Source organism: Ahaetulla prasina, chromosome 1, assembly GCF_028640845.1.
Source record: "Ahaetulla prasina isolate Xishuangbanna chromosome 1, ASM2864084v1, whole genome shotgun sequence".
Classification (NCBI taxonomy): domain Eukaryota; kingdom Metazoa; phylum Chordata; class Lepidosauria; order Squamata; family Colubridae; genus Ahaetulla; species Ahaetulla prasina.
This window is the reverse complement of record NC_080539.1, coordinates 131175360-131247448: the sequence shown is the minus strand read 5'-3', so window position 1 is coordinate 131247448 and position 72089 is coordinate 131175360. Positions and strand designations below refer to the sequence as shown.

Genomic DNA, 72089 nt, shown 5'->3' with positions numbered 1-72089 from the left:
CAGTCATCCAGGTCATGGTTGTTCCAAATTGTAGTCTGTAGAATCTCTACAGACGTTTAGCTATACAATTTGGGATGAACATCCTTTGAATGGTGTTTAGGAATGGATTTCCAGAGAAAAAATTGCAGACTACAGGAACCAGGATCAGTACTCAGGTGACCCTGAGGAAACAGATAAATCTCTAAGTGATTCAATGACCCTCTAAAAGGATGGAGATTACCACTATCCTGTCAGAGCTGAAGAAGCTTCTTGGATAGGAAGTGAAACATCTTCAAAGGAAAAAAACCAAAAAAGTCCAGTTTCCTCCTGAAAAAGCACCTGTGGGAGGCCCACTTTTCCAATGTAGCATAAAGCTTTTTTTTTGCGTAGGCACTTTAACACATGAGTAGAATGCAGAAAATGATGTTTTGAAATAATGAAGATGTCATTCAGGTAAACTACTACACATTTGTCTACAGAATATCTCTTTCATGAATCTGGAAAAGACATTTGGAAACTTAACTAGATCAAAAGTCATTACCATTTATTCTAGTAGGCCATAATGAATATCAAAGACTGTTAAGTATTAATGCCTGTCCAAACTGTATGCTCCTCTCAATCCAATTTAATAGAAATGCTTGCCTTCTGAAAGCAAACCCAGAATACGTGGAAATAAGAGCAATGGGCAAATAATTATCAAATTGAGAATTTGATGGTCATGAAGTCGTGTTGAAGAATTTCCTTTCTTTCTTTCTTTTTTTAAAAAACGGCACAGAAGTAAGAGATAAAAAGTAGTGAATACATTCTTTCTTCAGACTGTGACCTGGAAATTCCTTTAAGGCTGTTAATACTTGAATAGCCATGGGCTGTTGTCATTTAACTGGGATTGGGGCTTGATGTAACAAGTTGATAGTACAGTCGCATGCCTGGCTGAGGTAGCTTCCTGTTCTTAAAAACATCAGGAAAATTTGCATGCTTTTCTGGCAAGAAATGAGGTTTGGGCAACAGTTCAAAAGGGAGAGAAAGAAAATAATGTAATGCCTGCAAGTGATGTTGCTATTGATATGATTGAGAAAGAAAATACTGCCTTGCTTCCAGGAAATATCACCATTATGTTACTGAAGCCAGTTTATTGCCAAGACAAAAGGAATGTGCAAGGAAACAAACAAATGCAGTTCCGATAATTGTCTGTAGCAATTTCTCCTCAACCACAGAGGAGACGGACTTCACATCTATGAGGTTTGCCATTGCTTAATTCTGTTTCCCTAGGTTTTTTTAGTGATTGTTTGAGCAACTCAAATGGTCAGTCAGTAGCCTCACTGATACAATTAGCAGTTAACCCAGAGTTCAAGGGGGCTGAGAATTGCATCTCCAAGCCCTGTGACAATGCAAAGACTAAAACACAACTGTATTGTGTAAAATATTAGAGTTCTCTAGTATGAGCCCCCCCGCCCTCCAATCAACTTCTTGAAGTCAAGGCTTTAAAAAGAATTTTCTTTCTTTTTTAAAAAAAAAACATGGCACAGAGGTAAGAGATAAAAAGTGTGAGAGTCAGTTTGGTCTATTGGTTAAGGCACCAGGCTAGAAAGTAGGAGACCGTGAGTTCAAGTCCTGCCCTAACCATGAAAGTCGGCTTGGGTGACTTTGGACTAGTACTCTCTCAGCCAATCCACCTCACCTGGTTATTATTGTGGGGAACATATGTTTGCCATGTTGAGTTATTTATAACAAAATAACAAAAGCAGGATACAAATAAACAAATAAAAAGAAAAAAATGAGGTGACCCAAATTGTTACGCTTGAGATTTTTCATCTAAAGAAGCTTAGTGGGGCAAATCATGTGAAGTGTATTAATAACACAATCCAAAGTTTCATCTTTGTTGTTTCTTTGCTGCAGCAGGCATCACCTCTTAGCCCCTACCTGCATGGGTTCCATGCTGTTGATTTCTGAGGAAGCAGCACAATGTTGAAATAACTTCTTCCATGATCTCTGGTATGTCCTGTTGCACTAATTTCATTGGTTATAAACATTCTCTTATCTTCCGTTTTTCTTGATGTTTGTCATTAAAATTAACTCACTTATGAGAAGTATCATTGTGACAGTGAGTTTCACATCTGTACAGGTTGACCTCGACTTATGACTGCAATAAGGCCTGCCTATTATCATTGCAAGTCTGGTGGCTCAACAGACTAAGTCTGTCTGTTATTAACACAGCGGCTTGCAATTACTGCAAGTTCAAGTTCCACCAGGCCCAAGGTTGACTCAGCCTTCCATCCTTTATAAGGTAGGTAAAATGAGGACCCAGATTGTTGGGGGCAATTAAGTTGACTTTGTATATAATATACAAATGGATGAAGACTATTGCTTAACATAGTGTAAGCCGCCCTGAGTCTTCGGAGAAGGGCGGGATATAAATTCAAATAAATAAATAAATAAAAAGTGGTGATGGCCGTTAAGCAAGATGGCCTTGCTTAATGACCCCCAGCCCCCAGTCTCCCTGATGCGGCCGTTAAATGAATGCATGGGTCATCAAGCAAGCATTGAGGAAGGGGGAAGTGCTGGGAGGTCCTTGCTATGTTTTTAAGAAAGCCCCATAAACTCCACAAACAAATGGAGTCTCCTTAAAATAGGGAGTTTGTGAGAATAGCAGTTGCTTGCAGAATAGGACAAAGTTGTCATGAGGCAGCCTCTATAGGAAAGCTGAGTCTTGCATTGTATCGGTAGGAAGCCTCTGCAAAAATCAGAAAAGTACATTGGGTATTTGTAGGCCTCGGAGCTGGCTGAGAAGCAGGCCAAATCCTGCAAGTTACCTGGATGGCTGGATGGGAAGTAGGCCTCAGCCTACAGGCTGTAATAACCGCCGGAGGTTGGTACTGTAGGAAGCCCTCCCTCCTCAGATTAAAATATTCTTTTAATATTAAAAGTGTCTGACTGCTTCTGAACTTTGTGCTTGAAGTGAAAAAGAATGAAACTGATTTTGGGTTTTACAGATTAAATAGATAACTCTTTATAGAAATGGCTTGTTCATATTATTATGAAAAAATGAAAAGTTGTGATTTGATGTCAATTTTACTGCAAGAGAAACAGTCGGAAGTCAATGCTTGTTTTTCTTTTTTTTTCTTATCCTTCCTCACATCTCTTCCCCCTCTTTCTCTCTGCCGTTTTCCTATTTACTTTTGTATTTCGAATCTTATTTTATCTTATAACCCAATAAAAATGTTAAACACAATATTAAAAGATTCAGGATGGAATATTTCCCCAAAGGAGAAATAGAGAAACATGCTCTTAAAGGCAGAAAGCAGCCTCAATCTTTCTGCTATAGGAAACAGCCTCCAGCAGATGACTGAAGTCTTTAGAGATGGATATTTTGTGCCCATTAAGAAATTTCACCCCTGCCATGGGTGGATCTAATATATTTGGAACACACCCTGAAAATTTGTTGTGAAACAACAAAGGAGGAAATCTGATTCATTTTTATTACTCAATCCCATATATAACAAAGCTATTGTGACAAATTCCCCTTAAACTTTATCATCTGAAAAAATGGCAAAATTATGCAAGGAATGAGATAAGAGATAAGATAAAACACCTGAGGGTAGAACAAGAAGCAATGGGTGGAAACTAATTAAGGAGAGAAGCAACCTAGAACTAAGGAGAAATTTCCTGACAGTTAGAACAATTAATCAGTGGAACAACTTGCCTGCAGATGTTGTAAATGCTCCAACACTGGAAATTTTTAAGAAAATGCTGGATAGCCATTTGTCTGAAATGGTGTAGGGTTTCCTGCCTGGGCAGGGGGTTGGACTAGAAAACTTCCAAGGTCCCTTCCAACTCTGATATTATTATTATTGTTATTATTAATGTGGACAAAAACTACTACAAAGGGCAATTTATTTTGAATACCACACTCAACTATATTCCTCAATGGAACTGCATCTACATGGAGGGAAGTATGCAGTGGGATACCCCAAGGCTCTGTTTCAGGTCTGGTACTCTTCAACATCTTCATAAATGATTTGGATGAGGGGATAGATGGGGAACCAGCTGGCAGGAATAGCCCACACTCTGGAAGATAGGCTTAAGATACAGAAGGATCTTGACAGACTTGAACACTGAGCACTACGGTATATCACAGAAGTGAGTACACCCCCTCACATTTTGTACTCACTTTTATTGCCAGCAGTTTAGACCAGTGGTCACCAACTTGTGGTCCATGGACCACTGGTGGTCCATGAGAAAATTTTGGTGGTCCCCAGAAAATTATTTTTTTATATTGTACTAAATCAGGGGTCCTCAAACTACAATCCCTAGGATGGATACATGCAATGAATGTTTGTGCTGCTGCAGAGAGTCTCCCACTTCAGGATCTTTTTGTGTGGGTCGGAGTGGGGCAGAAATTCCAACTTGGGGTCTACTTCAGCCTCCTGTGGGGCTTTGGGTGAAGGCTGGTGGCGAAGAGCCAGAGTGCCTTGTTCCAGTGGGACTTCATCATGGCCTGGAACTGGCTGAACATCTCAGCCCACTGAACCACCAGGCACTGGTACCTGGCCTTGCACTCCCACAGGTCTTCCCTCTGTTTGGAAAGCCTATGCTCGTAGTCCTCAGTGAAGTGCTTTTGCTGAGCCTCCTTCTCGTTCAATCCAATTTGAACTGAGCCAGCTCTTTCTCGTGGTGGCTGCTTGGCTTCAGCAACTGCTTCCCATTGGCGCCCTAAAGGGCCCGGGTGGGCAGGCGAGGAGTAGCAAGTAGAGGCTGGCATTGAGTTGAGTGACATTTAGTTGGCCATACCCACCCAGTCACATGACCACCTTGCCACACCCACCCAGCCGGTCATTAGGCAGATCATATTAGTGGTCGACGGGATTTAAAATTATAAATTTAGTGGTCCCTGAGATCCAAAAGATTGGTGACCCCTGGTTTAGATATTAATGGCTGTGTGTTGTGTTATTTTGAAGGGACAGCACATTTACACAGTTATACAAGCTGCAAACTCACTACTTTACATTGTAGCCAAGTGTCACTTCCTCAGTGTTGTCACATGAAAAGATATACTTAAAAATTTACAAAATGTGAGGGGGTGTACTCACTTCGGTGATATACTGTATCTAACAAAATAAAATATACAGATAACAGTTGCAGGAATTGGGTGTGTCTAGTTTAATAAAAAGAAGGATTAGGGGTGACATGATAGCAGTGTTTCAATATCTAAAGGGCTGCCATAAGGAAGAGGGGCTCAACCTTTTCTCTTAAGGCAGGAGAAGAAGCAATGAATGGAAAGTAATCAAGGAGAGAATCAACCTAGAACTAAGGAGGAATTTCCTGACAGTTAGAACAATTAATTAGTGGAAGGACTTGCCTCCAGAAGTTGTGAATTCTCCAACACTGGAGATTTTCAAGAAGAGATTAGGCAACCATTTATCTGAATGGAGTAGGGTTAATCCCCAAAGGTCCCTTCCAACTCTGTTATTCTGTTTCTGTTATTTCTTACAGGCAACCTTCAAGCCAACTAGTAACTGGCCGGTTTTTGTAGGACAATCATAGATGAGTCATTCTAATTGGCTAATGCAAGGGTGTGCTGATTTAGTATCTCATTTTAAAAATTGAGGGCACCACACCTGCTCCACATTTCTGAAGAATTTATGCAACTGGACAAACATATAATTTGCCAGTTGATAAGATGATGGCCTCTACAACTCAGATCAGAAATTATATGGGAGTGTTAAAAAAAAATTAAACATTTGAAATTTGCATATATAATCACTGTACCCGATTACATTTTATTAGGTAACTTTTCTGATGTTACCTTTGGATAACACATTCCTGTAATATTTTCCCCAAAGAGTATTTGTTGTTGGGCCAAGATATAGCCTGGGAAAGTGTTAAGAATCTCACATTTCTTCTGCTACTCTTTTTAGAGGTGTCAGCTCATAGATAAGCAAAGCAACACAAGGATTTCACAAGTACAGTTTTGGGGAGACCACAATAAAATTACATTATCTCAGTCACTCCCAATTATCCGATTACAATGATTTCTGACCATCGGTACAATTGTATAGTCAGTGCAATGGCCAGATCCTGTATGAGGATATTAAAAACTGCACAAAAATTTACTTGTGATCGCTGAGATCTTACAGATTTGGGCAATTTGATTTATGTAATTATTGATTTTTTTCAAGATTTATTTTCCTTGACTAGGTGCTAATATCTTTGAAGCTGTTCGGTTGGCAGTCATATGTGCTTCATGTTTAACTGTGCCCTACGGCAAATAATCTTCTTTATGGCTTGAAAATGAGAGTGGTTAACATCTCATTTTAGAAAAAGCTCAAACATAAACTTGCTCCCATTGCATGGAATCATGCAAGTAAAATGCCTCTGATGCTTTACTGGTGCCTTAAGGTGGCTAGAACAGTTTTTCCTTGCTACTTTCCAGAATGATCAGCATAGTGTGCATAAGAGCACCCAGGTGCATACCGTTCCTGTCCTAATGTTCCCTTGATTATATCCAATTTCGTAGTTATTACATACTTATGCTTATATATATGCTTATAAATCGTATAGTTATTTCATGCTTATGCTTATATATACTGTTCTGACAAATAAATAAAATAAAATAAATAGTTGGAATAGGAAATGATTAAGAAAACAGCTTGAAAATATTTTAGCTGCTGTATATCCTGCCCCTGTAAATACAGAATAGAATAGAATAGAATTTTTTATTGGCCAAGTGTGATTGGACACACAGGGAATTTGTCTTGGTGCATATGCTCTCAGTATACATAAAAGAAAAGATACGTTCATCAAGGTACAACATTTACAACACAATTGATGATCAATATATCAATATAAATCATAAGGATTGCCAGCAACAAGTTATAATCATACAGTCATAAGTGGAAAGAGATTGGTGATGGGAACTATGAAACGACTAATAGTAGTGCAGATTCAGTAAATAGTCTGACAGTGTTGAGGGAATTATTTGTTTAGCAGAGTGATGGCCTTCGGGAAAAAACTGTTCTTGTGTCTAGTTGTTCTGGTGTGCAGTGCTCTATAGCGTCGTTTTGAGGGTAGGAGTTGAAACAGTTTATGTCCAGGATGCGAGGGATCTGCAAATATTTTCACGGCCCTCTTCTTGATTCGTGCAGTATACAGGTCCTCAATGGAAGGCAAGTTGGTAGCAATTATTTTTTCTGCAGTTCTAATTATCCTCTGAAGTCTGTGTTTTTCTTGTTGGGTTGCAGAACCGAACCAGACAGTTATAGAGGTGCAAATGACAGACTCAATAATTCCTCTGTAGAATTGGATCAGCAGCTCCTTGGGCAGTTTGAGCTTACTGAGTTGGCGCAGAAAGAACATTCTTTGTTGTCCTTTTTTAATGATGTTTTTGGTGTTAGCTGTCCATTTGAGATCTTGCGATATGATAAAACCCAGAAATTTGAAGGGAGTCTGCCACTTACAACAGTTCATTTAGCAACCTTCCAAACTTACAACATCCCTGAAAAAGGTGACTTATGACCATTTTTCACACTTACAACCAGTGGTGGGATTCAAATAATTTAACAACCGGTTCTGTGCCTTAATGATTTCTTCCAACAACCAGTTCACCAAACTGCTCAAAAAGTTAACAACCGGTTCTCCCGAAGTGGTGCGAACCGGCTGAATCCCACCACTGCTTACAACTGTTGCAGCATCCCTATGATCATGTGATTAAAATTTGGCAACTGGTTCATATTTATGTCAGTTGCAATGTCCTGGGATGATGTGGTCACCTTTTGCGACCATCTGACAAACACAGTCAGTGGGGAAGCCAGATTTACTTAACAATTGTGTGACTAACTTAACATCTGTAGTGATTCACTTAACAATTGTGGCAAGGAAGGTCATAAAATAAGGCAAAACTCACTTAACAACCATCTCACTTAGCAATATAAATTTTGGGCTCAGTTGTGGTTGTAAGTCGCCAACTACCTGTAACATGATGCTGTTTCAAGTCTTTTCCACCATTACAGCCCAAACTTTTTCTGTTCTTGCATTCAGATTGAAGTTAGGAGGTTTGTGTGAATCACTCAGGATTTTAGGATTAGGAATATATTGAAGGACTGAGTGATGAAACATTAATCAAATCAAAAAGTGATTACTGAACCTCAGCAATAAAGACTAGCGATTGATCTTTATTGCATTATTATAATGATTATTTGCTGCATTTCAGAATAACACTTTTAACAGGACCTTAATAGTATTATCAATGTATAATATGATTTCTAGTGCATAAAGGTATGTAATGGTGGTATTATCACACCTCATTCGGGTTGCAGGAAATATCATTGTATTTCCTGCAATCTTGGATGAGGTTTTTCCCTATAATGATATTTCCTGCATCCTGGATGTGGTTTGATAATACAACCATTTAATTAACTTTAGGTGCTTATCTTAATAAAATTGATAATTCATCTAAGAACTTTCAAGGTCCATGGTGAGTATTATTATGGACTTTGAAAATTCTTAGCTGAATTATCAATTTTCTTATTTACTCTAGCAAAAAATAGAATCAATTATTGCAACATTTGGAAACACATGCTACAATTTCAAAACAATGTGGTGTTGTAACGTACATTGAATTACTTACTTATGGCTGTCCATTATCTTGGGTACTTAGTACCTCTTAAAAATTTCAGCAATGACAGACATCATGTAATAAGGTTATGAAGCTTTCTATTAGGAATGTACTGTATCATGAATAGAAATTATAGCTTTATACACATATTTATTTAGATGGCTGCTTTAGATTTAGATAAGAGATGAGTTCCTATCATTTGTCTCTGGGTGTAATATTTTATTGGGGACAATACCAAGAACAAATAAGATTTTTTCCCCATTGTAGCAGGTTCGTAGACAGGAAATAATTGAAGGATAAGCTGTCTGACAAGTACTCCAAGACATGTTAAAGATGATGTATACTTTTCTTCCTTGTTGATCTCATACAGGTAGTCCTTGACTTACAACAGTTCATTTAGTGACCGTTCAAAATTACAATGGCACTAAAAAAAGTGACTTGTGACAATTTTTCACACTTGCTACCATCGCATGGTCATGTGATCCAAATTCAGATGCTTGGCAATTGACCCATATTTATGATGCTTGCATTATCCTGGGGTGACACCATTACCTTTTGTGACCTCTGACAAGCAAAATCCATGGGGAAGCCAGATTCAATTAACAATCACATTACTTAACAACTGCAGTGTACAACTGCACTCCTACGCAAAGTGGTCTGGTTCCCCACAGAATAAATACGTTGGTGCAACTTTTCTCAGCCAGAGAGCAAAGCTGTGCTAACTCCCATATGGGGTGCCACCAGAGCTGTGTTGTATTAAACATTTATTTCCACAGAAAGTTAAAAAATAACCTTGTTTTTAGCTTCTGGAAAGATCCACAAAATTGTTAGCCCTCAGAAAGTATTCAAATTGAGCTAAGTAAGAGTCCCAAGTTTCAGTAGCCTGATTAAAAGCCCCAAAATGAGTTAGGGCTGCCATTCCATCAGATTGCGATGTGGAGATGTGTCTGAGGAAAAAAAATTCTGTTTACCGGGCACGATCTCTTGTCATCTGTTCAGCTCTAATGACTCGTACTGTGAAATCTAATGATTCATACTGTGGATGGAAGAATAGATGTTTTGAATTTAGAAGGACATGACATGAGATATGGTTGGCCTTGGATGTTTGTGGTACAATAAAGTCAAGATTAATGTGGATTTTAAAAATCATTATATTAGACCTACAATACTGAGAATATGGAATAGATACAGATCCCAAATGTGCCCGAAAACACCTTTGTGGCTCTCAGTATGAGAAGCATTTTATATCTTAGCACCTCTTGTCCTTTTGTAAAAATAGCTTCTTCTGCGGAAAGATTACACTACAACCAGAGCATACAAAACATTTGCTAGACCAGTTCTCGATTACAGCTCACCTGTCTGGAACCCGCACTTCATTTCAGACATTAATACAACTGACCGTGTCCAGACATACATGTTGAAATATTTTACAAGAAGAGTTCTCCACTCCTCTGTTCACAACAAAATACCTTATGCCACCAGACTTGAAATCCTGGGTTTAGAAAATTTAGAACTCCGCCGCCTTTGGCATGATCTGAGTATAACTCATAAAATCATCTGCTACAATGTCCTTCCTGTCGAACACTACTTCAGCTTCAATCGCAACAATACACGAGCACACAATAGATTTAAACTTAATGTGAACCACTCCAATCTTGATTGTAGAAAATATGACTTCAGTAACAGAGTTGTTAATGCCTGGAATGCACTACCTGACTCTGTGGTCTCTTCCCAAAATCCCTAAAGCTTTAACCAAAGACTATCTACTATTGACCTCACTCCATTCCTAAGAGGTCTGTAAGTGGTGTGCATAAGAGCACCAGCGTGCCTACCATTCCTGTCCTAATGTTCTCTTTGGTTGTATTCAATTTGTGTGGTTATTTCATGCTTATACTTATATATATTGTTGTGTTTGACAAAATAAAAAAATAAAATAAATAAAAAATAAAATAAAATAGATGAGAAATAATAGACAAATACAATGGCTAATTTATGGTGAGAAGGTAGAATTTTATCAAGGGAATGTAAAATAAAATCAAAAGAGGAACTGGTATCAGAATTACAATATATAGCTGCCAATGTTGCCTTATTTGTGGTTATTAGAAAGTTTTAAAGCAGACAAAAATATATTATTTTGAACATTTTAAGACTGAATTTAAAATATAATACACATTTGTACATATAATGCATGTACAAGTGATAAACATAGAATTGCCAAAATGTGTAATTTGAAATTTGAAGCAGAAGAACAAATGAAAGTGGGCTAAATTTTTTGGTTATAACATAGAGATGGAACAATGGAAAAATATGTGCCATTTGTATATATCAACAGAGAAATTGTTTAAAATGTATAAAGGCACTTCAAATTTCTGTTAGAAATGTGAACAAGAAGGGATATTTTATCATGTTTAGTGGATGAGTAAAAAAGCTAGAAATGCTGGATTCAAATATACTCATTCAGAAGATTTTAAAAATTAATAAAGGTAATCCTTGATTTACAACCACAATTGAGCCCAACATTTTTGTTGCTAAGTGACAATTCACATTTGTTAAGTGAATTTTGTCCATTTTACAACCTTTCTTGCCATAGTTGTTAAGTGAATCACTGCAGTTGTTAAATTAGTATCCCAATTATTATGTGAACCCAGCATTCCCATTGATTTTGCTTGTCAGAAAGTTGCAAAAGGTGATCACACGATCCCAGGGCACTGCAAGGGTCATAAATATGAATCAGTTGCCAAGTGTCTGAAATTAGATCATGTAACAATGGGGATGCTGAAACAGTTGCCAGTGTGAAAAATGGTCAAACGGTCATAGGTCACTTTTTTCAATGCTGTTGTAACTTCAAACTGTCACTAAATGAATTGTTGTAAGTCCAGGACTACCTGCATATGATTGAAAGCAGAGATTTTCTTTTGGGATTGATGGACAAACAGTTGGGAAAAAGTCATGGAATCTTATTTTTTTACATGATAAAATGAGAGACATGCTGTGACATTACAGTACTGTATGCACAAAGATGGAAAGATTCAGTACTACCACAATGGAGGAATGGTTGTTGAAGATGATGGAACCTGTTGAGTTGGTGAATTTTTTTTTTTGATCAGAGAAAAGACAATATCTATGCTTATTGCTGAATGGAAACACTTTATAAACTTCTTTTGCATAAAACAGAACAAAAATGAACATATGATTAATAGTTTTGATGATTAGAAAGGATAGATTACAGAAAGAAGAGCATTATGATGTAACCACAGAGTAAAAGGTAAATTTATAATTATGAATAAAGCAGATCAAAAGCTTATATCTTTTTTCTTTCTTTTCTTTTTTCTTCCTTTGTTTGCACTTTTAGCTTTCTCTAAGATTTCTCCTTTTCTTTTTCTTACTTTATATTAGATTTTATCAGTTTCTTCTTTTTTTAAAAAAATAATAAAATTATTCTCATGCAAAAAACAAAACAATTTGTAACTTTTTAATTGGCTGTGAAGGCAGAAAACTTGGTCAATTAGTGTAAATGTGTACAAATAGATTTGTTGAGCGTGAATTTCTTAACTCATATTTTATAAAGGCTACTATAGTCCTTACATGTAACAACCATTGCATACAGTATTTGTGTTGCTTTCTTACATGGTGGCTGTTAGCAAGTATGTGGGAAAAAACAAATTGTTTTTTTCCCTATCTGCCATAAGGCCTGCATGAAAAATGCTTGAGAGTTTAAACTAACAAAGAAAACAAATCTCACCTCAAACCTTTGCCTCCAATTTTTCCAGGAGCTATGTACTAAGGGGAAAAAAATCATTCTAGCAATTTAACAATATATACCATGTTTCCCCGGAAATAAGGCCCTGTCTTATATTTTTTTGAACCCTGAAATAAAGTTTAAAGTTTATTGTCATTGTACTATATGCACAGTATACCCATACAACGAAATTCACATAACACCCAGAGACCAAGCCCAACAATTTACGGGATTTACGGGACCGCCTGCTGCTACCGAATACCTCTCACCGACCCGTGCGCTCTCACAGAGAGGGGCTCCTCAGGGTGCCGTCGGCGCGACAGTGTCGTCTGGCGACGCCCAGGGGAAGGGCCTTCTCTGTGGGGGCTCCCGCCCTCTGGAACGAACTCCCCCCTGGACTTCGTCAACTTCCGGACCTCCGAACCTTTCATGAGCTTAAAACTTACTTATTCATCTGCGCTGGACTGGGTTAGTGTTTTAATGGGTTTTAATGGGTTTTAGCTCAAATTTTAATCCTGGCCAATTTAATAAGTTTTTAATTGTATTTTAATTTGTATTTATTGTATTGTATTTTACCTGGCTGTGAACCCTGAGTCCTTAAATAAATAAATAAATAAATAAATAAATAAATAAATAAAACACACGACAATCCCCTTGGCCTTATTGCATTGCACTCAGAAGCCTGATTGGGCTTATTATCAGGGGATGTCTTATTTTGGGGGAAACAAGGTAGTTACTGAACTGTAATTAGTTTACCTTTTAATAAAAAAAATAAAGAAGAAATAGTACTTGAAAACCAAATGACCATAAATATACTTATTTTAGCTGGTGACATTACAGATATAATACATGCAGATTCACCAAGGTTAAGCATAGCATTCTCAACTCCATTAATCTGAAATCAGGTTTTGTTGTTTGTAAACATGATGTATTTTGGTGTATGATTTCTGTCGTTATATTGTGTTACAGTAAAGCTTTAACCTGCTCCCCACAACACCATCAATATAGTCCCTTGTCCCTTGCATATATTGTCACTTGCAATATAGTGACTTGTCCCACATAAATAATGAATTATCACTCCCAACCAAATTGCAATGTATCAAAACTGATTCGGGCAATCCTGTGCATGCCCAACACATATCACCTAACTATTGAGATGGGAAAGTTGTTGATCTGTCAAAAGTGAAAGATTAAAAGATCTTCAGGACACAACTTGTGCATGTCTTGTGCTGCATTTTTCTTCCCAGCTATTGGCAAAGAGAATGTCAAAAGTGGTCACAGGTTGAGAATTAATAATAATAAAAAAGCTCCAGAAAAAGGAGCAAGTAGACAGGATATTATAGGTATTTTAGGAGATTAGTTGACTATGTTCCCTGAAATCTGTTCTCAAAAGTTGTGGAGAAATGATGGGAGCCTAGAAATACAGATGCTCCAATACTGAACAATCACAACGTAGGGGTAGGTCATGTGGTATCTGTGGATATCTCTCTAAGTATCCATTTAGCTTAATTTTTCATTAAAAAGTGCTTATCAATATAAACAAGTTATACAATGGGAATCTGGCATATTTTAAATCAAATGTATAAAGTAGGTAGCTAGGAAACTACCATCTGTGGCATTGTTTTTATTTCCAATGAAACCGTGAGCCTCACATCCTTCTCATATTGTTAAATAACACCACAAATAGGAGAGTGTAGTCCAGAGCTTGTTTTTAGAAAGTATCTACCAACCCAGAAAAGACACCATGGGAAACTGCATTGAAAGGGAATAACCTGATAGGGTAGAGCTCAGAGGTGGGTTTCATTAGGTTTTGACCAGTTCTGGAGAACCAATAGCAGAAATGTTGAGTAGTTCGGAGAACTGGTAATAAAAATTCTGACTGGCCCTTCCCCCATCTATTCTCTGCCTCCCAAGTCCCAGCTGATTGAGAGGAAATGGGGATTTTGCAGTAACCTTCCCCTGGATTGGGGAGGGAATGGAGATTTTAGAGTATCCTTCCCATGCCCACCAAGCCATGCCACAGCCACCAAGCCACATCCACAGAACCAGTAGTAAAAAAATTTGAAACCCACCACTGGTAGAGCTGGTGCCAGGGTCACGGTTTGCCACCAAGCTGTTTTGTTCAACAGGCAAACCTTTCCATGAGATGCATTTATGGAGAGTTATCTATAAGATGTCCTTTGAAGGTCTCTATTGGCCCCAAGCGGTCATTTGCTCCTCATTTATTGATATTTAATAGAACTGAATTTCCATGAGAAAGAAAGTAATAAGATCAAATCAACAAATGCAAATGTTGTCCTTTTAGGCAAATTCAAGGATTCATTCACAAGTAAATGGTCAATGGATGGCTTTCTAGCTGTTGTACATCAATACTGGTGTACAACTGGTATATCTTCGATTTATAGTAGAACCTATCCACCACTACAGTGGTAGCTTGTGGTCATAAAGCAGGGGTAAAACTCAAGGCCTGTGGGCCACATCCGGCCCATGGGGCCAGTCTGGAATTAGCAAAGAACTGGCTCATGGTGCCTCTGCTAGCAAAAATAGGGCACTGGGGACCAGACATGCCCACGTGCCATGTTTTGGCCAGCAGGGTGCTTCAAGAGGCAGCCCAGGCTGAAAGGCGCGGGGGGCTGTGTGCAGTCACCTCACGGCCTATTTTGGCTGGCAGGGTGCTGCAGGAGGTGGCCGTCCCATCTTCATTGCCCCCGGCTGGCCCGCAGAGGACAACTACAGTGCTGATCTGGCCCTTGAAGAAATCCAATTTGACACTCCTGTCGTAAAGCAAACAACACAGTTGTAAAGCAAACCTATTGTTCACTATGGGTTGGCTTTGCCAAAAAACAGAAGTTAATGCTGTAAATGAAGGCTAGTTGTGGAGTGGCCAATATGCAGTCATGTGATCATGGGTATGTGTATGGCTGTCAAAACTTCAGAACTGAATCATAAGTATCTTTTGGGAAGGGATCTATTATAACTTTGAATGGTTGCTAAGCAATCTGTTATAAGCTGAGGACTACCTTCATGGGCAATATATAAATTGTGTACACATGTACAAAAATGCAAAAAACTAAATAAATGAAAATGGAATAATCCTAAATCTTAGCCACTGCAGAATAGTGTTTCACAAACTCTAGTATGGCAAGAAAGAACTTACTGCAGGTGTCATTCATCAACATGGGCCTTATGTACAAGAACTAAATGATCAAGAATTTCAGTAGCAAAATTCAGTTAGAATTACAGTTAAGAGTTGTACTCATGCATATGAATCTAGAATACATATAATAAATGGAGTTTTAGATATGTAACAAATTATGTCAGATGAAATCTGGATGAAAATATGTAGCAAGATTTACTATAATCATCCTTAACTATACTTTCGAATACTCTATCATTGGATAAAAATAATTATTCAGTCTGAATTATGACAGAACACTCCACCACAATACACCATAATGAAATTATAAAATACTAAAAGGACAGAATACATCTAAACAAATTTTATTTTATTTCCTGACACCTAAGTCTCTCTAACTAAAATTATGCATACTGATTTCAGTGGAAGAACTAAGGAACATTAGTGAAAGAACTAAAGAACCAAGAAAAAACTTTAATGCACTGAAATCAACAAAAATTCAAGTTATTAATATGTGGTCCCATATCAATTTAGATCATAGAAGTAAAATTGAATTTATACAGACTTATTGCAGAGTATGTATGAGAGAACTGAAGCTCATCAGTATTTTATTGCTAAATTGGGTTACTATGGATACAACCAGTGGTGGGATTCAAATAATTTAACAACCGGTTCTCTGCCCTAATAATTTCTTCCAACAACCAGTTCACCAAACTGCTCAGAAAGTTAACAACCGGTTCTCCCGAAGTGGTGCGAACTGGCTGAATCCCACCACTGGATACAACTCTAAAGGTTAATCTGTTACTACCTTCAAAGCCAAGCTATTTACCTAAACATTTAAATTATTTTTAAATTTGAAAAATTTCAAGTCAGAGACATTATGAATATCAAGAAATGTGATTTTGTTTTCCTGTTGTTTATTGTAGACAATACAAGACAGGTAAAATAAAACAATATTCTGTGAGCTTCTATCTCAACTAAATAACTTTATTTCCATGATATAAAATATGCTGCTTGAAAGAACTGTTTCTGAAAAATACATGAGGATTGGCTCTTGTATTTAGAACGGAGAAATCTAAAGACCTTCTGGGTGATGCAGCTCTCCCTCAAAGTCACTCCAAGCTGGAGCAAATCATGATTTCTCTCCAAATTGCCCTGGCTGTGCAAATGAAGAGTCATTGTTGTACTTTCTTCATTGTAGTGCAATATAATGTATGCAGTTCATAGTAGAGAAGAGCTTGAGGTACTCTCTCAAACTTTAGAGAGAAGCCACAATGGTGCAGCAGAAGGAATGGGAAGAGCTTCCATGGAAATAAGACTTAGAGAAGCTGATATGAAAAGAATAGAATCTTACCAAACTGTTATTGCTCTTGCAGGGATGCAATTGCAAGAACCATCATTACATGCACAGAGCCTGTTTTAAACACATGAGTCTGGAGGTTTTACAGTACTAAAGAGCAAAATTATTGTGTGAATAAACAGTTCAGAACAATATAGGTACAGTGCATCTGGTCATGGCATTGAAGTACTTGCTGCCACAATTAAATTCCAGTAAACTGTGGCTTTCAAGCCTTCAAATGCAAAATTCTTTATAATTATGAATCTCTCTCCTCTTTATATTGAATTTGTCCCATGCTTAATAAGTAGGCCATTAGCACAGTAAAAATTGAGTTCTATCCTTGATCCACCCACTATGTACATCTGACCATTGAAAAAGCATCAACCCCATGCATTTCTTGCAATTGGATAATCATTAATCATTAAAGATGTTCAAATGTGGTTTTATGCTTGTTAATAAGAAAACACATTTTGTTAACGGGAGACAAATGTTTTTTTCTAAATAATATATTATGGGCTTCTTATTTCAGAAATGAATATTTAATAGTACTTGTTATTTTTTACCAAATAAAGAGGTAGGTGTATTTTCACACAATGAACAACAATGTAACAGACATAAGGGGAAAATTAGAACAACCTAATACAGCAATACTGTATAATTTAGATGAAGAAACTACAAATTATTAAAAAAGAGAGCAAACTTCCCTCTCCATATTTTCATTGAGGGCTTTTTTCCCTTTAAACAAAAACTTTGATTAGAAATGGTAGAATTTGTAAGCTCTCTTTTTCGAAAAGATGTCTGTTTCAATAAATCAATTGTATCCATGGTTAATTGCAATTTTAACCACTGGATTGACAGTAAAGAATATTTCAGCAATTCTTTCTTACATTACCAACACCTGCAGTCTAAAAGTTTACATAAAGTTAACGAATCTCAATAATTACATAATTACAATAGGATTTTTGTTGTTAAAACAATCTTCATAAATAATGTTTTCTATCTCTTCAACAACCTAAAGGTCAATTGGTAAAGACAGGACAGTATTTCCTTTTCTTTTATTATCAGATTGAAGAATCCTCACTGCTCGCAATGTTTAAGGCTTGAATCAAGTTACTCTCCTTTGGCTTTCTTCTGCACTTTTCCATTTTCCATAATTGCACCGTTTTCTGGTTTGCTTGTACCATTTGCTATTACGCCGTTGGTGAGCTTGCCATTCTTTTCTTTTTGCTTGAGCTCCTTGGGCTGCTTGGGCATCTTGTATGTCCGATAGTAGAAGTTACCAAACAGAATAATAAAAGTGCTGGCATAGAAAATGACACCCCAGTGCATCCATTTAGGAAAGGGGCAATCAATATAAATAGACATGGCGGTGTGGCCAAGAGTCACGTGGAACTGAAGCTGAAAGATAGAATAACAAAAGGTCCATTAACCCTGATAATTAAATTTCTGTTAGAGTTTATGTGAGTTTACCATTCATACATTTCTTTATTTACTTAAAACCAAGATGGGCTCTCTAATTATTTGTGAACTAAAGGAAGGAGGATCATTTTACATTATGTTGCTGAGAATGCAATGAAGATGCTGTTGAAACAGGGGAATGATTGCCACCATTGCTTCAAAGGGGATGAGCATGTGATTCCTGCAGTGGTGGGTTTCAAATTTTTTGACTACTGGTTCTGTGGGTGTGGCTTGGTGGGCGTGGCATGGCATGGCTTGGTGGGCGTGGCAGGGGAAAGATACTGTAAAATCCCCATTTCCTCCCGATCAGCTGGAACTTGGGAGGCAGAGAATAGATGGGGGTGGGTCCAGTCAGAATTTTTACTACCGGTTCTCCGAACTACTCAAAATTTCCACTACCAGTTCTCCAGAACTGGTCAGAACCTGCTGAAACCCACCTCTGGATTCCTACCTTCCTCTTGAAGTTCCCCATGAGAAGGAAGCATCTGTAAGGTCTCCTCTATCTACAGAGGCTCTCCATCAGAGTAACTCTGAAAAATCAGACTCACCACTCTAGACAGAGCAGGGCTTCATTGCAAACATGAATCCCCTGAATATGAATTAGAAATGAGAGGAGGAAGAGGCTAGCAAGCTGACTGAATATGACTTGGAACCCTAAGCTTGTTTTTGTATTGTTGCCAGGGGTGTGGAGTGGGGCTATTGTTTTTTTTTAATTGTTGTTTTTGTATTGGACTTTTATCCTTGTAAGCTGCCCAGAGTCACTGACAGCAAGCTGGGTGGTCGTATAAATTTTCTTAAGTAAATAAATAAATAATTTATTTTCAAGGTCTTGCCTGCTTTTAGGGTGCTGTCCGGGGCCAATATGTATATAGATACACAGATTTGCACATGCATTCATGTTTATTGGAGAAAAAAGTCACTAGGGTTATTTTTTTACTGAGAATTGAGAGCATACCAGAGTTGTGTGTCTTATACAAACTGTTTAGCAGATTTAAATAAGTATTATGTATAAGCTTTCTCCTATTATTCTTAAGAAATACACTCTGCATACGGCCACTTCTTTTTTAGTGACTATCTTGGTTAGCAATCATTCACAAATACAATGGTAAAAAAATGATTTTCTAATCAATGTGCACATTTATAACAACAAAAGCCTTTGGTGTGAAACGGATTAAGATCTGATCAGTTTCAGGCAGTAGCACAGTTGACTGGAGGACCCAATTTAAAAAAAGAACTGATAGATTTTAAAAAAAACCAAATATTACTTACTAATTGAAGTCACAAACCTGAGCTTATTAACATGTGATTAGCATTTTTTAGGGAGGTTCTGCTGTGTGAAGAAAAGCAGCTCAGGAAGAGATAGCTTGTTTAAGCAATATCACCACCCTGAAAGGTGACGGGGGGCGGGGGAGGAGGAAACAATGGGTCTGTCACAAGACTTGTAGGGCAGAATTTTATTTGAATGAAACAGCATGATCTTCGCAGCATCTTTTTTTATCAATACATGCTCACTTAGTGACCATTTTGATTAATGACATGATTATTGGAATGGAGGGCAGGCACTAAATGAGGAGTGACTGTATGGGAAAAGGGAGAACAGCTATAAGAGCTCTAGGTGAGTATCTTGTTGCCATTCTTGTGGTTCTCTATGTGCTGATGGCAATAGCGTGTAGTAGGGGGTTTCTTCCTTTATCTATGTGAGTTTCCTTATGTTGGAAAAGACACTCTCTAAAGGTAGTGTCTATGTGCTTATTACTTTCAAAGTTCTCACACTGAAAAGACCCAATTTAAAAAAAGAACTGATAGATTTTTTTAAAAAAACAAATATTACTTACTAATTGCATTATGGTCAAGTATCGTTTCCACCAAAGGTACTTGTGGAACTTCGGGCCACAAGCAGCTAGTCCATAGTACATGTACATGACAACATGAATGAAAGCATTTATATGAGCTCCAAAAAATGCTGTTGGGTAGAAGAAATAAAAGAAGCACATTACGGAAATCATTAAGGTTTTCAATATTCAGTGATATTTACATTTTTCTCACCAAGGAGAAGAAAGCACAATGCCTCAATATCAGTTTCCCTCATCATTTCTTCTTATAGTTTTAAAAAGTTATAATTTCTCAGGAGTAGATCTGAGTAGTAAAGTAAAATAGTAAAGTAAGAGACTCCTCTGTTACTCATGTAAAAGCCCATTTAAGGGACTCTATAGGTAGGGACTCTATAGCTTTATTTATTTATTTATTTTTATTTTGTCACAACAATATATGTAGGTATCATACAAAAGATTATATAGTATATAAATACATATATGAGTAAATAAGGAGGTATATGCATATATATAGGAAGAAGAAAAGAAAAAAAAACAATAGGACAGAAACGGTAGGCACGTTTGTGCGCTTATGCACGCCCCTTAAGGTCCTCTTAGGAATGGGGTGAGGTCAATAGTAGAAATGTATGTATTGTATGCAAATGTATGTATTGTATGTAAATGTATGCATTGGTACAATTTCATTGCAACCATAAACTGCTACAAATATCGGAGAATAGAATCATATTCCCACATCACTTGTTCTATCTGATATGTGTGCCTGAAAAACTAATTTTGTAATTTTACTACACACGGCACAACTAAGAATAGAAATGTTTGGTGATTACATGTCCATTTTCAGTCCAATAGAGGATAAGCAATGAATAACTCTTCCATACTCCTAGTTGTACAAGTAGTCCTTGATGTATGACCATAATTGAGCCCAAAATGTATATTGCTAAGCAAAACATTTGTTAAGTGAGTTTTGCCACGAGTGAATCACTGCAATTGTTAAATTAGTAACACAGTTGTTAAGTGAATCTGGATTCCCCATTGACTTTGCCTGTTAGACAGTTGCAAAAGATGATCACATGATCCTGGGACACTGCAACCATCATAACGATGAACCACTTGCCAAGCATCCAAATTTGGATCATGTGATCGTGGGATTGTTGCAACAGTCCTAAATTGTGAAAAATAGCCCTAAGTCGTTTTTTTTCAGTGCTGTTGTAACTTTGAATGGTCACTAAATGAATGGTTGTAAGTCGAGAACTAGCTGTACTTAGCAAAGAGATAGTCTCCACAGTTTTCTTGTGTTGGACTAACACGCAAATGTAAAACTTGATCATATCAGAAAACTGATATTTGTGATGGGTCATTTTTCTAGACTTGTACTGGAGGGATTGTTGATTTTGGGTAAATGTGCATCCATTCAAATTGTTACAGTTTACAACGATAAAGTATATAGGGACTGCAGAATCATATGAACCGTTATACTATAGAAATTATAAATTTATTATTTAATAAGAGCATAAAATATTTAATTTATAGGGCAATCTATGGAAATGCATACACAGGGAAACATGCAAAATTAAAGACAGAAAATGCAAGCTAAGGCCAAGATTCTAATTTAAAGAAAGAGAATTGTATGACTTAAGGAACCATAAAGAACCATAAAGAAAAGTACCGGGTTACTTACGGGACCGCCTACTGCCACCGTTTACCTCCCACCGACCCGTGCGCTCTCACAGGGAGGGACTCCTCAGGGTGCCGTCAGCCAAACAACGTCGGCTGGCGGCCCCCAGGGGAAGGGCCTTCTCTGTGCGGGCTCCTACCCTATGGAACGAGCTTCCCCCAGGACTTTGACAACTTCCTGACCTTCGGACCTTCCGCCGTGAGCTGAAGACGTATCTATTCTTCCGTGCAGGACTGGCATAGAATTTTTAGAATTTTTATTATTGGGTTTTAAATTTTAATGGGTTTTATGGTTTTAATGTATTTTAAATCAGGACCAAATTGAATAAGTTTTTTAATTATTGATTTTATTTGTATTGTATTTACTTACTGTTGTTTTTACTTGGCTGTGAACCGCCCTGAGTCCTTCGGGAGAAGGGCGGTATAAAAATTAAATAATAATAATAATAATAATAATAATAATAATAAAAATTATTATTATTATTATTATTATTATTATTATTATTATTATTATTATTATTATTATTATTATTATTATTATTATTATTAAAAAATGAAAGTGTGATAAGTATTACAGCCTGATATAATCTTTATTTACAATTTTTATTCACAGGGTAAAACGAAGGAGTTAAAACTAGTGCACAAAAATAAAATAAATACAGGTGTTCTAAACATAAAATGGAAATCTTATTGAATTTATTCTGACTTGGTTGACTAGATTCTTTCATCACCATGCTAAATTAAGCAAGGCACAATCAAAAAATTTATCTGTCTGTAGTTGCAGAATTTTAGTTAGGCAAGTTAGATCTATCTGTTGCTTCATGCAGTTCATAGACTTAAACACAAGGGGAAGAATATGGATTTAAAATCTGAATCATGCACTTCTGCCAGTGTGAAAAGCGTTTCACAAGACTATAGTAATATATTTTTCCTCCCCCTCATTTCCCAGACAAGAAAGAATATACCTTTAAACTATTAGCACCACAGAATTAAGACATACACATTTTTATAACTATAGTAGAGAAAATATTTACATGCTAATACTCTATATGAATATTCATTTTCCTTTCAATATTCACTTCCCACTTAGTAGACAAGTTTACTCACCTTGTCCACCTGCAACCCATTTGATGCCAATCCACCATAAAGTAAACATAGTGAAATGGTGATAGACATGAAGAAAACTGATTTGATTAAATTTCTTTCTTAGGATGAAGAATATTGTGTCCAGATATTCAATCCCTTTTGATATGTAGTACCACCATAAAGCTCCTGCTATCTGTGAAATGAAAGAAGAATATAAAGACAAGATCAGACCAATGCACCACGTAGCATAGGATGTGGATCACTGCAGAAGCTTTAATTACTCAATCTTCTGGGTTAAGAAGATCTTGCACAATTTACACAGTATTTATCTCTTCTCTTTGACTGTTTGTCTCAGTTAGTAGGTATTTAAATGAAGAGTTAAACATTATTTTGTCATGTTAAGACAAGAGACGTGAAACCATTTTGCACTTTATTCTCCTAAAAAAGTCTTTTTAAAAAATCTCCCACATTCTCCTGATTTTAGCCATTTGAAGTCTTACGGAACAAGCAGCTTTTGTGACTTGGAAATTAAGATAAAATCAGATATGCACATGACTTCATCAGGCCTAGCCATCTTATACTACGAGTGCAGAAATATGATTAATATTCTTATTTTCATTTACACATTGACAAATATTCTCTCACTGTCTCAAAAGATAATCCTCTGTGTGTGTGAGAGAGAGAGAGATAAAGGGGGGGAGGAAGGAGAGAGAGGGAGGGAGGGATAATGTGTGTATATAATTTTTTTTATATTGCTATTTTTATTATTTCTAAGTCACCTGGCATCACTCTGGATAACAAGATAGGCAGCATATAAATTACATAGTAAATAAAAATAAATAAATAAATAAAGTTATTGAAAGTTTCAAAAACAAGAGAAAAATACACAAAAAAAAGAGTAAAAATGGAAAAAGAAGACATAAAAGAGCTGAAGTTCAAAAAAATCAAAGAAAAAAGGTAGAAGAAAAATAGAAAGGAAAAAAGATATAAAGAAGTGGTTTTTGATCTTCTTTACAGCAGTTATAAGTATAATTGTAGATTTATCTCTTTCTGTAAAGTTACACTATGAATCTATTCTTTCTATAGTCTGTCCTATTTAAACATTAAAATGATACATTTTTACATACATACATACATAAGGTTACAGGCGGCAGAAAACAGATACTCTCTTTTCTCTAATGAAATTAATGATACTTCTGTGTTCTAATCATTGTGGTTATAACTTCTTAACTGTTATGACCCAAAATTAACCACTTAAACATTTATTGCTTTTCAGTTTCTGCTCAGAGTATAAGAAGTCAGTGCTCTCAATTTATAAATAAAGTGAGTAGGAGTGATGTTTATATGTAACACGGTATCACTATGTGAAACAATATATTAAAAAAAAAGAATTCTAACACACTATGCACTTTAAAACTTTCAGGATCTATAAATATTTCTGGAAAATATGGAATAAGAGTGGAGAATATAAAATGTTATTTAAACAGTATCACTAAACTGTGAGTCTTTCCACAGGAAACAACTGCTGGCTCTTTTTTTCTTAAAAACATAAAAGTTACAGTTCACATCGTCCCTATGGAACAACACTTTAACTGGTCTAGAGCAGGGGTCTCCAACCTTGGTGACTTTAAGCCTGGAGGACCTCAACTCCCAGAATTCCCCAGCCAGCAGAGTTGAAGTCCTCCAGGCTTAAAGTCGCCAAGGTTGGAGACCCTGCTCTGGAGCACTTGATGGTGCCCTTTCAACTCGAGTCATTTGTAACACATGACTAGAAGAAACAACCAGGCTTGGGAACCTGCAGGGGACACAAGAAGGGACAAAATGGCAAAATGTGTGCAACTATTTACTAAATCTGCACTACTATTAATCTTCTCATCGTTCCCATCACCAATCTCTTTCCACTTATGACTGTATGACTGTAACTTTGTTGCTGGCAATCCTTATGATTTATATTGATATATTGACCATCATTTGTGTTGTAAATGTTGTACCTTGATGAAGGTATCTTTTCTTTTATGTACACTGAGAGCATATGCACCAAGACAAATTCCTTGTGTTCCAATCACACTTGGCCAATAAAAAATACTATTCTATTCTATTCTATTCCAACAGCATCATTCAAAGTCAGAACTTGTACACTTGCATCAGATGTTGGCATGCAAGTAAGTAATGGCAAAAATGGTTTTGCACCCATGTTGTCATTTTGCTATCATCAAGATTTACTATCGACACTGTTGCAATTACTCTCCCACCTCAGGTTGTGTTTGTAATACTATTCAAATATCATTTAATAGCACAATGAAGACACAGTTAATCCTAATCATGGGATTATGAAAAAGAATACTGATACATAGATGAGTCTTTCCTAAATATTCCATGTCTCAGAAGACAATTCTATTTAATTCTGATTATTTTATTTCAGGAAAACATTATCAACAATTGGTTCCTGATGCTCCCCACTCCTCAGAAGCACATTGCATGATTTTGCCTTCAGTCAGTCATGCATTAATACCTTGCCTAGTCATAAATACTCTATAAAGGTTGAGCTGCTTTGAAAGGTAATTCATGACTTTACACAAATGGCTTCTTGGGGACTTGTCAGGACTATAGGCTTATGGCCATAATTAGGACTGAAACTGCCATTGTTCAGGGAGATGTTCATTAAGGGTCCTTGAGTGGCTCAGACTGCTAAGACAGTCTGTTATTAACAGCAGCTGCTTGCAATTACTGAGGGTTCAAGTCCCACCAGGCCCAAGGTTGACTCAGCCTTCCATCCTTTATAAGGTAGGTAAAATGAGGACCCAGATTGTTGGGGGCAATAAGATATACAAATGGATGAAGACTATTGCTTGACATAGTGTAAGCCGCCCTGAGTCTTCGGAGAAGGGCGGGATATAAATGCAAATAATAAAAAAAAGTCAATAATGATGATTTGATCACATGACCGTAGAGGTGCTGATGGTCATAAGCACAAAGACTGGTTGCAAGTCCACCTTTTTCAGCACCACTATATCTTTGAACAGCCAGTAAACAAATGGTCATAAGTCAAGGACCACCTACATGCATTTAGAACAGGTTGTGTTGTACTAGTATAATATTCAGAATAACATATTCTTTTATTTTGAATTAATTGCAGTAGGATTAATGCATTTCTGGCATAATCTAAAGCAGATCTGGGCCCCTGGGACATACATACAGTATCTGCCCTTCAACTATCCCCTTCTGACTCACATGGCGTCAATTGGAAATCAGAAATCAAGTGTAAATAAGTGTACTGCAGGGGGGCAGGAAAAGCATCCGAGTCAGGCCATATTCTGCACAATCATTGTGCACCCCTTCAATCGGCTGGTGGCCACGGGAAGGGGAGGAGAGAGAGTGCACTTTTCTGTCCTTACACAGGGTTCACCCCTCACCTAAAGCAGCCTGAACAGTTGAGGTGACAGAGTTTGAGGACATCAAATTAGTGTGTACATTGGTTTGGCCCTCCACAACACTTCCAGTTCCTCATGTGGCCCCTTGGGAAAATAAATTGCTCAGCCCTGATCTAAAGCAGGAGTCTCCAACCTTGGCAACTTTAAAACTTGTGGACTTCAATTCCCAGAGTTTAAAATTAAGATTGGTATCAGAGACCCTGTTTGTTGCTTTGCATTCATTCACATGTCTTATAATTCCTTTAAAGGCTTTAACATTTTTCAGTTTTAAGTACTGTAGTTTTTAATTGAGATGATGCTGTTCAACATACTTCAGAGCTTAAAACTAATCATCTACATTATAATTTTACCATTCTCAACTTTTGAATGAATGCTTCTATAATAATGAGCACTGGTTTCAAGTTGATTTTTTTTTAAATACTAAATTTGTTTTATTGTTGTACTATTTAAATGTTCATATATCCTTGTTCTAGGTCGGTTTTATTCTTGAACTGAAATAATATTTTTATATGTCTGTAAACTGGCTTGAACTAGGTAGCCTGGAAAGACAGCACGAAAAACATGTGATTAAACAAATAACATTTTCCAGTTATTACACAGCAATCTAGAAAGTTGATGTTCTGCTGCTATTTGAAAAAGCAAAAGTAATCTCTCCCTGCTTTCTAGAACAATATTAATACACGAATGAAGGCAAATTTATGTGTCCCCGGATAATGTTTCAGGATCCAATCTGGGAGGGTCACTGGGCCAGTCTTCCAAGATTTCAGACTGATGCTGGAGCCCACCTTCAGGGAACTTCTTTCTAACAGAGTGTATGCTTTGAGCTGTTTTGTGTGTGGTATTTATATGGCGCCTCTTGTTATATAGCTTTTTAGATGTTGATTGGGGTGTTGATGGCTGGCTATGATTGACCACCAGCTAAGGAGGGCTTGGCAGCACAAGCAAACAATAGCCAATGGCTTAATAGCCAGCCATCAACACCGCAATAAACATCTAAAAAGCCACATACAACAGACAAAACTTCTGGTGCATGGAGATTGGATCCTGCAATATTAATACATCCCATTTTTTTCAAATGCAAAGAGTCATCACTAAATGTTACTGTAAAGCATGCTTATTGATTTAGATCAGAATCTTCCAGTTCAGCACTCTGTTCCCACAATTGCCAATTCAATGCCTAAGGAAAACAGCCAAGCACAATAGCAGACTCTTCCCATTTGTATTTTTTCATCAACTGGTATTAAAGGGCAGAGTGCATCTGAGACTGGAGGCAAGATACAGCCCACACAAAAAATAGGTATTTTAGGTGCATTTGCTCACTTCAATGAATTATGTGGTTGACTGGCTTCTTGTTTTTTTGTTAGAAGGGCATGATTTCCATCATTGCTTTTTCATTAAGAATACATCAGCAAACCACGGAACAGTATTTTTGAAACTGTATATTAGCTCACTGCAAATCCCTTGGAGTTTTATACTGAGAACTTGTTTGTTGGGATCAGGGAGAGAAGGCTGGCTTAGAGTCCCATCCCCAAAGGAGTTCCGTCTGCAGACATCTGCAATTACCCACACACACTATGCAACAGCCCCTGATGAATTTTTAGCAGGGTAGTTTGATGGAATGTTTGGGGGACATTAACTTTAGGCCTATTAAAACAATCACAAAATACAAGATGACAATAGTGGTACTCTCAGATGAGGAGTATCACTATATTCCCATTTAAAATTCCTGTTTCTGTTTGTATGCTATGCAGAATTGGTAGGCATGGTACAGCATGGAGGAAGGAAGGAAGGAAGGAAGGAAGGAAGGAAGGAAGGAAGGAAGGAAGGAAGGAAGGAAGGAAGGAAGGAAGGAAACTGCCATTTACCTTCCCCAGATGAATACATGAGGGAAATTTCTCTTTCTCTTCCTCTATCTCTGTAGATTGTAGTTTGATTAGCCTCTCTTTCAAACATGACTATTAGTTTGCTAACTTTTTTCCCCATATCAAATTGGGCCCTGTATTTTCAAAGTTAATATTTATACTTTGGATAGTTCCTGATATCGCTGTCAGGAATGCAACTATGCAATAATTGCATGAAAAACAGTTTTTGATTTTGGTTAAATTATTCTTTCCAACCCAAAAAAATGTTGGAAATAAATTATATAAGGAAGTTCAGGACTTTATCTGTACATCTGTTCATCAGCAAGGTAACTCTCCAAGAAACACAACGACCTATGGTTTGGAGAGAGAAGTACGATAAACACTGAGTTAAACAAAAACAAACCCAAGAAATTCATTGTGAAGAAAACCACAATTGCTACCTTCTAAGCCCCTCCCTCTTGGACATGTGACCCAAAGCAAAGCATGCACAGTCTATTTATGCTGTCTAAGGCACATATATCCACAAAACACAAAGATACAACATGAAGGAAAAGCAGAAACACACGGGTTACGTCATTATAGAGTAGAAAAGCCAAGTACTTCCTATGACCTCAGCTGTGCTGCACGCTTTCCCTAATTTATTTTAAATCATGAATTGGTTGCCACTTTTCTTAAATGTCTGTGATACTGATTTACAAAACTATTGTTAATGCTATCTTTGTTCACATTACTCACTATGAGAGAATTCTCCGTATAAGGAGAATTGCTCCCTTCTATATAGGAAGTTTTACTAGGGCCAGGGGAACCAAAGTTTAGATCCCACTTAATTATACTGGTCACTCATTATCTTTGGTTTAGCCACCTCTTCCTTCAGTTTCACTTCTTCATACATTACTATGAAGGTAAAAGGATTGTGAGAAACCTTATGTGAATATTCAGGAATAATGTAATATTGGATTATTTGAAAAATGTTTCTCAACCTCAGTAATTTTAAGATGTGTTTCCCATGCTGGCCAGGAAATTCTGGAAGTTGAAGTCCATATACCTTAAAGTTGCTCAGACTAAAAAACACTGACACAGAGGCTGTCAAATGCCTTCAGACGCATCTGAAACTTACCTGACTTAATTTAAAAAATATTTGAGTTCTCATATATACAAGAAATATTATATGTTAAATAATTATACTACACATGATTTTTTTAAAAAAAACTGATAATAAAAAGGCAAAATAAAAATATGACACAATAAATCTAAAACTGAATAAAGACAACAAACTAAAACACCAACAAATTTAGAAAACAATGCCTCTTCTGATCATAAAGAGAGACCCAATTTAATCTTTATGGAGGAGGGAACTTGGAAACCCTCAACGGAGAAATATACTTTATGTGCATCAACTAACCACATCGCTAAAAGGAACAGAATACAGAGCATGAATTTATATTCAATTCAACTGTTGCATAATCTCCACTATCAGTATGGAATATATTTTTAATTTTCAATCTGGAATATATTCAGTATTCATATATTCAATGAGAGCTGTGGTGGCGCAGTGGTTAGAATGCAGTACTGCAGGCTAACTCTGCCACTGCCAGGAGTTCAATCCTGACTGGCTCAAAGTTCACTTAGCCTTCCATCAAACTGAAGGATCCACATTGTTGGGGACAATATGCTGACTCTGTAAACTGTTTAGAGAATGCTGTAAAGCACTACGAAGCGGTATATAAATCTAAGTGCTACTGCTATTCAATATGGAATATATTTTTAGATTGGTGCCTTCATTTTGAAGCTATGAAAAGTATGCTGTTGAAAATAAATCCGCCACCCCGCAAATGTAAAAATAAAATTTACATTATTATCAACCAGTTTATTGTGGAAAGTACTAGCATCTTCTCAAGAACATAATCTGTGTGAAGAATGATTAAGACAGGACTACCAAGTTTGGTCTGCAAATGTCTGGATAATGATTAGGTGGCAGCAAACAGGAGCAAATAATTTTAGTTTTTTGCTGCCATCTAGTAATGGTACAGATGCAACCCAGATCAGACTTCCTTAATAAAGTGAGCTTTAGGACATAGAAATTAAAAAAAAATCTGAGTTATCACTACTATTTATATAAAGAAATTGTCTTATAATGTATATAATGGTGTATATTGCTCTTTTCTTCAGAGTAAACCTGTCTAAACAAATTCTAACAGAAGAGTAAGACATACAAATAGCCAGATAAATCTTTGACATAAAGAATTGGCAGAGGTGATAAAAAAAACCTCATCGGATGGGTTAATATCAAACAACATTGCATACAACTGTTCCCTGCATCTCCCTATATCTCTGTCCATATACAGGTTAAAAGCTGCAGCAATGTGAGATTTTGCAAAGGCACAAAGTTCAAAGTATCATCGCACATTATTTACATCGCTTCTCTAAGATGGTAATTGATACGAAATGCTTTGAAAAATCTCTATAAATCAAAGTTCCAAAGCAAATATGGCGATCTGAAGACAGTTCTGTGAAAGCACAGTGGTAAAGACCAAAAAACTACTAGTGAGTAGAAAAAAAATCTTGAAAGTTTTCCAGATAAAGAGAGGACAGGAGATCATCCACATGTATTCTGGTTGGCTGCTCCACATGAGACTGTAGGAGAGCAGTTTTCTGTGAGTTTGAGTGCGGGAAGATGAAGGAACTAGCCATCTTGTTGCAACCGTGGTAGAGACTTTTAATGGAACTTAAGCTCTTTGTAATCACTTTCAGAAATTGTTCACTAACTATTGCTGAGCTGTTTTAAAGCCCTTCAGAAAGACAAATTTGAAAACACTGGGTGAGATTGCCTTTAATCCTGAACAAAATAAAAATTCAATCATAGGCATTGGAATTTAAAGAATTTGAAATAAACAGCAAAAAGATTTTGATCCTAGAAAGTTATAAATGGCCTAAAGGTTCAGATAAAATTGACATGTGAAAAGTTTTACAATAAATTTTGGAATTAATGATCAAATAAAAGCAGCATGGCTTTTTTGGGCAGCTGCAGCACACTGTGGGCTCCTACTTAAGTGGTGGTACACTAGAAATCCTAAATCCCTTCACAGGTACTGCAGTTGAGCCAGATAGGCTGAGCCCATTCTACACCTGTGCATTTGTTTTTTCCTGAATAAGTGTAAAATCTTGCTTTTCTCACCACTGAATTGCATTTTGTTAGATAGAGTCCAGTCTGTCAAGATCTTCCTGGATCTTGAGTTTGTCTTCTAAAGTGTTGGCTATTTCAGCTTGGTATCATCTCCAAATCTGATGAGTTCCCCTTCTATCTCCTCGTCTAAATTGCTTATGAAGATGTTGAAGCGTACAGGGCCTAAGACAGAACCTTTGGGTACCCCACTCCATGCTTCCCTCCATGTTGATGTAGTTCCATTGAGACATCAACTAGAGTTGAATACAGTTGGTCATCCAGTTACAAATCCTTCTGGTGGTGATGCTGTCTATCTCACAGTATCTTACTAAGGAGTAGGCTGTAGTCTACTTTGTCAAATGCCTTGCCAAAGTCCAAATATACTAGTATACTCTGTCCACAGCATCTTGCTCATCAGGTGTGGCTCAGGCTGTAAGAAGCCTGTTATTAAAACACAGCTGCCTGCAATTACTGCAGGTTCTAGTCCCACCAGGTCCAAGGTTGACTCAGCCTTCCATCCTTTATAAGGTAGGTAAAATGAGGACCCAGATTGTTGGGGGGGCAATAAGTTGACTTTGTAAATATACAAATAGAATGAGACTATTGCCTTACACACTGTAAGTCGCCCTGAGTCTTCGGATATAAATGTAAATAAAAAAACAACAACAATTTAGGTATTTTGTCAAAGAATGCAATAAGGTTTGTCTAAGCATGATTTGTTTTTGACAAACTGGTGTTGGCTTCTACTATGGTAATAGCTTAGTTTGAGTCATTCATTCATTCATTCATTCCATTCTGAGCCTTAGCTTTCCTGACTTCATCTTTGGGCTATATGCTGATTTAGTTGTGTGTCCTTATACTGTTCTTTTTGTTTTTCAGTTTATCAGAGAGTTCCTTATGCAAACATGTTGGTTTTGTCTGGGTTCTCTTATTTTTTCTTTTGGTTTTTATAATCTCACATTTCCCAAGCTTCTTGAATTGTTTTCTCCTTTAAGATTTCCATCCAGGTATCCTTTCCAAGCTCTCTCTAAGCTTGTGGAAATCAGCTGTCTTAAAGTATAAGACATTAGTTTGACTTTATTTTAGTATGTATGCCTGCATTATGTTGAATTCCAATACCATATCATCACAGTCCCCCAAAGTCCCACAACTTCAACCCCTCTATCATTTTATTTCTGTTAGTAATGAAGTTCTAGTTCCCTCCTCCATCTTTTGGGTGACAAAGTTGTCTGCTGGATTTGCCAGAAACTTGTTTGATCTCCCATTTAGTACAGACAGTTGATGTCAGGGTAATGAAAGTACCCTTTTATTATTGTAGTGTATTTCCTGCACACCCTAGCAAAAAGTTCATCTATTTCATTTGGTTGGTTGGTTGGTCTGTAGTATATATATAATGCTTATGCTTATATATACTGTTGTGACCAAACAAACAAACAAACAAACAAACAAACAAACCACCTTTGGCAATATCATTTCCTTTTTCTTTTTTTTATAAAAAACCTTTTTCTTTTATATTAACTCAAATGAGTCCAAGAAAGTTTTTATTCTGTTTTGCATTTCTATAGAGATGTAGTTATTTCTTATCTCTAAGGCAACTTCACATCCTCTTTATAGATGTTTTGTTTTTTTACAAGACATAAGACAGATTAAAAAAATCGTGATTTCAAAAAGTGGACACTAGAGGGGACTAAAGATTTTAGCATACAGGAATCCTATAAAGGTCTGCAAGATTTGTTTATAGATAAGACATAGCATAGGTTATGAAGAAAGAAATTTTTGTAACCTCAGAGAGTGAAGAATTACTACATTTGTTTATTCTTATTGTGATGAAAATTGAAGTCATTACTTTATATATTTACCACCTTTAAAGCGCTCCATGGCTTAGAACCGGGTTACTTACGGGACCGCCTTAGACCGCGTTAGACTCCCACCGACCCATGCGCTCTCACAGAGAGGGACTCCTTAGGGTGCCGTCAGCCAAGCAGTGTCGGTTGGCGGCCCCCAGGGGAAGGGCCTTCTCTGTGGGGGCTCCTACCCTATGGAACGAACTTCCCCCTGGACTCCGACAACTCCTTGACCTTCGGACCTTCCGCCGCGAGCTGAAGACGTACCTATTTTTCCGCGCAGGACTGCCATAGAATTTTTAGACGTTATTATTGGATTTTTAATTTTTAATTGGGTTTTATGGTTTTTAAATGTATTTTAAATTGGGGCCAAATTTGAATAAGTTTTTTAGTTATTGTTTTATCTGTATTGTGTTATTGATTGTTGTTTTTATTTGGCTGTAAACCGCCCTGAGTCCTTCGGGAGAAGGGCAGTATACAAATTAAATAATAATAATAATAATAATAATAATAATAATAATAATAATAATAATAATAATAATAATAAAATTTTCTATTACATTATTTTGTAACTTTTCATTCTCTTCTCTTTTTTCCTTGCACTTTTTACCCTTTTCTATTTTATTTTCTTTCTTTTAGTTTGTATTAGATTTACACATACACACGTGTCAAATAAATTATTCAGCTAGGAAATGAGTAAATATCGAAGGATATTGAGTTATTACAAATATATTAAAAGAAATAAAGCTGTGACTCATACAAACAACGATTACATATAAAAAACTGAAACATGTAAAACATTTTGTTTTCTTCACATGTGAACAGGAAGACCCTGGGTAGTCAGAAAGAACGAAAGTAATGTCTTACATGTTAATTAAGAACAAATTCTGAAAAGTCTTTTTAGAAATCATAAAAATGACTGCATTGACTTTGATGTTACCTGGACTGCTAACATATTATTAGATGTAAAATGACATTATCTGCCTAAGAACCTTAAAAATATGCAAAGCCTTTAGTGCTCAATCACATATATTTTGCTGCTTAGCTGCTTAGAAAATGTCAGTTTTAAAGAGAAATGCAGACAATTCAATTAGCAATATTATAGGTAGAAGCTATAAACAACTGTTTATTATCCTACTTTTCATCTGAGAAGAAAATAAATAAAACAATAAATCTCAAAGCACTTCTTAAGCAGTTGCTCAAAGTTAGAAAAATAATAGGTGTCACCAATGAGAACAAAGCAATTTACATTTGCCAGGTGAGAATAGACAGTTTGCAATTGCCAGTGGACTCCCTGGGGAAAGTTCACTAAACTGAATACAAGTGGCATGTGGGGAGCATAGCAGCCAAATGACTCAAAGAGTGTAAAGAGATTGGTTAAAGAGGTGGCAGGGAGGAAACCACCATTCCTGGCAGCCAATTAACCCCTATATGGGCAAGGCTACGGGTGAGCAGATGGAGATTCTATCTACTATGGTGTGCTCCTAGTTCTTTTATCTGGAGTCTCCAAGCATATTGATTGTTAGTTGGTTGATTGTTGGTTATTTATTGCTAAAGCCTATGTGCATAGGCTTTAGCAATAAATCAGTTTAATTGAACATTCACATGTGGATCTAGTCTTTCATGCCTGACATTACAGTAAGTATACTCTGGAATACATAATTTCTGACCAGGATAAATCCATGATTGGGGAACGAGACATTATACAACCAGTAACACAGGATATCAATTTTCTCATAATGGACCCAAGAGATACAACCTCAGGTTTCCCCCCTAATATAGGCCTACTAATTGCCTTATCTTGCACCAATTCATTGTATCTCTAATGAGTAAATTTGTGACCCCCTCAGACTATTGAATAATAGCCCCAGATTATTGAATAAACATCCAGACTAGAAAAAAACCTGAAAGTGCTTATTATTATATTCTGTTGTTGTGTTCAATTACATATTGTATAAACTACTCACAAAGACTGTAAGCATGTCAACATTCTATATACATAAAACATTCTAAATAACCTAACCAAATAAGAGCAGAAATGTGAGACTATTGTCAACAAGTACATATGTACAGTTTGCTAAGACCCCCAAATGACATAAAAATATTTTGTTTACTATGATTAAGAGGCCCATAACCTCTATACTATGTCTGCTAAGGATTTTTTTTTTTTACATTTAAACTTATTTTAACTAATTAGCTCTTTTTGTCTTTTGGTTCTCTTATTTTATTTTCTTTATGCTAAAACTAAAAAGTTTATTTTGTTTCTGTGTTCATTACTTCTACAGCGGAATTAGTTGTTTGGTGGCTCATGCTCAGAAGTGTGTATACGTGTGTGTATAAAATGCATATGCATATGTATATATATATAGGTGTGATGCATCAAACTTGTGTTTCTCTCTTCTCTCTCTCCCCCTCTCTCCACATATAGATATATGCATATGTATACATGTTTTTGTATGTACAACACAGAGAGAGAGAGAGAGAGAGAGACAGACAGACAGACAGACAGACAGACAGATTGCATTGATTATTAGTGTGAGGTTTTTTTAACTGAAATATTTTTAAAGGCTTCTTTGAAAGCCTACCTTGTTTGCACCAGCAATTTTTAATGTTGTCAACCTACCGCAGAAGTGATACAATGTCACAATGGTGGTTGGTTGATGTTATACATCCCTAATGTGTCTGCTATTACCGCTATTACTGTAGCTGATTTAACTAAAGGCTAGAATGATGCTGGGATTTGCAGGGGTTTTTTTTTAAAGACTATTTTTTGTAGAATTTTGCTTCACAGATCCCTTTATCTAGTTTCTGAAAAGACAGATGGCTATAAAAACACAACATTTATAAATAACACTGAGGAGAGAGAATTATTGATCACGGAATATTTCTTACCATCAAGCTTTAGTATTATCTGCCTCAAAAATATTTAAGAAATCGAATAAAAGCAAATGCCACCAAATGAATAGTCTCAGATTTATATGTTCTCTCGTGAAGGCCTCTGTAACCGATAACAAAGCTCTGTTATTGGCTATAGAGACCTTCAGGAAAGCCTTGCTGGCTGCAGAAGAAATGGGCTGAGTTGTGCGAGGCCTGGCTGCAACTATCAGAAGCCGAAGAAGTCCCTGAAGGCCTCTGACAACAAAAAGGAGGAGGGTGGGGACGTGCGCAAGTGAGGTGAGTCAGTGGACAACATCCTCCCCCCCCCCCAAAAAGACCTGGTACCTTTTTTGGTGGCAAAGAAATATAAGACTGGGTCTTATTTTTGGGGAAACACAGTATTATATTATCAATTGATAAAGAAGTGATAATAGTTGTGATTGTCATTAATTTCTAGAAGGAAATAAATTATTAAAATAAAAATAGGCAATATTGAAATATTTTAGCCAAATAAACTTTTAGGATTCTTACAACTTCGTTGCTCACATAATAAGCTGGAAGCAGTCATTTTTCATGCATCCAGTAAAAGTGCCTTCTCTTCCTTTGAAAATATAAGGTTGCCTGCTGTTGATATATCCATTGCTCTGAATACTTTGTAAAAGTCAGTGCTTAGAAGGCCTGATTCACACTGGCAGCCTGTAGTTTAGCATGTTAACTAAACTTGGTTCCTGCATGGTTCAGCACATTTTCATCATAAGCCTAAAGAAAAATTGCAACCATATCATGAAAACTGGCTGAAGCTATCAGTATCTTACTGCAAGATGTGAAGCATGATTAGCATTTAAATCTGCATCTGCATCTTTGAGATAGCTCTCTGAGTTGTCTCTTATTGCTCTCAGAATAATCTCAGATGTCTTCAGGTCAGAGACAGTCCATGAAATCCTAAGCAAGGCAGCCATTAAGTGAGTCGGGGTTCAATAAAGTCCTCGACTTACAACAATTCATTCAATGACTGTTTAAAGTTACAACAGCACTGAAAAAAGTGACTTATGACCGTTTTTTACACTTACGGCTGTTGCAGCATCCACACGGTCACGTGATCAAAATGCAGATACTCGGCAACTGGTTGACATTTAGGACGGTTGTTTTGTCCCAGGGTCATGTGATCATCTTTTACAAACTTCTGACAAGCAAAGTCAATGGGGAAGCCAGGTTCACTTAACCACTGGGTTACTAACTTATCAACCACAGTGATTCACTTAACAACGGTGACAAGAAAGTCGTAAAATGGGGCAAAACTCACTTAACAAGTATCTGACTTAGCAACATAAATTTTGGGCTCTGGACTACCTGTATTGTGACCTTTTTTTTTTTTTTTTGGCCATAGGTGTTAAGCCAATCCCTGCAGTTGTTAAGCAAATAACAAGATGGTTAAGCAAATCCGCTTCCCCACATTGACTTCGCTTGCTGAAAACCAGCTGGCAAAAATGGTGATTACATCACTCTGGAACACTGCAACTATTGTAAATACATGCTGGTTGTCAAGCAACCAAATTTTGGTCATGTGACCACGGGGATGCTGCAACAGTCGTAAATGTGAGAACTAGTTGTAAATCATTTTTTTAGTGCCATTGTAATTTTGAATGGTTGCTAAATTAATAACTTAATTAATAACTTAAATCAATGCAAGTTAAAGACAACCTGAATTGGCTAAGGCAAATTGCCTTCAATAATAAGAAAATGTGACTTAGTTGCAAAATAAATTATATTAGAGACATTTCCCATTTTCCCAGTTGATGATTTTAGATGATGTGCCTTTTAAACTGCACACATTAACTTGCAGTTCTTAAGTCTAGGGGATATTATTTGTTCCCAAGCAATAAAAACACATTCTTCCAGAAGCAGGACATTTTACCTGTTTCATGGTATTTCTCATATAGTACTTAAACCAATCTGAAGTATATAGAAAAAGTTAAGGAGTATAATTTTAAATTTAAAATTGAGGGGGAGGGGAGAGATGGGAGGAGATATGGCTGGAAACAAGGGAAGAATCCCAATTCTTATAAGGTCCTGCATGTTTCTTTAAAATAAAGTGATCAGTTAAAACACACTTCTAAAAACTTCTTGAAAGTAACATGTAGTGTGGTTCTTACAAGAACTATTACATTATCTGTGTGCTGAAATAGTTTTTCACTAGAGGACAGGAAGAGACATAGTAATATTAACCTATAAAAATAATTTAAGTGATATAGGAAGAATTGTTATTGCTACTCACCCTAACTTCATATTCATTATCTGAGTAATCCACACTCTGGCAGATATAACTGTATCCTCGAGCTCTTGATGACAAAAACAGCTGAAAGAAGGAATCCAACAAATTAACATTGCAAAAATTTGTCACTTAAAAACAACCTTTCTAAACTAACTGGCATCTTTTAATAAAGCTTCGGTTTCAATTTTTGCTCTCCTTTTCCTCTCAAAGGGGCATTTAAACTCAATGTGCCCTGTAAGTCCTAGGCTACCTTCTTCGATATGGGGTACTCAATCCCTATGGAGTACCATCACCAAAGCTTATGGTGTGAGAGAACATGAAATTTATGTTATTTATTCATTTAACTTAGTTCTTGTTTTTTTTTCTATTCCACTGAAGACTTAAGGCATCTCACAACTATTACCATAAAAGAAAGCAAGAACACCTTGAATAAAAGCCTACAAATACCATAAGTGGAAGCATCCAAAGGATTGGGAAGAGAGTTCTCGGTGCTCTCTGAGCTTAGTTGTTTTCTTGCAGATGTTTCATTACCCAAACTAGGTAACTAGGTAGCATTGACAGCACTGACGATGTTATCTAGTTTGGGTAATGAAATGTCTGCAAGACACCAGAAGCCTCTGGTGGCTCAACGGACAAAGTCTGTCTGTTATTAACACAGCTGCTTGCAATTACTGCAGGTTCTAGTCCCACCAGGCCCAAGATCGACTCAGCCTTCCATCCTTTATAAGGTAGGTAAAATGAGGACCCAGATTGTTGGGGGCAATAAGTTGACTTTGTATATAAATATACAAATAGGATGAAGACTATTGCTAACATAGTGTAAGCCGCCCTGAGTCTTCGGAGAAGGGCGGGATATAAATGCAAATTAAAAAAAAAAAAGTCGACTCAGCCTTCCATCCTTTATAAGGTAGGTAAAATGAGGACCCAGATTGTTGGGGGCAATAAGTTGACTTTGTAATATACAAAAGGATGAAGACTATTGCTTAACACAGTGTAAGCCGCCCTGAGTCTTCGGAGAAGGGCGGGATATAAATTCGAATAAAACAAAAACAAAAAAACAAAAAAACAAGCAAGCTCAGAGAGCATCAAGGGCCCCTTATTTCAACCCTGAGCTACAAATATTCTCTTTTATTGGATTGGAAAAAGACAGCTATCAGAGGCAAAAGAGACTACTGGCCAAATGTAATACTTATTCTGTTGCAGTTTCTAAGCTATTTAAGACTTTCAACACTAACACTTTAACACTAACACTTGTTATTATGCCTTAGCCCAACAATCATATTATTTGAATATAAATATATGAAATTAGATCGGTCTGTCTATCTATATTCAAACCAAATCAAACTTAAGTTTTTGTCCTAAGCATATTCCTTCTCTTGGTTCTTCACAAAGTGGCTTCAGCATAGCATTAAAAAACCCAAGCATGTCCTTTAGCCTGAAAGATACTGCTAATCCCTGTCATAATTTCTAGGAAGTTCCTGAATGCTGCTAGGAGCTAAATGCTCCTAGAAGGCACCAGGTTGGGAAAGAGTGCTTCAAGCAACTTGTTCCTTTGGCAAAGCCCTTCCCCTTATGTCCAGATTACTCAGCAGAAAGAGGATTACTGCTGTAACAGGATCTGAGCAAAGGCAAGCTTCTTAATACTCTGTGATGAAGTGCAGCCTTGCCTTCACATCAATAATTTAGAAGGAGTGTAGTAATTACTGCAATAAATTACTGGACATTGAATGTATTAGTGAGGCATCATACCTGTCTCATTGTACAGGCACAATACCCGACTGTTGCCTTTATGTATGGGTGGGTTCATGATAAATTTGGTATAAACCAGGGGTCTCCAACCTTGGTCCCTTTAAGTCTTGTGGACTTCAACTCCCAGAGTCCCTCAGCCAGCAAAGCTGGCTGAGGAACTCTGGGAGTTGAAGTCCACAAGTCTTAAAGGGACCAAGGTTGGAGACCCCTGGTATAAACCATCAGTGATACAGGTGCCTGGATATCTTACTAAATGACATTATAAACCATGAACAGCTACACTTTGATAGCGGTTACACCTCGTATTGGTATTCCAGCCGTCTTCGTGATAGCTACTTAGTGCACTATGTTTGTTTGTTTTTGTTGTTTTGGGATTAAACAACATGATATGATAATGACACCATAACTAGGATATGAGACATTGTGCCCTATGTTACAGAATTCTGAGGCTCTTCCTATTGCCTACACAGTAATTGGCTCTATACATTGTTGTGGCTGAAACCTCTGACCTTAAAGCAACCAAATTACTTGGAACTGATTAAGCAGGGATCAGTACAATGTACACCCAGCTCCCAGCAAAGCAGAACCACAGTTTATATACCTCTGGCCTACTACATTTCAAAAGCAAGACAAAGACAAACACAGTGTAAATAACAACATGGCAATGGAATGTTTTTGATAAAACCATCTCAGTGACCTTCTCAATATTTACCCCTTCCTACTAGGTTAGTGTGTTATAATATCTCTGAAATATGGTCAGAGAATAGAAATGATTTAGTTTATTGAGCTACAGGTTTGTGACTGATTCTTCTCCCTGCTGCTATTTAGGGTCAATTCAGCATGATATAAATGTTGTCATTAAGGGATCTTTAAGCAATTCACATGTCTGGGGGCGGTGGTGGGGGCATCTCATGGGTCTGGTCCTAAATGCAATTCATACGGTCCCTTTTATCACCACAAAATGTTAGAAAAAATAAAAACATATCAGGAATCTTTGTGGGGAAAAAAGAGAAGAAGAAAGACAAAAAAACTTCACCAAAAATTGATGTTAACATTCTAAAATGATCGTTTATCACTTCATTTTTAAAAAAAACAAACAAAGATAAACATCTAATTATCTAAACATTTAATTATCTAATGTTTCTTTCAAGAGTCAGGCAAGATTTTTTTAATGGTGGAGACTAAGAGCAGCCCTAGATGTGCCTGCTCAGCTGGTAGAAGATGGAGTACTGAGACAGCCATAGCCACTTGCTCTTCTGATAAATGGCTTAGGATGTCTGGTTCCTCGTGAAGGCAAATTTGTTATGCTTTTGCATACTCTGCAAGATGCAATTGCAAGCACTGTCTGCTTATGCTGTGCTTTGTTATAAGAATGTACCAAATAAAAATACTGCTCGAATATTATTGCAGACCTGATACTACCCTCTATATTTGTGTTACCTTCAACAAGGGTTTGTTGAAATTAACCTTAGGAAATGAATTCTCACATAATTCTAAACCATAAACCATAGTTTAAATAGATTTCATGTAACTATGCTAAGCGAAAACTAAACAAATCATACCACAGACTGTACAGTGATTGAGACTAAATTGATTTTGAACTTAATAACAGCAGCAAGACTGTTGATTGGACAATATTGGAAGAAAAAAGAATTACCCACAATAGAAGAATGGATATTGAAAGTTTCCAATTTGGCTGAGATGGCTAAAATCTCAGCCTTCTTGAAAGACAGTACTCAAGAAAAATATCTAAACGAATGGAAGAATTGGATTGATTATATTCAAAATAGATATCAGATTAAGAAATTTCAGATTGCCTTTGAATGAAGGATGTTGTTTTTGATTTTAAAGGAAGAAGTCAAGTTATGTGAAAGGAAGGATTATAATTGTATTAGGTTTTAAAAATTTAATGTATGACTGTTTGTTCATTGAACTATACCTTGTTTGGTCCGGGAAGTCGGGTGGGGGGAGGGGGGTTTGGAGGGAGGGGGGAAGGAGGGGGAAGAAATTTAATTGTTGTTGTAAAACTTTTTCAATTAAAAAAAAACAACTAAACAAATTATGTCAGGACTTAATATAATTGGTGGTGCTAAATAATTCATGCATGTTCCTGAGTTTCGAATGGGCGTTATTGAACTGATTTTATATTGTTTCTTGTCCTGTGTAGCAAGAAGCCAGTTCACAAACTTCGACTCTGCACACTCCTGCATTTCACTCAATTTCAATGAAATCGATAACTGCATGCAGAAACATCCACCTTTTAAATGCAAATCAGACTGGCCAAATATTTGTATTTTCACCTGAAATAAGGAGTAATAAGAACAGGTTGTCCTCCAGTTATGACTGCCCATCACAACCATAATTCATGACAGGTTGTAAAGTGGGTGAGTCATGTGACTGATGTGATTTTATTATCTTTTTTGCAGCAATCATTTAAGTGAGAATCAAAGGTTTGCTATGGCCATGGTTTTGCCAAAAATGGAAGAAAAGGCTGGTTTTCAGCAAAACCATTGTAATATGCAGTCATGTGACTGAGGGATGCTGTAAGTGACTGTAAAGCGGCTTAGTAGCCATTTGTCTGAAGTGCGGTAACATGATTGTGTGGGGTGGGGATCCCCTAGGTACGTCCATTGAAAGTTCGAATGGTGACTAAGCAAAAAGTCGTAAGCCGAGGACTACCTATAGCAAATCTGGCTGCAGTCCTAAATAGAACTCTCTTGCAATTAGACATATTGTACGCAGTGGCACTGACTTCTGAGAAAACAAGTATAAGACCGAACTTATATGTAGCTATCTTTATATATCTGTCTGTGCATTACAGGCCTATCTAATATGTGTCCTTATCCGTGTACACCATCAAAGCAGACGTACCTCTTTGAAAATATAGAAGTTAAGTAGGACCATTCCAAAGTTGTAAAAAATCAACAAAAAGCGAAACTGGAAAGGCTCCCTTGTCTTCATCCATTTAGGCCCAAGCCAAACAGCAAGGAGGTAAAATGTGCTTATTATCAAGGTTGGAAAAGGAGTTTGCATCAGAGGCCAATTTTCAACACGTTTATCTGGAAGGAAAACAGAAAGAATATGTCTGAGAATAATTGGCTTTTGCATCCTGTTTTAAAACAAATTTACATACATGGGGAGCCTGGAGTGTAATCATTTTAGCCAATCAGTAGCATTTTCCCTCTTTCTCCTAATTTTCGGTTTCCTCCCCTTTTTTGATGGGACAATAATTCTTTAGGCCAGGGGTCTCCAACCTTGGTCCCTTTAAGACTTGTGGACTTCAACTCCCAGAGTTCCTCAGCCAGCTTTGCTGGCTGAGGGACTCTGGGAGTTGAAGTCCACAAGTCTTAAAGGGACTTGTAGCCTGCTTTAGGCTATGTGTCGATTTTTGCTTCCTCTTTGAGGATTTATTTTTTCCCAAAGATGTTTGATACTCCTGCAAATTCAGGCTGCCTCTCTATGGGTTTTTGTTTTAGCAACAAAACAATGTTGCTTTGGAAAACTGATACTGACGTTCCAATGCTAAGTCACATGGACACAATTGCAAACTAAGAGTTTTATGCTTTTGATTACATTATAAATGTTACAAATGAATACCACAAATATTTAAGTGGCTTTATGACTTGTATTTGTAGTCGTTTTTTTAAACATTTAAACAAAGGCTTGGTGTGTAACATTTAATCCAAGGACCAATCATGTGAGCTGGTTTTATATCAGAGGTGGTTTCAGCAGGTTCTGACCAGTTCTGGAGAACCGGTAGTGGAAATTTTGAGTAGTTTGGAAAACTGGTAGTAAAAGTTCTGACTGGTCCTGCCCCCATCTATTCTCTGCCTCCCAATTCCCAGCTGATCGGGAGGAAATGGCGATTTTGCAGCATCCTTCCTCTGCCACGCCCACCAAGCCATACCCACAGAACCAATAGTAAAAAAATTTGAAACCCACCACTGGTTTATATGCATTGATATTTATACGTACAGATCATTTTAGAGAATTAACTCTGCTTTTGACATTAGAACTGCCATATTCTGTTGAACTGATGTGAGAGGAAAAAATATTTTCTTTTTCTATCGCATATATAGACCACTTTAAGAATACATATTGTGAGCTAAACTACATTTTTGCTTCCAGATATGTGAAATCAAGTGACATGGTATTTGTAGCCTAAACATGCATTACCATTTACATCAGTAAATTATTTGACAAGCCAACTGTCTTTTTTAAAAGTCCCACTGGTCAGTACAGAGCACAGGAAGTTCAAAAGACAGAGATCAGTTCATAAAACGTACATGCACATAATACCAAAGAATTTTATCTATGTGCTGATTGGCGGAGCCCCATCAAAGCTGACACTAGTCTGAACATAAAACAACTCAAAGAAGTAGTGCAAGATCAAAAGATGTAGATACACCTGGCTCACAGAATCGTCTACAGTCAGACATGAATGAATGGATAACTTCATCATCATCAATTGGTGGAGGGTGAAATGCCTGGAAGAACAGTCATTCTTCGACATTTCAGGGGTGAAATCCAGCAGGTTCTGACAGGTTCTAGAAAACCAGCAGCAGAAATTTTGAGCAGTTTGGAGAACCGGCAAATACCACCTCTGGCTGACCCCAGAGTGGGGACGGAATGGAGATTTCGCAATATCCTTCCCCCAGGAGTGGGGAGGGAATGGGAATTTTGCAGTACCCTTCCCCTGGAGTGGGGTGAAAATGAAGATTTTGCAGTATCCTTCCCTTGCCACGCCCACCAAGCCATACCACCAAGCCACCAAGCCATGCCCACAGAACCGATAGTAAAAAAAATTGGATTTCACCACTGCGACATTCCATTGGACTTGCTTAAAGAGGACTTCTTTTGACACATGTTTGAAACTAACTGTAGCAGGAGGGGACATAAATTCTGGGAGTATCCAGGAAGAAAAAGTTAAGGCTTGATTATGCTATGTGAGTTCTGGAGGAGGGTGGAGATTTGATAAGATTGATAACAGTTCACACAATCTAATTGGGATACAAGAATCAAAATTACTATAATTGAGAAAGAAGAAATGATAGATTGCGCTCAACAAATGTTGCTGGAAGAAAATGCTGTAGTCACCTCTCAAACAGAAATTGCTGTTAAATTCCGTGCAGCTGGGCAAGATCAAGGAACCATGAAAACAAGGATTGTTAAACTAGAGTCAATGTATAATAGGAATTCCCAGCCTAATTTAAAATGAATTAATTAAGGTGGAGTCTCTTTGAATTCTCTGAAACATTTCTTCCCTTGGGCTGAATTGTCATTCCGTAGATAGTGCCTGCTCTGTTTTATGATATTATTTCTGTCTCTTCTCTTCCTGTCCCACCCTCAATTTTTCACATTACGTCACCCATTGATAGATTAAAGAGGAATGGGAGAAAGTTGCAACCTTCTTTGATTCCCCTATGCAGCTGGGACTTTTTTTTAGATAAGCCTTTTAGCAGAAAAAACTTGTTACTTGAATATTGACTTTTCAAATGAAATTTACAAAACAATTCAGGATTATGCATATTACTTGACTAAAAGTATTTCTATAAACTGAGCTGAGGTCTGCATACAGATGTTACATACAGTTTTGATTGACTCTTTGGAAAATGTAAGTTGTATCTTTCTTTCAGTTGCAAAAGGGACCATTTTAAAGCTAATTTTGTTCAACTGACTACGTAGCTATCCTGATACACCTGATGATATCTAAAAGGAGCTGCTGAGGAAGAGGTATGTAAATTATAGTGACCAGACGTCCTGCTTTTGGTGGGACAGTCCCGCTTTTTAATAATTTGTCCCACGTCCCGTGTCAATTCCAAAAAGTCCCGATTTTTTTTGGTTTCACTCCCATTCTGAAAATTGGATGCGGCAACGCAAAAGGAGGAGGCGGAGAAGGGGGAGTGGCAGAGAAGGGGGCATGAGAGGGAGGAGAGACGGCGCTTGACTTCACCCGAGAGGAAGAGAAGAGCGGAGAGGAGAGCCCGAGCCTGCCTGGAAGAGCCGAGAGGAGAGCCGAGCCTGCCTGGAAGAGCGGAGAAGCAGCAGCCGCTCCTCCTCCTTCAGGCAGGTGGCAAGACTCAGCGCGCATGCACAGCCCCCCCCCGTCAATGGTGTCCCACTTTGCCATCGCTGAAATCTGGTCATTTTAATGTAAATATACTCGAAGTAATATAAATATGTATGAATGAAACACACAAAATTTCTTTATAATTGACATACACATACAATGGGACATACAATGGGACAGAATTGCTGGGGGAGGCCAATCTATGGTCCCTTGAAGTTTACACCAAGGCTCATGTGATATGATGTACTCAGTTCCAGAATTAGCTGAAGTCTGGTGGCTTCTTTGTTACAGCAATAGTTGTCTCTGCCATAAGTATTCCCAGGCTCCAAAGATAATAAGGAGAAATTAGGCATGTTGAAAACATATCAGCTATACATTTGGTACTATACAGTAAATTTTTGACCCATTAGAGTGGGTCCCATTAGAATTGTTTCCCATTAGAACGGGAAACAAAGACAGTAGTAACAACAACAACTGGCACTGAAACATAAAAAGAAGAATTATTTGCCTCCTTTGATTTCATCTGAAATAAGTCTGGCAATTTTCTCATCATAAATTTCTCCCCCTTCTGATCTCCATAGGATCGATCTGTCTAAATATAAGTTTGTCACTTGATATTTTCAGAAACCACAGAAGAAACTGCTTGCTTCCTTTATTCCCCAGCACAATATTAAAAATTCCTTCCTTTGGGGAGGCAGCAGAGGTGAAAAAAATGACAACTTGGATGAAGTAGAAAAGGAAATTGATGGACATAATTTGCACAGGCTGTTTTTCTTCCCTCGAACAGAAGAGCTCAAGTCCAAGGAATTATGTTAAGCAATTATCAACTGCTGCAGGCGCCGCATTACATAAGGAATATCCTGTCCACAGGGATTTGACAGATTTTGAGCACCTAAAAGCTACACAGATCCATCCAAAGCTATATAAGTTGGGACCACAATATTCTAAGGGCAAAATGGGAACCTGATTTAAGTTATCAGTGTCTCAGCAACAAAGGGAAAGAAAATGTACATTGTAATCTATTATTCTGTGTTCACAGCATTTGATAAAAAAATATATATCAGGTGCTGGTATTCAATCGTATTCATTTTGTGACTTCCTTTGCTGTCACAGATGATGATAAATGCTTCTAATCATCACTCAAGTCAACAGACATAGTCAAAACATAATTTTGACCTAGAGAACTCTTATAATGCGGGGGATATATTTGCACTTTACTTTTCTGTTGGCTAAACAAAGCAGCTTGTAAAGTTGAATTGAACTTGTTAGAGAAAAAATGAGAGTTCAGATATCCTATTCGTTTTGGAACTTAAAGCTTAATTATATAAATATTTACTAAGGAATAAATGCCAAGGTCAGTACTTATTCCAAGTACATGAATATAGGAATAAAGTCACATTTTGTGAATGGGTGGCTATATAAATATGATAAATGAATGAATAATGAGCCTTATTTCCTGGAAGTAAAGAACTCCTCTAAATACATTGATTTATCTTAGACTTTCCAAGAAGGCCCCCTTCTCCTTGTTGAACTGCAATTGTCATTACAATTTCTAGGGATTATTTCTGGAACTGCTAAATCAATTGAGTTTTCTTCAGTATTAGCTGACAGACACAGAGTTACTCAATCCAACATGTCAACACTGCAATTCTCTGTGCTTGCTGTTATTTTTTTCAAAGAATAGATTTCAATGGTTTCAAAGAAGCAGCTACATTACTGTCTATTTTAGTATCTTTATCACTTAGTTTCAAGGAAATTTTTCTTATATTTAGCATACCCATTTTAATGTAACATAGCAAAGTTGCTCTGTTCATATATTTTTTTAAAAAAATCTATAAATCTTAACTATAAATACTTTTAAATATAAGAGATATTAAAATAGAATTAGCATGGACTCTTTTGTTACATCTTCTTGCTCTCATCTGATAGAACTTTTTCCCAGGTATATATCAAACTTTTGTCATTGTTCCAGTTTCCTACAGTTATACTTTTTCCATAATTTTCCTTACTATATTTCTGTGCTAAATTTTTCTATTTTAGACAAAAATCAGCTGGGTATTGCATATTCAGTCATACATGTAGTCTTTGACCTATGATTGTAATAGAGCCTGACCATTATTGTCTCATATGTCATTATGGTTGTAAAACAGGTTGGTCATGTGATTGACCTGATTTTACGTCTTTTGTAAACATTGTTAAGCAAATGCAGTGGTCATTAAGGAAACCAATGGAAGTAAGTGCCAGTTTTTGGCAAAACTACCATAACACACAATCACAAGACACTGCATAAATCAAGGACTACCTGTAGAACTCAAGATGAACTAGTATCTTGAATCCCCTCGATGCAATAGGTAAATAGGCCTATAAGCTATAACAAAGCAACCAGACAGGAGGGAATCTCAATCCATTTGGTTTTAGTTTGAGGGATAAAACTGTGACATATCTGGTAACAGTTTGCACTATTTTTCAACAGGTGAAAAATAGATGGCATCTACTTTTTATAATTCTAATGCAGGTATGAGTGTATAGAGTTCTATTCTATGTTGCCATCCGAGTTTGGCTTCCTGTAGAAGCCAGCGTACATGCAGGCACAAGTCCAGTAGCTTCTTCAGTCACACACTACATGGGGATAATTGTTTCCTAATTGATGTATCAGCACGCCACATAGAGGAAAGAAGCATCTGACTCCCGATTGCATGGTAAGTTATGAATTATGACTAAAGAGTCTTTCTATTGCATCCCATGTGAGTGAGAATCAAATAGCTGCAGCTGGGATGGAAAGCCATTTTTTTCAAAAGTACTTTCTCTTTTGATATGATGTATCAAAACTGTGAAAAGACTATCTTCTTTTAAAAGATGTGATACTGAATATGTGACAAGGAACTTTTGTTTGATTTGACTGAGGAGGATGAAGCATCAATCCACAAATTTTATGTTTAAAACATTTGTGGAATATTATGTTGAAAATAAATTTTTAAATATTAATGTTTTAAAATGTCTTTAAACTGGATTTTTTAAAAAACTAGCATGCTTAATTTTATATGCTAAAATTATTTTAACACTAAATAATAACACTAAATACAATAAATAAAATATTGATAAAATATGTAACTAAAACTGATTTTGTGGGCACAAGTATGGTAATCATGAGAAAAATGAGGATCATTAGATTTACTTCCCCAGTTAAATTTCTGAATATAAAACATGTTTACAAAAACGTACAGAAGAACAGAAGCAAAGAGAGCCATGGACCCCCCCCCCTATGGAAACTCCTCTCTTTACCAACCAAGCAGAATCTCAAACAAGTCAAAATAATATTGGGAAAAGATAAGTAGAAAATAATTTTGTCCCCACAAAAATGGTATCATCTCCATGAATGGGGAAATGCTATTTCAAGTCGGCAAGTAGCATTTCTGAAAGACTGGTCTTCCTCCCTGTGCTTGAAAGGATGATCTCTGGTTTTATTGGAAAGATGTTTGACTCAGTTTCTCTCCTGGCACTCCATCATAACAATATGTGCCATATTTGGGGAAAAGAACCAAAATGCAGAGTTACCGGAAGGTCACCGTTAGGAACTTTGAAGGCAACAGAGATCTACCACCATGAGGGAGTGCAGGGAAAAAACCATTGGAAAGGGCTAACCATTCATTTGCTGTAAGGTCCACTAGGATTGAAGGGGTGTTGTGACCCAGGCCCAAGTAGGTAGTAAGAAACTCAGTCCATGAAAAAACAACAACAAACAACTTTATTTGAACAGCTGAGAATTACTTCATTCCCAGCGTTGTTTAACTCAAATTAAAACAAATTCCTCCAAACACAAATTCCTCAGTCCTATCGCAAACCTTGGTCCAATTAGGCAAACAGCCAAAGGCCTTTCTTGGCAAAAGTTCAGAAGTCACAAAAATAAATGCAAGACGAAATGAAGCAGAAGATGAAGCAGAAGACGAAGCTACCAATGTTGTTTTCCGGCAAAGCTCAAACACTGGTCTGTTTTAAGCCTTATGGGAGGGGCCAATCATCTCTTGGCCCTACTCCCGAGTCATCCTCTTTGCTTGAGCTGCTCTTGCCTTCTGGCAGCTCTTCTCATGCGTGCATTAGGAACAGGCTCCTCCTATTCCTCTGCCTCACTACTATCAGTTTCTGAAGGCTCTGGAGTCCGCACCTCACTTCCCGTTGGCCTCACCTCAGCCTCATCACTGTCCGACTCCATTGCCAGCTCCAGAGGCTGCTGACGGACCACAACAAATTGTAGATGAAATATCTTTTTCTTGATCTCATGTATTTTATTATTTGTATCTGTTTTTAGCCCCAAGAGTTATTGAGCAGAACTTAATATGATCACCCACATAGTTTTTTCCCCTAATAAATAAAAAAAAAATTACAAAGCCAAACAAAAATTTACAAAACCAAACAAATATGAAAACAGGGAAGGAATGAGTTTTTAAGCATTAACACATCATTAACTCAGAAGGTGAGTTACTGACTGACAAGCAAACTTTGATGGACTGTGCCTGCTCAATTCTTGGCTAGAATTGGTTGGTGTTTCTGGCAAATTGTATAAATTTACAAATTATAAACACACCTTTTGTCGTAGCACTCCTCAATTTGAGTAGATAAAACTGCTTGGGATCTTTTAAATTGAATTCAGAAGACTATGGAAAGACTGACTTTCTCGAAATGCATGTTGACTATGCCTCACTTCTAACATGGTAGTGGTTAGTCTAGAAGGCTTCATAATATCCAGTCTTACCCTAACTCTAACCCTTTGTATCACAGCTTCCACATGCTAGCCAAATCCTAATCACTTCCAAGCTTTTATCTGGCCTGATTGTAGTTCAAATATCTAAGTAGGGCCGGAAGTTTGGACATGAATCATGTAACATTTTTCACCTGATTTATCTTAATTCACTTCCCAATGGTTTACCACAACTATTTCTCAACACTAAATGCCAAGTGAAACATTCCATAGTTACTGTAATTGTTTATCTTTTGTATTTTTGTTATCTTTTTATAAAGTAAAATGAAAAATACAGAAAATTTATCCCCTGAATTACTTTTAATTTTCTAATTATTACTTTCTTTATGATAAATATCTTCCTCAGGTATACTGAAACTATTCTTTTGTTTGAAGCGATCCATTGTGTTCGGATTGCTTATCATGATAAACAATATTTCAGACTACACAAACAGGATGATGTTAAACATTGTCCCATTGAAAACTCCTGTTCAGTATGCCAGCCAGTGGATTTCATTCTTTCCTAAGCAACTTCAACCTATTACACTGGGCAGAACAGTTTTTTGTATTTACAGTATATAACATCAGAACTATGAGTGCCCCTAAACCAATAAGATTGTATATTGTAGTAATAATAAATTGTCTGTAACATTCAATTTATATTTTGTTAATCAGTGTTTGTTTATAATTAATTTGTTAAGGAATTCCAAAATCCATCTGACCTCTTTGAGATAAATGAAAAAAATAAAACTGATAAAACTGAAAGGGTCTTCTCAGTTGTAATCCTCCTGTATTTTTCCAGCTTTTTCCCTTTCATCCATTTAAAAAAATGGCAGAATAGTTAAACAATTTGGTTTGGCTGGTAGTGTTACCAGTTGTTTGGAAGCAGTATAATTTATTTATTTAATATTTATTTATTTATTTGTCACAACATTCAAGCATAAGCATGAAATAACTATACGATATATAAACATATATATATATATAATCATAAATATGTAATAACTATATGAAATTGGATACAATCAAAGGGAACATTAGGACAGGAATGATAGGCACGTAGGTGCTCTTATGTACAGACCTCTTAGGAATGGGGTGAGGTCAATAATAGATAGTCTTTGGTTGAAGCTTTGGGGATTTGGGGAAGAGACCACAGAGTCTGGTAGTGCATTCCAGGCATTAACAACTCTGTTTCTGAAGTCATATTTTCTGCAATCAAGATTGGAGCGGTTCACATTAAGCTTAAATCTATTATGTGCTCGTGTATTGTTGTGATTGAAGCTGAAGTAGTCTCTAACAGGAAGGACGTTGTAACAGATGATTCTATGAGTTAAACTCAGGTCGTGTCGAATAATGAGCCAAACAAAAGAAATAAAAACCTTAAGCTGAGGAAATTTAAGCATGGATATAGTTTTCCTAACCAAAAATTGAGAATTATTTCAACAATTGAGATAGTTTATAAGTTAAATAAATAAGTTAATAAAATAAATGCTGAATTCAGATGTTGCCTGTATTAGAGCTGGAAATTGCACCAGGCATATTTTTAAAAAATTCTAACTTGCGTATCACTCAAAAGTGAATATTTTAAAAATGCATTTGGCAAATATTAAATCAGTATTTGTTGATTCAATTTTAATTGAAGTAAATAAATTCCTAACCATAAACTTCTACTTGCTAATTCACGTGTGAAGCTTTACCAAGTATTAATAGCTATGGCTGCTATTTTTAGCACAAAGGCATTTACAGGGCCAATCTAGCACACCTTTTTATTCAATCAGCATGACCTCTTCTAATGTCTGCAGCTGAATAACTAAGAGGGAAACATTTACTGTAAATACATCCCTATAAGTAGAGTTTGCTTTTTTCAGGAACTGCTTTTTTTCAATTGTTGGGTTCTTCCCAGCAGATATTACAGGTCAATGCAGAAGTTCCCTGAGATTTTATAATACTATACAAATTCTGCTTACATTTTTTCCTATTCTTTACATTAATTTTGTAATTCCACTGGAAATTTGTAATAAAAAGATTATATCCAGATGACTCATGACAGTATTGCATTCATTTCACAGGAAGAAATAAATATTTGCTGTTAACTTTAACACAAAGTTTTACAAGTTTCAACTAGCACCCCCTAAATAATTTTACATGTATTTATAAGAACGTATTTTTTTACACTTCTGAACAATTGGGCCTAATATGCAGTAGCAGTAATAAATCTTCGCAATAAATTCTACATGATTATTATAACCTAAATAGCTCATTAGAGAAAAAAAAATCTCTTAATGATAAACATTTATGTGGTTGCCCCTCCATTTTGTTTTTAAAAGAACCAGTAAACTTAGCACTCGTGCCAATAAATACCTGTGATGTAATTTTATCTTGACACAGCTGCTCCCTGATCAATATTTTATTACGTATTTTATTTTATTATTTTATTTTGTAAGCGGCTACTGCAGAGAAGGTCTGCTACTGTGTCTACACTCTATGTACCTCAGAAAATACCAGCTCCCTCAACAGGTTATACTGATGATACTGAAGCAGATTCTTTATGGCAAGATATTGCCCAATTAATCTCATATTGCACTGTTTCTGGCATTTAGATGAATAACTAGAATTTTTAATTAGGCCTGGAATTCTACCAGTACTCCAGGCAATGATTTTAAAACAGGATTTCTGCACTGGTGGATTGACCAGATAGTCTTCTAGCCTTGTGTTTTATGCAGCTACAGCTTCTAAATTATCCCCAATGGCAGCCCCACACAGAGCATGTTGCAATAATCCAGATGAAAAGTGATTAAGTTTGAATAAGCTTTCATGTACTATTTAAATAGGAAGCCCAAGCTATGACCAGGGGGACCACTGTCCAACTTTGATCGTTGTTCCCTTTAAGATCCTACTTGGATTAGAATGTTCCAGAGACAATGTCTCATACCATACTTACTATTTTAGCAAATATGCATAGGAACAGATATGCATTTACAAGAGAAAGTTCATATTTTCTATATTGATCCAGAGTAACTAGTGTTGTTACGGTAACCAGAGTTGTTAGAGTGCCACATTATTTACTGATGAACAGTAGATCCCTCTATTGTTCTGTTGTTCATCTGTTAGAGGACAGCTAGTCCTTTAACAGATGAATTGAAATTGACAGCCATTGCAAGAGTTAATCTAAGCTGTTTTGCTATATCCAATTTCTCACAGCCTCCATGATAGAGCAGGACTTCCCTAGCATTTCTAGCTCAGCCCAGAGGGAAATCTACTGGTGGATGTCATTAGTATATTGATGACACTTTACCCTGATAGATCACCTCCACTATTGGTTTCATGTAGATGTTAAATGGCATATAAGACAGCTCTGAGTAACCAAGGACATGAGCACTTCTCCCAGCACCACAGGCCAGAATTGCCTGCTCATATAGCAGTAGGATAACTTTACTGTGAGACTTGTCTACTTACCTGCCTCTGGAACATTCTAATCCAAGTACGTGGAGCAGCAGTCAAAGCTGGGCAAAGGTCTCTCCTGGCTGTGGTTTGGCCTTCCTATTTAAATAGCAAGTGAAAACAAATGTCCCTCTCCCAATCCTTGAAAGAGGCCATGGAATTCCATGGTTGATGGTATTAAGCACCATGAAAAGGTCTAAAAGAATCAAAAGGGACCCGCCTAGGTCCTGATGTTAATGATATCTATCTAACTGATCAGTACTGTTTCAGCCTCCATGACTTGCTTGAAATTCTGAGTGAAATCCAGATAGGTTTTTTCATGTAGAACCCTCTATAGATGTATTCCAGTTTTACTCTTGAGAAATTCCAGCATCAAACCTGGAACCATTAAAATAAGCATGTATAGCTTTCTATAGGAAATACAAACTTCCTGCTGTAGGCAAATGCATATTTGCTGAAAATAAATTCTGAATTATTAATAATAATTATTTTATAATTATTAATACCATTTTACTGGATGAATACAGAATTATCCATATTCTCCCAGAGCAGTTTAGTTTACACAACATGCTAAACCAAAAGTAAGAAGGTAATGAGTGTGTGAACTCAATCTTCTTGCTAGAAATTTCATTCCAATGTAACACAAGACAATGGTGATTGAATCTAGCCCCATGTGTATATGAACACATCCTTGGTTCCAACTTGGCCTCAAAGAAAAAATCGGAAGCTTTGGTTCCATTAACCCACACTTTGTGAATTATCTCAGTGCAAAACAATGGTGACCACTCAATATAGTAAGAATAGTAAAAATAAAGCGATTGTTACGATGAAATTAGCTTGCTTCTAGTCATCAGACAAAAATAAAAACATTCACATTCTTTTTTATGGATGTGCTAGATAATGAAATATGTTCAGGAGCCTGAGGTTTGCTGCAGCTTGTTCTTAAACACTTAATGTTTAAATCATACCCACAAATATACATGGTATAGTGAGGAAAGATGGGGAGAAACAGGCTCAAGCTCAATCCCTCCAAGACAGAGTGGCTGTGGATGCCGGCATCCCGGTACAGTCAGCTAAATCCGCGGCTGACCATCGGTGGCGAGTCATTGGCCCCGATGGAGAGGGTCCGCAACTTAGGCGTCCTCCTGGATGAACGGCTGTCTCTAGAAGATCATTTGACGGCCGTCTCCAGGAGAGCGTTCTACCAGGTTCGCCTGGTACGCCAGTTGCGCCCCTTTCTGGACCGGGATGCCCTATGCACGGTCACTCACGCACTCGTGACGTCTCGCCTGGATTACTGCAATGCTCTCTACATGGGGCTCCCCTTGAGGTGCACTCGGAGGCTTCAGTTAGTCCAGAATGCAGCTGCGCGGGTGATAGATGGAGCCCCCCGTGGCCCCCGCATAACACCTATCCTGCGCAGACTGCACTGGCTACCTGTGGCCTTCCGGGTGCGCTTCAAGGTTTTGGTGACCACCTTTAAATCGCTCCATGGCATAGGGCCGGGTTATTTACGGGACCGCCTACTGCTACCGAATACCTCTCACCGACCCGTGCGCTCTCATAGAGAGGGACTCCTCAGGGTGCCGTCAGCGAGGCAATGTCGTCTGGCGACGCCCAGGGGAAGGACCTTCTCTGTGGGGGCTCCCAACCTCTGGAACGAACTACCCCGGACTTCGTCAGCTGGACCTTCGGACCTTCCGCGGGCTTAAAACATACTTATTTAATTGCGCAGGACTGAGTTAGATTTTAAATTTATGGGTTTTAAATTGGGTTTTATGTCTATATTTTTTAATTATCGGGCTTTTAGAATAAGTTTTTTAATTGCTTTTATATTGTATTTATGTGTTTTTAAGTGCCTGTAAACCGCCCTGAGTCCTTCGGGAGATAGGGCGGTATATAAATATGATCAAATAAATAAATAAATAAATAAATAAATAAATAAATAAGTATAGGCAGGATTTCGTAGAGGCAGAGGAACTAGAGATCAAATTGCCAACATACACTGGATCATGGAGAAAGCTAGGGAGTTCCAGAAAAACATCTACCTCTACTTCATTGACTATGCTAAAGCCTTTGATTGTGTGAATCACAACAAATTGTGGCAAGTTCTTAAAGAGATGGGAATACCAGACCATCTTATTTGTCTCTTGAGAAACCTGTATGCGGGTCAAGAAGCCACAGTGAGAACTGGACACGGAACCACTGATTGGTTCAAAATTGGGAAAGGAGTCCGGCAAGGCTGTATACTATCACCCTGCCTATTTAACTTATATGCAGAAGACATCATGAGAAAGGCGGGGCTATATGAATCAAAAATTGGAATTAAGATTGCCGGAAGAAATATCAACAACCTCAGATATGCAGATGATGCCACTCTAATGGCAGAAAGCGAAGAGGAACTAAAAAGTCTCTTGATGCGGGTGAAGGAGGAGAGTGCAAAAGTTGGCTTGAAACTCAACATTAAGAAAACAAAAATCATGGCATCCGGGCCTCTCAATTCCTGGCAGATAGATGGTGAAGAAATGGAGGTAGTGACAGATTTTATTTTCCTGGGCTCCAAGATCATCGCAGATGGGGACTGCAGCCAAGAAATTAAAAGACGCTTGCTCCTGGGGAGGAAAGCTATGGCAAATCTAGACAGCGTACTAAAAAGCAGAGACATCACCCTGCCAACGAAAGTGCGTATAGCCAAAGCTATGGTTTTCCCAGTTGCAATGTATGGCTGTAAAGGTTGGACCATAAGAAAGGCTGAGCGCCAAAGAATTGAGGCCTTTGAACTCTGGTGCTGGAGAAGACTCCTGCGAGTCCCTTGGACTGCAAGGCGAACAAACAAGTCAGTTCTAGAGGAGATCAACCCTGACTGCTCTTTAGAAGGCCAGATCCTGAAGATGAAACTGAAATACTTTGGCCACCTAATGAGAAAGAAGGACTCACTGGAGAAGAGCCTAATGCTGGGAAAGATTGAGGGCAAAAGAAGAAGGGGACGACAGAGAACGAGGTGGCTGGATGGAGTCACTGAAGCAGTAGGCATGAGTTTAAATGGACTCCAGAGGATGGTAGAGGACAGGAAGGCCTGGAGGAATGTTGTCCATGGGGTCGCGATGGGTCGGACACAACTTTGCAACTAACAACAACAACAACAAATAGTGAGGAAAAACCTATGCATAGCAAGCTTGCATGCCAGAAGAGTCTGGTTTAAAAAAGAAATTCTACAAAAATTTGGATCAGCTTTAATACAATAAACTTTTAGATGACTAAATTCAAGAGGTGTGGTTTGCTTCTAATTAACATATTTTGCTATAGCTTAATATTTCTTAGCAAACCACAAAAAAGACCCATGTCTATGACTGATTTTAATAAAAGTTGTAAGATACCTCAGGAACCTTAAACCATAATTAAAGTGTACCACATACAGGTATTATATATTGCTTAGTCAGTATAAATGAGTCATTCATATATCTATCATTTCCTTTAGTCTAGTCCAGCAGTTAATTTCATACTGGTGAATATAGATGTTATCTTCATCGAAAGGATGAGCAGAATGTTAGGTGTGATTTGTTCATTTATCAGATGGTATTCCACATTATCTCTCTAATAAATTGAAAGTTGAAAGCCAAGTTGTTGGAGGAGCAAGAAAACAGAGTTGAGTTATCGAATACTAATTTTTGCCCTCACCATCTTGTCTTAAGCTTTTTCATTAATATTAAATAAATTCTGGCTTTATGTTTTTATGCATGTATGTTACAAGCTAATTATAATAAAATGGCAGAGGGAATATGGTGTACCTCTGCACTCATAATTTTTAAATGGGTAGGAAACCCACAGTCATGGACCACATGAAACTCTTCAACATTCTGAGATGAGGATTGGATTCTGCAAGAGCCCTGGTGGTGCAGTGGTTAGAATGCAGAATTACAGGCTAACTCTGCCCTCAGCATGAAGCTTGATCCTGACTGGCTTAAATCTTCCAGCCTTCCAAGGTTGATAAAATGAGGACCCAGATTGTTGGGGGCATTATGGTGACATTGTAAACTGCTCAGCAAGTGCTATAAAGCACTATGGAGGGGTATATATAAGTCTAAGTGCTATTTTTATTGCTACTGGATTCTGTTATATCTGCACAAATCTTGCACGACCAAATAAAGCCGATTGTATACAATTATATGAACACAACAATGCAAGCTTTAAATTATTTATCTTTTATTATTTATGTATTTAGATAATACATAAATTAGCTTTATTTTCCATCTTTTTTATTTTCCATATTTGGCCTTTGTTTAGGAATTTGAAAATGGATTGACCTTGTAAAGCCTTAAACTTACACTTCTCCTTTCCAACTTTTTAAGAAAGAGGACACTCTTTTGTTATCATAGGAGTCAAGCAATATTTTAAAATTGTAACATTTCTGTAATGTATTTGAATTTTCAGGAGGGAAATTTGGGCGGGAAATGGCACGTTGCTGATTGGCTGATGCCTCAGCCAAAATACTATTTAAAGAGGGGTTTTGCCTGTTGGTTGCTGCTGGGATCACAATAAACCAAAGAGCTGTTGTCACTTGTATCGTCTCCTGCATCTTCATTGCCCGAACTTAACATTGGCGACGAAGGTGGGATTTTGAAGGCAGTGAGACTAGGAAAAGAGCTGAAGAAGCAACGTAACTTCAAACCCAGCCAGTATCAAGGACAGATACATAGCGATGTCTAGCTATACGCTGCCAGCGCCATTCGACCCAGCCAAGGAGAAATGGGGTCGTACATGGCCCGTTTCGAATGTTTCCTCGAAGCTAACGAACTGCAAGGAGTATCGGATAATCGGAAGCGAGTTTACTTCCTGAGCCACTGTGGGCCAGAAGTCTTCAATACCGCCGAATCGCTGTCGGAACCAACGCCGGTACAGTCGGTGCCATGGCAAATGCTACAGATGACGCTACGAGCACACTACGCGCTGGTGCCATCAAAGTTTGTACAACGGTTCGAGTTGAGGCAAAGAGTTCAGCGAGAGGGCGAATCGATAAGTGTGTACATGGCCGCATTAAGGAAAGCCGCAAACCACTGTGAGTATAGAGACTTGGAGGACTCTTTATTAGAACAACTCATTTGTGGGGTCAGGGACATCCGACTACAGAGGCGGCTGCTGTTGAAAAGCAACCTAACCCTGGCGATAGCCCTGGATGAGGCGAGAGCACACGAGATGTCCACCAAAGCGGCAGAAACCTTACAAAAGCCGAACACGCCAAATGCCGCGGCAAAAGCAACGCCAGTCCACAGTGAAGAAATCCAGGCCAAATCGGACGGTGAAGAAGAGGAAGAGGTCTTCCACACCGGGAGGCCGGAAAGAGGCGACTGGGACGAGTGCGTGAGTCGTGGAGGCCAACCCCAACGACAGAATTGCAGATTCAAAGACGCAATTTGTCGGCGGTGTGAAAAGAAAGGACACATAGCTCAGGCCTGCCGAGCCTCTCAACCTTCCTGCCCAAAATTCAAACCGGCCAATCAACAGGGCGCCGGATCCGCGAAGCGGCCAGGGATTGGTCAGTTCAAAAAGGGTGCGAATTTGAATCAGACCACTCTGAGAGTGGGCCACGCATCGACACGGCTAGAGAAGAAAATATTCACCAAGACACACATCGAAGGAGTGCAGTATAAAATGGAGGTGGATACCGGCTCATCAATCACGATTATGTCTTGGGACACAATCGCAAGGGACCTACCAGACATCGCGAAACGCCAGCTGCAACCCCAAAAGCTGAGAGTGCAAGACTACCAGGGGAACCAAATCCCTGTTCGAGGGGTCACGTCATCAGAGTGAAATATGGACATTTCAAGAAAACCCTGCCGATCACCATCGTAGATGGAAACCTGCCCAGTTTGCTAGGTCTGGACTGGTTCAGAGCCTTGGGCATGGAAATAACCGGGGTTCACAGAAGCGGAGTCAACCTAAAGGACAAATTGTTGAGAGAGTTTGAGGACGTTTTCCAAGACTGCCTGGGCAAGTACGTGGGGACCCCCATTTCATTCAATTTGGACCCCCAGGTGGCTCCCATTAGATTAAAAGCTAGGAGGGTCCCGTTCGCCCTAAAACCCAAGATTGACAGGGAACTAGACAAATTAGTAAGCCAGGGAATCCTAGTCCCCGTCGACCATGCAAAATGGGAGACACCAATAGTGACCCCAGTCAAACCGGACAGATCAGTCCGGATTTGCGCTGACTATAAGGCAACGCTTAACAAAGCATTGCAAAAGAGTACTTACCCTGTTCCCGTAATGCAACATCTGTTGCACTCGTTAGGACAGGGACAGGTTTTTGCCAAACTCGATCTGGCCCAAGCCTACCAACAATTACCAGTTGACGGCGAAACGGCCAAAGCGCAGACAACTGTCACACATCGGGGCGCTTTTAAATGCACTCGACTTCAGTTCGGAGTTAGTGTAGCCCCCGGGTTATTCCAAAACCTAATGGAACGACTCCTACAAGGTCTACCGGGAGTAGTCCCATATTTCGACGATGTACTGGTATCAGCAGAAAACTTGGAAGAATTAGGGGTCAAATTACGGAAGGTTTTGGGCATTTTCAGGTCTGCGGGGCTTAAGGTTAAACTCAACAAATGCCAGATAGGAGTTGAATCCGTAGAATTCTTGGGTTACCGGATAGATAAGGAAGGCATCCACCCAACTGAGAGCAAAGTGCGAGCCATTAGAAAGGCCCCAACCCCAAAAAACAAAACAGAATTACAAGCATTTTTGGGGCTCGTAAACTTCTATGCGGTATTTTTAAAAAATAAGGCAATGGTAGCCGAACCGCTACATAAACTGCTAGCGAAAAAATCTGTTTGGATTTGGGGCAGGGTTGAGGCTAAGGCATTTGAAGGCGTTAAGAAACTCTTATCTAGCGATAGCCTTCTAATTCAGTACAATGGGACATTGCCATTAGTACTAGTTTGTGATGCATCACCCTACGGGGTAGGGGCTGTCCTCAGCCACAGGTTACCGAACGGTTCAGAAGCTCCTATCGCATATTTTTCCCGCACGATGTCCACAGCGGAAAGGAACTATAGCCAACTAGACCGGGAAGCCCTGGCTATAGTTTCTGGGGTTAAAAAATTCCACGAGTACCTGTTTGGGTGGCAATTTGAAATAGTCACAGACCACAGACCTTTATTGGGACTCTTGGCGGGGGACCCGTTGGACTATTATCACCCAGGCTGACCTGTTGGACTATTTTCCTGGCAGCATATTCATACAAACTGTCTCACCGACCGGGCAAAGATTTGGGACATGCGGACGCTTTAAGTAGATGCCCGTTACCAGAGACTATCGAAGACCCGACCTCAGGGACGCCCGTCTTGTTAATTGACTCTTTGGACTCTGGCCCAGTCACATCTACGGAAGTGACTAGGGCATCTTACAAAGACATTGTCGTAAGAACTGTGATTGGTTGGGTGCAGAGGGGATGGTCCACTGCACCGGGGGATCGTTTCAAAGAATTTACAAAAAAGCGTTCGGAACTGTCGGTACAAGGGGGTTGTCTGTTATGGGGGGATAGGGTGGTTATTCCGGAGAAATTACGAGGGCATGTGTTGGAACTATTGCATGTGGGCCACCCAGGGATTGTGAGGATGAAGAGCCTAGCGAGAAGTTACGTGTGGTGGCCACAAATGGATAAAGACATTAGCGACCGGGTAGGGAAATGCCAAGCATGTCAAGAATCAAGGCCACTACCCCCAACAGCCCCCATAAGGGATTGGGAGAAACCCAGGGTCCTTGGTCCAGCCCATCGGAGTTACTAATGGGTAGAAGACTCCGGTGCCCCCTAGATCGGTTAAACCCAACATACTCCCCTGATGGGTACCAAAACACAAAGGGAAGAACCAGAACAATGACAACAGGTGACCCGGTCTGGGCACATAACTATAGTGAGGGCCCAGCGTGGCTAAAGGGAACAATTGTAGGAGTGACGGGCCCAAAGTCATACATAGTGGACATGGGGGATGGCCAAGTGTGGAGACGCCACATAGATCAATTACGAAAACGAATACAAATCAATCCAGAAACCAAACAGCCAGACCCTGACTACCCAATATTTGAACCAACAGCTAACTCAACCCCGATCGGAGGACTTAGCTGAGTCTGAAAAAGTCCAGCGACGCCAACCGGCTCCTCCAGAGGACAGCAGGGACGACTCTGCCAATAATCCAGGGCCGGAGGGCCCAGAGGAGGAGCTGGGAGGAACAAACAGTCCCTCCGACCAGCTCGACTCACTCCCAGGGAATGAATTGCGCAGGTCAGAAAGAGTTAGGAGACGCCCTGTCTACCTGCATGACTACGTGGAAAAATAACATGCAAATGTTATGCAAAAAACTATGTAAATATGGTACAATGTGTTCTGGGAGGGGAGGAGTGTAATGTATTTGAATTTTCAGGAGGGAAATTTGGGCGGGAAATGGCACGTTGCTGATTGGCTGATGCCTCAGCCAAAATACTATTTAAAGAGGGGTTTTGCCTGTTGGTTGCTGCTGGGATCACAATAAACCAAAGAACTGTTGTCACTTGTATCGTCTCCTGCCTCTTCATTGCCCGAACTTAACAATTTCATTTGAATTTTCTGTGGCATTCTCTATACTTCAACAGGCTAATATGGTACACTAATAAAAAGACACCTGGAGAAACTGAAAAACATTTGAATACCTAGATAACAATCAGTAAATTATGTTCCACATTAATTCAGAAGAAGGCCCAATAATTATAATGGGAACTACTCCTGAGAAACATGCATATGACCATTTGATAGCAGGGATGCAAAAGTTGCCTACCAAGGTCTGCATCGGCCTTCACAGAGCCCTTTCAGGGTTCACTGTTGAGAAGTAATTTTTACTGGGACAGAGCAAAAATCATTAAATACTGTGGGCCAATTATTTTAACTGCATTTATTAATTGCAATTCAATTCAATTTAATTATAGCCAGTTAATTGCATGCCAATCAAATTAAATTTAGTATTTGCACTAGCCCCACTTAGTGCAATTTTTAGCATATTTACAAAAGCGAAGAAATCAGCTGTGTACCATTTTTCTAAGAAATAATTCATGGTGGCATGATACTAACTTTTGGTTTCCAAAGGCATGCATTTTGTTCAATATTTATAATAGTGGAAATTATTCCCAAGATTTTCAAGTTCTCTCAGCTGCTCTCAATAGCAATAAAGAGCCCCCAAATAGGCTTTCTTTTTCTCATTGGAAATAGTTTCTCCAGACCAGGCTAGGCTCCTTATGTAAAATGTTGCTATTGCATGTTATAGCTGAATGGTTTGAGCTGTTGAGCAGAAACCCAAATTACATGAAGATCCAAATCTCTACCCAATTCAAAGAGAACAATAAGAACAAACAATTTCAGCACAGAACAGAAAAGAACAGAGCAATCTTAATAATTCTCAGAAATGTCATTATCATATGATTCATAGCCAAATAGCTGTGGTTACAGGTATAATGTGCATATATAAAACCATTTTATAATGGTCAGAAATCAGTAGTATGAGAAGTCATTTAAATTGTGGCATATTTTGCATGCTTGCTGATGTTGTGCACAAAAGTTTCAATGTCTATGAAGATTCTAGGTCATCCAGGTCATAGTTGCCTCAAAGGTGCTTTTTCAAAAGGCAACTGAACAAAAAAAATGTCTTCAAGGAAAAACAAATAAAGTTCAGTTGCCTTTTGAAAAAGCAAAAGTATCAAGCTTTTTTAGAGATACCCTTTTTCAAGAGGCAACTGGACTTTCTGGACCAGAAAGACTAGTTGCCTCTTAAAAAATGACCTGTGGGACAACCATGACCTGGATCAGGGGTCTCCAACCTGGGAGTTGAAGTTCACAAGTCTTAAAGTTGACAAGGTTGGAGACCCCTGACCTGGATGACTGAGAATCTCCATAGACATTTTGAGAGAAACATTACTGTATTTTACTCAGTTTTTCCTGACACTGGAAACTTAGAAATGAATTTAAATGAACTCAAGAGTATATTGTCCTTGCAGTAAACCATTTTAAATTAAATATTTAAACTGAGACAATTCTGCAAAATTAGCAGAAATAAATAATCAACACATGCACATTTACAAATATTTTCATGGAGTAATGTTCTAAGTACATTAAATAAACGAATAAATATTATATTTTTCAAAGTGCCACAATAATGTTTTGCACAAATTAGCCTCAGATATGCATTTCCCTGAAAAAAAAAGTTTCATACATAAGTTACTTTCAAAAGAAAATCAAGAACAAAGGCATGTCTGTCATCACAAAGTCTTGGATAAAAAATATAGATAATCCACTATTTACTCTGAAAAGTACCAGAAAAAAGAGAGAGGAGGGTAAATTTGCACATCAGTACTAGTTAATCTAGCACTTGGACAGTGCCATTAATGCTATTCTTGTTTTCGTCTGAAAAAAAAATTGGGCATCCATCCCCAGACCAATTATAAGATTCTTTGCAAAATGCAAGTGATTGAACTCAAAGGGTAAAGCTGATGCACACAAAATATCTGTTCAGAAATGCTTCAGGTATTGTTTTTGATCCCCAAGCTTTGATCCCCACGCATTGTTTCTCCATTGCAGTAAAAACTGTCTAGAAGTATCACTGTCATCATCAAGTGTAACATATACAACTTTTTCATATGTGCCATTTCTTTCATTTTGATGCAGAGAAAGGGAAAGTGATGTGTACAAACAAATCCTTGTGTGTTTTGATTGAAATGAATGGGAAAGGTTCTGCAGCTGGAGCACCACTCTTAACTCTTAAGTTAGAACTCTGTAACTTTGACCCATGCCTAGAGTTTAATAAGAGAAGGGTTCAGAAATATTTTGGGGCAAAATATCCTTAGTGTGGCATTATCTGATGGAAAATAGTTTGAATAGTTATGTCTTGCATAACATCAGCCTAATGGTCCTCACTGATAGAAGTTAGACATTTTATTTGCTGTAAAAATTTATTTTATTTACATCCTGCCTTTATTATTTTTATAAACAACACAAGGTGGTGAACATATCTAATATTCCTTTCTCCTCCTATTTTGCCCACAATAACAACCCTGTGAGGTGAGTTGTGCTGAAGGGGCGTGGAGGGGGGGGGGAAAGAGACTCTCAAGGTCGCCCAGCCATCTTTCATGCCTAAGGCAGGATTAGAACTCAACAGTGTTCTGGTTTCTACTCTGATGGCCTTACCACATTCTCTCTAATTGTGGTTAGTACCTACATTTTGGATGTTACAATCTTTATGATTTTTAAAATAGAAAACAGGTTACTTTGATATTAATAATGAGACAATTAATTGGATGACATTCACCCTTAATGTCACTTTTCTTGCAGAACACAGTTTCGTTTTTTATTGTTAATTTTTTGGAAAAGTCATTTTGATTTGTATTGTTGGCTATACCTTACTTATTCATTCTTGAAGCTAATTTCAAAATGACTTCCGATATTGCTTAGAATTTTGGTTACCTGGCTTAATACTACTGAAAAGGATCTTATAAAAAACTCTTAAATGTTTTTTATATATTATGTCGTGTCATTTTTAAACATAGATGACTTTTGTTTTTCAAAAGACTATTTTTGGAGCCATTTTGAAATACATGGAACAAAATCAATCTGTTGTATCACTTCAGTGACGTTACAAATCCACAGGATTACATTACTGACATAATGTGTAAACCATCGAATATTTTCCCCAATACTTTTTGATTATCTGCACCCTGCAAGTTTTTAATTTACAGAAACACTGGGAAATAAATAAATACATCTGAAAATTAAAAAAATGAGCTATCTATAGATTTGGACAAGAAGTAAAATTCAGAACTTATAATACACTAGATCCAAAAGAAGAAAGTTCTCATGTTGGATCCATTTTCATCCCTTCTATTTTGTCATAAAAAGGTTAGGAAGTACAATAATTACTTGAGATGCCATTTTAAGCCTAGACCAAAATCTAACCATGGAAGATAGGCTGAAATTGAAGGGAAGCGGAACCATGACACATTCTTCATAACTTCCAATTATTACACCATCACCTCACCCCCACAACTTAGTGAGAGCACAATTGCATGAACTGGCCCTCCAGCATCTGATTAGAGGTAGGAAGGAATAATTTGAGAATCTGATGTTAGAACTATAAGAATGTTGAAAACAATGGAAAGAAACTGTGTAGGTGTCTTAGTGAGAATAAAATTTCTTCATTTGTTGTGCAATGTGGCTGTGCAGGGATATTTGCAATGTGGTGAAATATTCCATGAGTTGAGCAATAGCCAAACATGGCCAGGCCTTTATGATAGGGTGCTGGGCAAGGCCAGAAAAGCGTGGTATAATTTCAAGATGTTGTTGATTAAAAATGCTGTGGTACAGCACTAGGTGTACTGATTCATCCATTTGGCAGCACCATTGCTATTATCAGAGAATCCTATAATCAGGTTCAAAGAAAGACACATTACTGTGGTCAGATTCTTTGGATATTGTATTTTCAAAAGATTATATGGACTGTGTTTCTTTTTTTCAATTGGTTAAAAGTAGAAGGTTGGAATCCAAAAAGCTGTCTGAAGAACCAAAGCTACCATCTGCCCAACAGAAGCTTCATTCAGATTAGTCTACTTTTCTAAACTCTCTCACAATAAATAAAAAGAACTGTAAGAGCAAATCCATAATTAGATTAGTGGGGAGAAGAAATAGAAGCATTTGATCCACTTTTTTTCCAAAAGAAAATTTAGACAAAGTAAAATTGATAACAAAGGATAGCGGTTAAGAATATGAAATCCTAAATAAAAAAAACTCACTGGAAAGAGTTAAGAAAACTATTTGTCCTATCCCCTCTGCCAAGCCCCTTGTTAAAAATATATAACATATATATAATATATATAATATATTCCTATTACAATGGTAATAGGAATAATTAACGGACTTATTGTTAACAATTATGTAAATAATGCATTTGATGATAATGTCTAAAAGAGTATTAAGAGTATTAAGAGATTGGGCAAAGTTAATAAAGGCCAACATTGTTATTTAGAATAATAGGAAGCAATCACTTTATTACTGTCATTCACACAAACTTGTTTTTTTTTTCAAATTAATATCATTAATTTCAAGAGTCAATGATATAAACAGAAGTCATATAACTCTTCCCATAGCATTATGAAATCATTATATTTTTCTAATTCTACTGAATAGATCAAATATAGTTTTGAATATTAGATACACCTATACATCCCTTAATGACTAGAAGAAGAATAGAAGAATAGAATTTTATTGGCCAAGTGTGATTGGACACACAAGGAATTTGTCTTGGTGCATACGATCTCAGTGTACATAAAAAAAAAAAGATACCTTCATCAAGGTACAACAACACTTACAACACTTAATGATAATCTCAATGACTATAGAAACACATATACCCTAATGGCTTGAAACTAATCATATTACTAATATAATTCCTTCATAATGAATCTAGTATTTTTTTTCTACCAGCTTTAGACCTGCTCTGCCTGCTTTCACCTTCAGAATGGAAGGAAAGATTTTTTGTAAATATCCTACCCTCTGCAACCATACCACCATTTCCTTTATTTTCTGGAAGCTCTCCAAATCTCTGGAGCAGGCTTTCAGAGGATTGCGAAGGGAAGGAGTAGCTGAATAAATATGATTTCCTGTCCACTTCAAGCAGTGAAAATGTTTTATTGGATCAAAAGTCTTCCATAGACCAAAAAAAAAAAGTTTCTTTCTGCAATAAGAGTTTGCTAGATCCAGCCTATTCTTCTGCCTAGGAATACAATGGAAGTTCTATGCTTTTCTCCATCTAAATTATATCCACCTCATTTCAAGAGCTTCAAGATAACCAATACACTGAGAAATGTGTTTAAATTAACTAAACATAATGTTCTTTGGGAACCTCAGATAATGCCAGTTATACATATACCAGTCTCAGATGTTGCCTTACTACTTAATGTACTACAAATTAGTCGGCTCAGCACAAGATATTAGGCAACATTTTCTAAATTATCCAGATGACAGCTAGGCTTTTTAAAGAGAAGGAAGTAATAGTGGGTTTTTAGCAGAAGTCCATATTGTACCATTCTTGAAAGTTTAGAATTGTTATAGTTCAGTTGTGCCTTGTAAGAAATAACTTGTTACATAGCTGTGCCTTGTAACAAGAAAGAAAGTGGCTCTGTGTAAACACATTCAATGTTTAAAGTTTTGGATTAGTGTTGATGTTGGATAATTATTTCTGAAGTATGACTAAAAGCAAAAAGATAATAGAGAATAATTAGGCAGATGGTACACAAAGCAAAGTTTCTGAAGTGAGAATGGCATTGTCCAATAAGTGCCAGCATTTACTTACGAATTCTCAAAATTTATAACCCACACAGTATGAATTTTATTATTCCCTATAGTGAAATCCATACAGTATGTTGCAGAATCATCCTAGCATTTAAAATTAGGTATTGGCCACTTGAATATAAATGCAATCCTGGCTCCTGAAGAATATGTATGCATATCATCTGCAGTCATAAGCATGAAAATGTCAAACATCCAGTTATCCATGTATTGTTTCATTTATCACGCATGCAGAACAAAGCTATTCGCTGATGCATAAGACAAGAAGCAATCTAAGGCTGCAACTTTAGGTAATTTATCTGGGGTTAAAGCCCACTGAACAAAAAGTTATTCTTCAGAATAAACAAGTCACGTGATCATCTTGTTCTACTGTCTTCCTGCACCTGCCATGCCAATCCTAAATTATACCCTTCTATATCATTAGACACATTTTATATAAATCTATTAGCTAATTTTTATACTTTTCATTCCCTTTTTGAAATAAACTATTAGTTTGGGATTAGATTTAACAAACCACACCATGAAACTGGGAATGTATTATCAGGAAGGATCTGATTTCCATAAAAAAAGGCAAATAGACAGAAAGACAAAAAAGAAGGGAGGGGGAGAGGAGGGAGAAAGAAGGAAGGAAGAAAATCCCTAAAGATTTATTAACTGCACATTCCTTTTACAGCACAAAGGATGCCACTGGATCATACTTTTAGTCTCATTTTCCCCAATTTGCATTGGCCCCCAGTTTTCAGATGTATTGACTATCTACTTTTAGTCACTCCCAGTCAGCAGTCAACTTGGCCCCTCCATAGACATGAGATTTATGACATGGTGGAGTTATACTTCAGATGTTACACTTAGAGTTAGCACTTTCCAAACAGTTTTTTTTTTAAATTGTAGAGCAGCTTGTGGGCAGCAGCTGGTTTTCCTTGGCATGTTCACAGTTAAAAGGGTCAATGTTTTAAAACAGCTCTGCAGCAACCACCACCAGTCCTGGGCTAACCTGCCTTTGATTTAGCACCAGCTTTCAGAGGAAGAATTTAGAACTCATTCTAAATGCTTGGTAAGCTTCCACTATCTACTCTCATTAGAAGGCCGTCTAATATAAAAAAACAAAAATCAAAAAAGGAGACGGAACAGCATCCCTGGCCACAAACTGAAAGCGCTGTTTCTTCTCTGCTTATGACTTAGGGCTCCCCACCCCCACCCCCAAATGTGGGGATGAGGAAAAAGCCCCCCCTTCCAATGTCTTGTAGAAGGATTCCTTTTGAGTTTGCCGCCTCCTGTCACTCAGCCACCGGCTTTAGACAAGATAAGAGAGAGAAAGAGAGACAGAGAGAGCCGGAGCCATTTTGACCGTTGTGTGACAGCGACAAGCCAAGGAGGAATTTTGCGGAATGGGGCGGGGAGGAGTCCCCCCCGCCTTTGAGAGCCTGGATGGGAAGGTGATGAGGAAGGCAGAGACGGCGACGGCAGCAGGAGGAACCGGATTGCCGGCGATGGAGAAGAGAGACAGGCAGGTGCTGCATACCCAGGAGCGCTAACGGGAAAGCAGGCCAAGTGCCGGCGCATCGGGAGGAGGCTGAGAGGACAGGCTTAACACAAAATACTCCCCCCCCCCAAAAAAAAAGGGCTTGGCGCTTGCTTTTTACCTCGGATGCTCCAGCTCCAGCGGTAAAACTCCAAGGTGTCGTTCACTACGTTGGCTATGAGGCCCGGCTCTCCGGAGTGACCCATGGTTGGCCAGCTGGCAGGCAAGCAGGCGGGCGGGCGGGCGACTTTGCAGCAGTCGTAGCAGCGGAGGCAGCAGCAGCAGCAGCAGCAAAAGAAGAAGAAGAAAGAAGAAGGAACCGGCAGGCTTTTAGCTTTAGGTCAGCTCAGAACAAGCGAGTCTTTGGCTCTCGGCCGGGGTTGCTGCTGCTGCTGCTGCTGCTCCCCTCCTTCCAGGTGGAAATGAAATTTAAATCTCTGTCTCTGGGTGTCTATCTTCAAGCTCCGCCTCTCCGGGGACGACACCCGTGCCCGGGGCAGGGAGATGGCAAAGGCAGAAGAACCGGCGCCGGAGCGAGGCTGCAGCACCTTTGGGGATGGACCCGTAAGCGCTTACGCACGTGACGCCTCTCTCTTTTTTCCCGCCCCCTCTTTCCGGGTGGCATCTCCCGGGCGCAGGCGCCCGCCTTGCGCATTTCGGAGAGTCGATTCGCCCAAGGGATGCCCGGCCGTCTTCACTTAGGGTTGGAAGTGGAGCCCCGGGTCCTCAAGGTACTTTGCGGTATCTTGCGGGGTGCCAACCGGGAAGCGGAGGCCAGCTGGACCCCCCCCTGTGTGAAGGCGGGGAACCTTTGGGGGATGCCGGATACTCTCTGTAGGAATGCTTCCGTCTCGGATCGTATGAAAGGCAACAGACCATCAGAGATACAATAAAGCAATACAGCACATCTATGGACAAATATTGGCTTGGCAAAAGTCCCAGAACATCTTCTTAGAAAGGATGTTTCATCCTTCCGCCCACCCGCTTTGGTTCCACCTAAACATAAACCTTTAAAGCCTTTAAATGGCACAGCTCCCAAATACCATACACAGGGCAATGATTTATTTTATTTATTTATTTTGTCACAACAATATATGTAGGTATCATACAAAAAGATTCTATAGTAAATAAACATATATATATATGGGTAAATATAAGGAGGTATAAGCATATATATAGGAAGGAGAAAAGAAAACAAAAACAAAAAAACAATAGGACAGGAACGGTAGGCACGTTTGTGCGCTTATGCACGCCCCTTAAGAATTCAATGCCACCTGTCACTGAGAAAAGGCCAGCTGAAAGGAAGTTCCGGTCCCATTCTGGGGCATGGAATAGCTTTCCCGCCTCCCCTAGCCCCCCCCCCAACACCACTTTATGGAATGCTCTCCCCACAAAGTATACGCAGCCTTCGCTTTTCCCCAGTTCTCTATAAACAGATTAAATCCATTTTATTTCAAGATGCTTTTGGTTCCAAGTGACAGGGTGCCAATCTTACAGCTGATCCGTGTTTTTCCTCGTTGATGTTCATTTGGATTTTTTTTTACTGTGGGATACAGCCAAGAGGCCTTTGGGATTTCAGTCATGTAAAATAAATAGAAAAATATAGGCACCCATCAAAATCCTTGCCTCAGTGTCTTAAAGGAGCTCATTTAAGTACCCTGAGCTGTTTAGGATTTTAAACATTAATAACAATACCTTAATTTGAGATAGGAAGTGAATGGACAGCCGACATTTATTCATCAAAATTGGTGTAATGTAGGACTAGTGAAACATGCTTGAATTTGTGCCCTGTTTTGAAACTTGCTGGCCTGGCAAAGAAGCAATGGAGCAGTTTGCCAGGAATAGGTAATCTCTGTATTTTTGCCTCTCGCCAGAGCTTATTGGGGGAAAGAAGTACACCTGGACACC

At 38.0% G+C, this 72089-nt stretch overlaps 1 protein-coding gene across 1 annotated transcript; it reads right to left on the bottom strand.

The window, feature by feature from the left end:
* Positions 1 to 16431: 16431 nt before the first annotated feature.
* ELOVL4 (ELOVL fatty acid elongase 4) lies at positions 16432 to 70614 on the bottom strand. Its single transcript, XM_058176011.1, has 6 exons — positions 70303 to 70614; positions 42924 to 43111; positions 38307 to 38387; positions 22876 to 23047; positions 20098 to 20225; positions 16432 to 18202 (listed from the first exon to the last, which is right to left on the bottom strand). The coding sequence occupies exons 1-6, from the start codon at positions 70385 to 70387 to the stop codon at positions 17915 to 17917; spliced, it is 942 nt and encodes a 313-aa protein (XP_058031994.1). The 5' UTR covers positions 70388 to 70614; the 3' UTR covers positions 16432 to 17914.
* Positions 70615 to 72089: the final 1475 nt, after the last annotated feature.

Bases quoted from the DNA above. Each gene is read 5' to 3' on its own strand.
- ELOVL4 (XM_058176011.1), bottom strand. From the start codon at position 70,387: ATGGGTCACTCCGGAGAGCCGGGCCTCATAGCCAACGTAGTGAACGAC. The intron at 20,226-22,875 runs GTGAGTAAACTT...TCTACCCAACAG, and splicing joins ATGGGTTGCAGGTGGACAAG to CATTTTTTGGAGCTCATATA. The intron at 18,203-20,097 runs GTAAGTAATATT...TCTATCTTTCAG, and splicing joins ACTTGACCATAATGCAATTA to CTTCAGTTCCACGTGACTCT.